The sequence below is a fragment of the Carettochelys insculpta genome, chromosome 22 (genome assembly GCF_033958435.1).
Source record: "Carettochelys insculpta isolate YL-2023 chromosome 22, ASM3395843v1, whole genome shotgun sequence".
Lineage (NCBI taxonomy): Eukaryota > Metazoa > Chordata > Testudines > Carettochelyidae > Carettochelys > Carettochelys insculpta.
In genome coordinates this window covers 22,530,028-22,600,363 of record NC_134158.1, presented here as the reverse complement: position 1 = coordinate 22,600,363, position 70,336 = coordinate 22,530,028, and the positions used below count along the sequence as shown (strand labels likewise).

At 53.4% G+C, this 70,336-nt stretch overlaps 1 protein-coding gene and 1 pseudogene across 1 annotated transcript; both read left to right on the top strand.

Moving 5' to 3' along the window:
• The first annotated feature begins 17,622 nt into the window (after positions 1-17,622).
• LOC142025299 (cytochrome P450 2G1-like) lies at positions 17,623-34,050 on the top strand (annotated as a pseudogene).
• Positions 34,051-39,744: 5,694 nt separating this feature from the next.
• LOC142025186 (cytochrome P450 2A13-like) lies at positions 39,745-60,683 on the top strand. Its single transcript, XM_075017747.1, has 9 exons — positions 39,745-39,924; positions 40,400-40,562; positions 44,250-44,399; positions 45,507-45,667; positions 55,230-55,406; positions 55,559-55,700; positions 55,911-56,098; positions 57,012-57,153; positions 59,575-60,683. Exons 1-9 carry the CDS (start codon positions 39,745-39,747, stop codon positions 59,754-59,756), a joined length of 1,485 nt encoding a protein of 494 aa, XP_074873848.1. The 3' UTR covers positions 59,757-60,683.
• Positions 60,684-70,336: the final 9,653 nt, after the last annotated feature.

The window sequence follows — 70,336 nt, the reverse complement described above, 5'->3', positions numbered from 1 at the left end:
TTTCGCTTCTGGCAGGGCCTGCGTGCCAAAACCCTTCTTTTAAAGGGTTTCGGGGGCCCTGTGCGTCGTGGGTGTGACACTTTTCCCTTTCTTTTCCTCCTTTGAATATACACTAGCCCTGACCCCTCCTGTGCAGGTGGAATCCCCACCTTCTCTAGAACTGCACAGGAAACGTGGCCTACTACATCCCTAGCTACGTTTTGAGCAGCTGTTTTTACGTGCAGTTTAATAATCTCTAGCCCCTTCCCCAAAAGCGGTAGAGCCTTTTGTAAGAGGGTGTGGAATATTCTGCCCGCGCCAGCCCCGTACATCACTGGGGCCCCATGATATCCGGGAAGGGCATAGTCAGCCCGGGCTTTGTAATAATTGCGGTAGATGTTGGGATCACTGTAATTTTTAGACTCGCCATAACAGTGGGTTTGTTTTGTCTTTTTTAAGAAACTTCGCTCTCTCCGGGGACGCAGGTGCAACTTCACAATCACCTTGCCAAAGCGAAATGAGACGTGTCTGTTCTGGTCTGTCTTTATTTCAGTGGTGATGGTGTTGATGTGATGTTTACTGATGGGGACGTAATGAGGTTTATCATAGGTGATGGTAACAAACTCATTGCTACTTCCTCTGACGGGGATGCATCATCACAGGGGAACAGAAAAGTCCCCCACAAACTGGTGTTCTACAATATCCGTAGATATTTTTGGACCCTTCGGCAGGGGGTCAAACCCAGAATCGTAGCTAGCTCCCCGCTTGTGGAAAACATGTAAGTAACATTGGTGGATTTAAGTCTAACTTTTCTACTCACAGGCTCGTACATCATGACAACTTCAGGCGGTCCAGGTTGGCGAGCCACAGTACTTTTCATTTGATCCACTAATTCGGGTATGGATGAGTAATAACCTCGTCGTAGCATATAATTCCGTGTTTTATCTCCAAGGATGATTTGGTAAGAAGTGTCCTCGGTAATGTTGTTCCAGCTGTGCAGGTATTGTATTTTCACTAACCCCACCTCCCAGGCACCTGGAAGATCCAAGGGCTTTATTACCTGTATCGTAAAGTTGGAGCTGGTGTTTTGGGGAAAAACCCCAGCGCTGGCATTGCTGGGCAAAATGATGTAAAAGCCACCATCGCTCATTTCTCCTCCCTCCCCCCGTTTTCATTCATGCCTAAATTTTACGGAGTTGGGAAGCTTCTACCCAGCTGTTAAACTTCTCAGGCCACCCCAACCACTTCACCAGTACTTGCTTTTTTTCCCCTTTCCCTTTCTCTGCCAGAACTTTTTAAATCTTGTAAATCCTGTCTTGTTTGGGGTTCACCTTTTGCAACTCTTCAGGGTAAAAAGATCCCGTCACCTTCTCACCTTCGTAATCTTTTAACCGGTATACAGGTCTCTGTCCCCTGGTTAAGGCTTCATCTACTATGAATATCTCATCAGTAAATGTTTGCTCATAAGCTTTTTTAAAAGCACCTTTGGTTTTAGAGAATCTCACATGGTCGCCTTTTCTAAAAGGGGTATCAACCAGATTTATTTTAAAACTGTCTCCATAAACTGTTTTCCACACCTTCAGAGAGTTTGAGGGTTTTACACGAGCGGGTCTGGTAGTATAGTTATGTGAAAGCTCCGGCTGTAACTCTTTATAAACCTAACCCATCAATGTAGCGAAAGGTATTACGGGCTGTAAAATATCTCCACATCCTAGATTTTAAAGTTCTGTTAAAGCGCTCCACAACTCCTGCTTTGTCTTCGTTATTAGTAAGAAAAGGGCGGACGCCTTGCCACTTTAACAATCCACTTGAAGGTTTGTTTCCAAATACGTTTCCACGGTCAGTTTGTAATTTCTCAGGCACTCACCCTTCATTGAAAATAGCTTTAAAGGCCTTGGCCACTTCCCCGCCGGTCTTGTCCTTCAGGCCTAAAGCCCAGGCATGTTTGGAGAGAATGTCTATCACTGTTAAAATGTCCTTAAAACCACTGTTGTGTCTGGAGAATCGCTGCATAGCCTCCAAATCGGCCTGCCATTATGCATGCACATCTGAGACATTGGTCTTGTTTCTTTTAAAACGTATTCGAGGGGATTTGTGTAAAGTGTAAGCATCCTGGTCTGAAAGCCAAGATGTTACCTGTTTTCTACTCAAAGTTTTACTATGCTCTTTGGCTGCTTGAAACAGGGGGTTCACTCTGCCAAACCTCCCAACTTCCCCAGGAGTGTAATATATTTTCTTTAACAGCCGTGGGCGAAGACATGACTGTTACATGCGTTAGCAAAAGATGTTGCAAGTATAAAGTGACACGTACACAGTAACATATTTCATCAAATTTTATTAATGACCTGGTTTAACACGGCCTTTTTACAGCAAAATGGGCACCATGACACCACCCTGCAGTAATGAGTCCGAGCTGATTCAGTCTTCCATTTTATCCTTTTGTTCACAAGGTCTGTGTTTCAGGCATGAGCAAAAACAGCTGACACAAGATAGATTTACTCCCACAGGACTACTGATGTGCAGTCTCTGAAAGACCTCTAGGAAGGCCTCGCCGAGCTGTGGAGAGAATGCCAGAAAGGAAATAATGTAAGATCCTGTGGTCTTTTTAGGTTTTACAAAATCCCATTACACCACCCCCCAACCTCGCTCATTCGTTTTACCTCTTTGGCTTCTTTTCCGTTCTCCTTGTCTGACTCCTGCAAGCTGCGGCCATCTTCCTCCATAGGGGTGGGCAAAGAGGGGCCGTCTACCTTGTCGGGCTGCCTCGAGAGTGGCTGGGTTTGGGGGTCGGGTTCTGGTGTATCCGTCAGCAACAGTTGGGCCAAAGGGCTCCCCTCGGCTACTGCCTCCCCCCCGGAGCTGTCGCTGATGCAGCGCTTTCTGCACATGCGGTGGAGACCCGTTGGCACATAAACAAAGTCCGAACTTCTGGCGGGGTGCTGAAGGAGCCCATCTTCCGGATCAGCGTTTGCAGGATTTCTGAAACACGTACTCTTGGAAAAGATGGCCTCTTTCTGGGGTAGCGCTGTGCTCTGATTGGTAGAGGGTGGCGGGGCGAGTCCTTCGAGGGGTCACATGACACCCTTTACTTCCAGTCACGTGTCCCACTTGACCCGGATGTACTACTACCCCGAAGGGCATGTCTTCCGGTGACAGGGGGGCAGGCCTAAAGGGGTTGGGGCGGAACTTCTGGTGACAGGAGGGAGGGGCGAAAGGGTTAAGGGGGCAGGACTTCCAGTGACGGGGTGGGTGGAGCTAAAATGGCTGGGGCGGGACTTCTGGTGAAAGGGATGGGGCTAAAGGGGGAAAGGGGCATGGCTAAAGTTTGAGGGCTGGCAGGCCACACCCCCGGAAGTGACGCACAAGGACTGGACTTCTGATGACAGGTGGGCAGAGCTAAAATGGCTGGGGGCAGGACTTCTGGTGAAAGGGGCGTGGCTAAAGGGAAAGGGGACGTGGCTAAATTTTGATTGATGGTAGACCCCTTATACTACTACAGCTAATGGTGTATTGGGGTACGCTAGGAGAAACATTTCCAGCAGAACTAGAGAAGTTATTATTCCCCATTATTTGGCTCTGCCGAGGCCTCATCTGGAGTATTGCGTCCAGTTCTAGGCACCCCCAGGATCGAAAGGATGTGGATGCATTGAAGCAGGTTCAGCGGCGAGCAACCAAAATGATGAGGGGCAATGAAAATTAAACACATGACCCATGAGGAGAGGCTGAGGGATTTGGGCTTGTTTAGTTTGCAGAAGACAAGACTGAGGGACGATTTAATAGCATCATTCAACTTCCTGAAGGGGGCTCTACAGGGGCCGGAGAGAGGCTGTTCTCAGTGACAGGCGGCAGAACAAGGAGCAATGGTCTGAAGTTACAGAGGGGGAGGTGTAGGCTGGATATTAGGAAAAGGTATTTCCCCAGGCAGGTGGTGAAGCACTGGGATGTGTTACTGACAGAGGTGATGGAATCTCCATCCCTGGAGGTTTTTAAGTCCCGGCTTGAGAAGTCCTGGCTGGGATGACTTAGTTGGGTTTTATCCTGCTTTGGGCGGGTGACTGGATTCAGTGACCTCCTGAGGTCCCTTCCAGCCCCAGGATTCTGTGATTCTATCCCTGGGCAGCCAAGGGCTGAACAGTCAGACCAGGAGCATATTCCCGCCTTTTCTCCATTTCCTGCGGGCCACAATTCAGGACAGCTGTGATTGCAATGCCTGCTCTCCTCATAGCTGTTGGAGGGGCATGTGGTGTGATGGGTGAGGCTGACTGGCATCCAGACAAGCGTGTGTTGCGGGGGCAGGTTCTGATCACCATAGCAGTGGGAATACCTAACCCCCCCCCACCTGCAGGTGATACAACATGGTTCAGGCAATCCTGCTTCTCTATCCAGGTCTGATGCCCCAGGGCTGCGGGCAAAGCCAGGTGGAAGAGGCAGCCAGAGATGCAACGCGAGAAGACTAGGGATATGAAGGTTGTTCCGGACCTGTGGGCAGAGTAATTACTCCTCATCAACCACTTATGATAATTTCTTCTCTATTTAATCTCAGAGACAAAACTGAGGTTGAAAATTAATGTGCCATATTCTTTGCCCCTATTTGTTAGCGACGTTCATTTGTTTTGTTCTTGCTCCAGGTTGCATCCCTTGAATCTGGAACCCCCTCATCTGGCGACATATGCAATCTGGCCTGGTTTTGGTTCGTTGTGAGAGGGGACCACCAGCGTGTCCCCAAGGAGTGGAAGGCCCCCCATGGCCTGCAGGCTGTCTGGGGATGGCCAGGTTCCATGGGCTGACCCCCCTCCAGCTGTTCCCTTCCCCAGCAAGCCCCCCTAGCCTGCTGGCTATCTGGGTGGGGCGAGGTTCTGAGGGCTGCCCCTGGTTTCTAGCACCCCCTCCTGCGGCTGCAAGCTGTCAGGGGGCTGTACCCCCACAGCCCCCTCTGCAGCCTGCAGGCTCTTCACGGGGTGGGGCAGCTCCAGGTTTCGGGCAGGGGAGGTATTTACCCAGTCTTTGTGGCAGGCAAGATAGTGGAGCCCCGGCCTTGCTGGTCATTCTCTTGGTACTGCAGCTGCCCCTGCAGTGGCTGCTCTCAGTATCAAGTCCCTCCTGTCTGTGCCCCTCCCTTTCACCTCCCTCCTCCTTCTGCCCCCTCCCTCTCCATCTTCTGGGAAACCCTGGGATTTCAGGCACTTCCCACTTCCCAGGCACAACCAAACCCTGACCTTGGTTTACGCTGGGGTGAGAGGAAGCTGCACTCCACATTTTGTGGTCAAAGCTCTTATGGTTTAAGAGGAGTTCTTAAACAAATGTAGCTCCAACAGACAGACAGACCGACTCTAAGATAGATAGAAAGATCGATAGTTCAATAGAGAGATAGATAGAGGGGATGGGGATAGATAGATAGATACATAGAGGGGGTGGGTAGGAATAGATAGAGTGGGTGGGTAGGGATAGATAGATAAATAGGGGGGCAGGTAGGGATAGATAGATAGATAGATAGATTGAGGGGATGGGTGGGGATAGATAGATAGATGGATAGATAGAGGGGTGGGTAGGGATAGATAGATAGATAGAGGGGGCGAGTAGGGATAGATAGATAGAGGGGGCGAGTAGGGATAGATGGATAGATAGAGGGGTGGGTAGGGATAGATAGATAGATAGAGGGGGCGAGTAGGGATAGATAGATAGAGGGGGCGAGTAGGGATAGATGGATAGATAGAGGGGTGGGTAGGGATAGATAGATAGATAGAGGGGGCGAGTAGGGATAGATAGATAGAGGGGGCGAGTAGGGATAGATGGATAGATAGAGGGGTGGGTAGGGATAGATAGATAAATGGATAGATAGAGGGGTGGGTAGGGATAGATAGATAGATAGAGGGGTGGGTAGGGATAGATAGATAGATAGAGGGGGCGAGTAGGGATAGATAGATAGAGGGGGCGGGTAGGGATAGATAGATAGATAGAGGGGTGGGTAGGGATAGATAGATAGATAGAGGGGGCGAGTAGGGATAGATAGATAGAGGGGGCGGGTAGGGATAGATAGATAGATAGAGGGGTGGGTATGGATAGATAGATAAATGGATAGATAGAGGGGTGGGTAGGGATAGATGGATAGATAGAGGGGTGGGTAGGAATAGATAGAGAGATAGATAGATGAGCTTTCATGAGTTGCAACTCCCTTCAGCAGTTGCATGACGTGACTGAAGAAGAAGCAGGTCCCCGATGGGAGTGTTACACCAGAGCTAATTCAGACCTGGTGGAAATGGATAAGAGGGTGAGAACAGCTAAAGTGGAAAATTGCTTATTGTATGAGAGAACCACGCCCAGACCCATTCTGGTTGTGTCAGATTTGCACAGAAATCCCAGCGCAGAAGTCTCACGTTGCAGCCTGGGTTAGAAATGTTTCACTCGAGGATGGCAGCTTTCAAGTGGGCAGCTCTGTGCCCAGGGAGGTCAAAATGTTCTTTCACTTTTTTTTATGTTACCATTCTTCATGTCTGATTTGTGGCTCTTCATTCTGCTGCACAGAGACAGTCTGGTCTGGCCAATGTACCTGGCAGAGGGGCATTGAGGGCACATAGGGACGTATACCATGTTAGTACATGTGCAGGCGCATGAACCCCTGACAGTGTGGCTGATGAATCATAGAATCCCAGGGTGGAAAGAGACCTCGGGAGGTACTAAATCCAACCCCCTGCTCAGAGCAGGACCAACCCCATCTAAACCATCCCAGCCAGGGCTTTGTCAGGTTAGGTCCTATGATGGGGTCACTAGGGTAGATGCGTGGACAGAGCTGGCAGCGGGGTTTGTTGCAGCGATAGGTCCCTGGGTTGGTGTTTCAGCTGTGGGGTGTGTGGCTGGAGGTGTGGGGGCTGCCTGTGAGGAGTGACCTCTCCCCAAGGCCTGAGAGAGTTAGGGATCACCATCAAGCATAGGCTGTACATCCCTGATGTCTTGGAGAGGTTTCACCCGGGGGCTGTAGGTAATGACCAGTGGCGCTATGTTGCTTTCTTTGCTAGGTTTGTCCTGTGGCAGGTGATTTCTGGCCAAGATCCTGATACTGTATTATGCTGGATTCTAGCCACAGTCTTTGTGTGAAAATCTGTAACATCAAGTTACACAAACCTTTTGTTCTTCGTGAACAAGGTGCAGCAGATTCACAGCCAAAGGCTGGTTGTAGCCACTCCGTATTAACCAAACGCTGAGTCAGTGCAAACCCTGGGTGTGAAAGCAGTAACTGGGGCTGATCTTGAATCGTAGCACTGTAATTCTGCGAGCCTGGGCCCGGGTGGAAGAACAAAAGATAACGATTCTTCTTCAACCCCATTCAAGGAAAGGTCTAACATGTCAGCAAGAGTAGGGTGTAGACCCTTCACAGGTGCCAGTTGGAGCCCAAAAAGGGGGGTACTATTTATAATCGTACCTGGGGCTTTCTTGCCAGCGAATCGCTATGGAAAGGTATTCCGCCACCTTCTTTACCCGCCGCCACCATTTTTATAATGCAGCTCCCAGCTGGGGGGCAGGAAAGTGGGGGATGGGCTGGGCACAGAGCTGGCGGGGCGGCTGGGGCCATCGCAGCGCAGAGCTGGGGCTGGATCAGGGCTGGGGCACAGCTGGGGTCGGAGCCTGGATTGGAGTCTGGGTGGGAGGGTGCAGGAATGGGTGGGGGTGGGAGGTAAAGTGCATCTGTGGGTGGGGAATTCAGGAGCAGGCTGGGGGTGAGAGGGCGGGGTGGGAGGGAGCATGCAGATCTGGGCAGGAGGAGGGTAGGGGAGGGAGATTCTGGCAGGAGGGGGGTAGGAACAGGGTGGGATGCTCTGGGCAGGAGCAGGCTGGGGGAAGGGGGGACACTTATCTACCTACAACACTGTCCTCACCCCACGGGGGAACATCAGCTGGGAAAAGTGCCCTGGGGAGACTTTTTGGAGACCTGGTCCCAGACACTGCCCACCCCTGCTGCTCTGATTGACAGGAGCTCCAGACAATCAGAGCAGCCAGTGAAGCCTCTCTCCAGGCAACCACTGTGGCTGAGGCTCCCTAGTTCAGAGACATTCTGCTGGACTATGGATGTTGCTGGACCAGAGGGTCTGGAATAAGAGAGGTTCGACCTGTATTCAAATCCCAGACTTTTTTAGATATTTAAAAACCCGGGCAGCCAGAGATTTAAAGCCTGAAACGGTAAAGTGCTGCAGCTTTATTTATTTATTAATGAAGCTGTTGTAAGTGGGACTATTAGTGACTTTTAAAAGTATCACCGGCACTCGGACTGCACATAGACATCAAAGGGTCACATTTTGGCACTCCGCCTTGGAAAGGTTGCTGACCACTGGTCGAGACCATCCCTGACAGGGGTCTGTGCAACCTGCTCTTAAATATCTCCAGTGATGGAGATTCCACAACCTCCCTAGTGATTCATTTCTGAGTTTAACCACCCGGACAGTTAGGAAGTTTTTCCTAATGTCCAACCTAACCCTCCCTTGCTGCAGTTTAGGTCTATTGCTCCTTGTCCTAACCTCAGAGGCCAAGGACACCAATTTTTCTCCCTCCTCCTTGTAACTCTCTTTGAGGTACTTGAAAACTGCTGTCATGTCTCCTGTAAGTCTTCTCTTTTCTAAACTAAACAAGCCCGGTTCTTTCAGTCTTCCCTCCTCGCTCGTGTTCTCTTGACCAGCAGTTCCCAAACTTTTCGGTGTGACACCCCCCCTTGATTTTTGAGAAACCCTCATGCCCCCCACCTCTTCTTTACCATCATCCAACCCCGCTTTCAACAAAAAATGCAATTCATAATTTAAAATAAACACAAAAACTTGATATAAATGTTATTTAAAATGAAAAATAAACATAAATAGTTTTTCTTGGCCCAAAAATTTAATGCCAATGTTATTTAACATCACAAACAGCAAAAACAAAATGAATTTAATGTAAAGGATGACGCTGCATCTCTGCCCTAAGCCTAGCACTTTATCTGTGCCTAGGAATGAAATCAGTCAAATCATTGTGGTTTACGATTGAAAAACAGCAAAGCTCTTCAGCTGACTGATTCCTGGCACACTGTGAAGTAAAAAATGTCCCTTCCAAAGCCAACGCAGTGATGGGGCTCTGCACCGCCGTGCTGCAGCAGTGGGTGCACTGGAAAGATCTAGACTGGACTGGTCAGGGGTTCCCCAGAGGAGCTGCTGTTGAACTGGAATCACTTTTGTCGGAGAGAAATGACTGCTTCGTTTGGAAAAATGACTGTGCTCGCAGATGCCTAGGCCAGTGACTGGTGGGGAAGGGGCTGGCTGGGGGTGCCTGGCTCTGGGGGGAGGGAAAGGGGGTTGAGTTAGAGCAGGGGGCTAGGGGTGCCTGGCTGTGGGGGAGGGGAAGGGGGTTGGGTTAGAGCTGGGGGCTGGGGGTGCCTGGCTCTGGGGGAGGGAAAGGGGGTTGGGTGAGAGCGGGGGCCTGGTGGTGCCTGGCTCTGGGAAGGGGAAGGGGGTTGGGTTAGAGTGGGGGGCTGGGGGTGCCTGGCTGTGGAGGAGGGGAAGGAGGTTGGGTTAGAGCTGGGTTCTGGGGGTGCCTGGCTCTGGGGAGGGGAAGGGGGTTGGGTTAGATTCGGGGGCTGGGGGTGCCTGGCTGTGGAGGAGGGGAAGGAGGTTGGGTTAGAGCTGGGTTCTGGGGGTGCCTGGCTCTGCGGGAGGGGAAGGAGGTTGGGTTAGAGCAGGGGGCTGGGGGTGCCTGGCTCTGGGGAGGGGAAGGGGGTTGGGTTAGAGCTGGGTTCTGGGGGTGCCTGGCTCTGGGGGAGGGGAAGGAGGTTGGGTTAGAGCTGGGGTCTGTGGGTGCCTGGCTCTGGGGGAGGGGAAGGGCATTGTCCCTCATAAGCACGCTGAAAATCTGGCAACCCTATGTCAGTCCCTGAGCGGGGCAGTTAAGCCATCGGGCAGTGGCTCGGTCCTGCTGGGGGCCGGCTTGGGCCCCACATGGGGCGTTTCTGCTGCCCAGGGCGGTTAGGGCCCCCGCTTGTGGGGGCGGATCGGGGCTTGCATTGTGCCGTCTTTTTTCCTAGGAGAAAAGCACTGCTTGTACCACGACGTGTGTTGCTTATTTGCTCCTTTCTGTCTCAAGACCGGCTAGGAACGTGCCTACGGAAACACCTCCCGAAGGTGCCACCTGGCATTCCTGAAGACCAGGGGCTGGAATTTAACCTGTCTCCCACAAGACAGCACTTAGGGTAGTCACTTGTGGACCTGAGCCCTGGGTGGAGCACTTATGGCCTGTTAGCTGATTGGCTTATTTGCACTCTTTACGTCTTGCTACTAGCACCTGTCTGGGGACCGGGGGGGCAGGGGCCTTGAGGAACGCCCAGCCCCGTTGCTTCCCTCAGCCCGTTGGCACCCTATAGAATTCATTGTCGGCTGTTTGTCATCTCACTGAGCCTACCCCCCGCAAAGTGATGCTCTGCCAGGTGTGCGTAATAAAGGCCTTGAGCTTGAATCTACACCCTGTCAAACTTCCATTCCTTCACTGGCTACCTGCCTGGCTCTGTTAGTCTGTTTCTTCACATCCCCAGGTGGTTACTGTGGTTTTAAGGATGCTTGATAGTGTTATCTGCCAGCTCCATTTTTTTGGGGAACCTGAGCATGACATTGGGGAACCAGGGAGTGACGCTCATGGAGAACAAATCCCCTTCCCCCAGGCCTCCGCTTGAATCAAAGGCAAACCACTGAAACCAGCAGGGGTGGACACACCAAAATCCCACCAGAGAGGGTGATTGGACTGAGGAAACATCCCCAGCCTTATTTACACTGAAGATAGGACAGAAAGACCTCTCCATTAGCAGACTGAATGGAGAACAGCTCTTCCAAAGCAGAACCGCACCGAGCGATGGGATACCAACAGCAGGGAAGCGCTGCCTGATGGGAAACCTCTGCTAACAAACCCAGGCCAGCTCACCCCCAAATTAGTCATTATCAGACCAGTTCTAGTCATGGATCCTATCAATACCCAAAATACTGAAACTGTCTGGTTGCCCTGTGAGCTCGTTCAAGGAACATCACCCAGAGCCAGGCACAATCTGTATCCATCGTCTGACCTCTGTTTACCCATAATCAAACCCAGTGTTCTCCTGAACCATTGTCCTGTCTCTACGAAATACCCCGACTTTTGCTCAAGAAACTCCTCTGATGCCCGGATGTAAACTCTACATCAGTTCCATTGAGACCTCACCAGCTCCTGCCTGATCGTGCTGGGGACTCTGTTTGTCTCCTGCCCTCTGGATCCCCAGCTACCATCACCATCTGGGACCCCCGATCAATGCAAGCTCCACGGAATGGTGAGATATCCCTCTCTCTCTCTGGGCATAGCCTCCTGACCTTGCTTTATGTAATTAGTTCTACAGTTTGCTAGCCCCATCATTTGCAATCAGTTTATTTACTATTGTAACTGTTAAATACACATTCACTACCCAGAAATAAATAACTTTCATGGTTACACTGGTTGCTTCCCTCTGTCTTTTTCTTCCTCTCTGGCTCACTCTTCCTCATGGGTGCTGTTTCAGCTTCCCCTCTCACTCTGCAACAAGGCTTCTTGTACCTAAGCTACAAGCTCCCTGTGGGGCGCAGAACGCCTGTGGGGTTTGCCCATCGAGTGGGTGCCCAGTAGAAGGGTTGTGCTGTGAAAGTGGGGATTGGGGAGGGGGTGCTGGACGGGGGTGGCAGATGAAGGTGGCCACTGAAGGTGCTGTTTAGCCCAGCCCCTGAGTCCAAGGGCATGGGCGGGCTACAGCTTGGCACGGCTGTGCAACCAGCCTGCTGAATCCAGGGAAATATAAGGCATCAGCCTGTAAGTGCTGGTTAACCAGTCCTCCCAGGTGAGCTCTGGCTGAGTGTGTGTGTGTGTGTGTGTGTGTGTGTGCACGCACGTGCATGCCCCTGGGTCGGTCACAATAGCTCCATTGGGAGGGAATCGGCAAAAGGGAGAAGTCCAGCCCCTTAGAAACACTAGTAACACGAGTAGCTCACGGACAGAATTATTCGCCTCCCCCTGTAATCCCGACTAAATGAGCACAGCCCAGAGTAACGGGCAAATCTGGTAACAAGAGACCCTGTAGGTGTTTGTCTCTCTGTGGGATTGGAGCAAATGCAGTTGTATTTTAGGGTTTGGCTGTAGACGGTGGATCATGTGATGTGTGCTGGATGGGAGCTGGAGGCGTGTAGGTAAGTAGAGTGGTCAGTATGTCACCATATGGGGAAGTGTTTATGTGAACATCCCTTATTTGCCCTGTAGTGTCCAGGAAGTGGATCTCTTGTGCAGACTGGTCCAGGCTGAGATTGATGGTAAGGTGGAACTTGTTGAAATCAGGGTGGAATTCTTCATGAACCTCCTTCCCGTGGGTCCCGATAATGAGGAGGTCATCAGTGGAGCGCACATAGAGGTGGAGCACCTGGAGACGACCGCTGAGGAAGCATTGTTCTCAGCCAGCCAGCATTGTTCTAAAAATGTTGGTATACTGTGGGTACCCAAACGGCACCACTGGCCCGAAAGTATAAATCACCCTGACATTTGAAATGGTTGCAGGTGAGGACAGAGTCCGGTAGTGACAATAGGCTGCAGAGAGCATCAAGCTGTCACGTAGAACCTGGAAGGAAAATGCAAAAGAGGAAGGAAGTCCTCGGGCAACGTGGAGAAGGTCAACTGAGACTGAAGGGCAACAGCTGGGGTACTCCTGGAGCCAGCCAGAAGTTGTGTCCCAAGACAGAGCGAAGTGGATGAGACTTGTAGATGACCTGTGCCCCACACGGCGTGCAAGAGTTAAGCAGTAGTAGAGGACAGAGTTACAAAGCTCAGTGACCAGCTGTGCCACGACATCTTTGGAGATTTAGTTCCTGGTGGCTTGTAGTCCCTCCGTGTGTGGAACATTGGTGTAGAGAGCTTCTACATCCACCATGCCCAGGATGGGTGTTTTTGGGAAGGTCACCAACAGCATGTAGCTTCCTCAGGAAGTCAGTGCCGCAAAGGTAACTGGGAGTGCTGGTAGCATAGCGCCTGAGGAGAGTCTACAGAGCCAGACAGTCCTGCTGTAAGAGCACCAGTGCCTGAGATAACTGGCCAGCCAGCATTTCCAGGCTAATGGCTCTTGGGTAGCAGGTAGTACACCCCGGTCAGGACTCTGGAGGCATGTCCACAGGGAGTTTCTTGAGCAGGTGGGCAGGTTTTTTTGGTACTGCTCAGAGGGACCAGAGGACAGGGCCCTGTATAATGAGGCATGGGAGAGTTCCCAGTTCATAATCTGACCTCTTTGTGATGACTACCGCCCCTCCTTTGTCAGCCTCCTTGATTATCATGTTCACTGGAAGGGAGCCAGGATCCCCTGCGATTGTGTCTTTTCTGGCATGCAGCTTTCTTCAGGACCACCCGAGCGGCTACAAGGTGAAGATCCTGCCCAAAAAGTTATACTGGTGCAGCAGCCTCCCAGCCTGGGAGAGCACAATAGATTTTTGACATAACCATCTGCCCCTCAAACATCATACCAATTAGCACCAGACAATTCATTCATCCATTGCACAGCTTACCTATAGTTGATTGCAACTGTCCCAGAGACATATAATAATGGTGCTCAGCCAAGGTTCACCCTAAATGTTCCCTCCTGATCTTGACTCAAAACTATAACAACAGACAGGCACAGAGCCTTGAGCAAACACAGACCACTCCAGCACTCTAGTGATGCGTGTTTGCATTTCTGCTCTAACTCTGGAGGGTAATGGCCCAATGAACATTTGCAACTCTTCCAAACAAGTCTCCAAAGCTTCACCGCCAGTCAGTCAGGCTGGGAGTTGGGTAACCCTTTTTGGCCACAAACCCCCTTGGAACCAGCTATCTAATATTTCTCTTAGATAAAGTCATGCACGGCCATTCTGCAAACGACTGGCTCTCTACGAGTTCAGCCATAGGTCAACCCCCCTCCCCCCACCAGCCTATTTGTGAAAACCTTCCCAGTCCTCATGATGCACTCTGCCGACAGTGCGTTTTCATGCCTCGCTAGCCTCCCCTTAGCAAGACCCCTTTGTCACAGCACAAAGCTGATCCCCCGCCAGGAGAAGGAGCAGCTGGCTGCAGCGGGCAAAACAGCAGGAACAAAATCCAAAAGAGGAGAGTTATGAAGATGTAGAGGCTGCACATCATTCATCCCAACCAGACACCCACAAGCTACACACAGCTTGGCTGCAAACCTGTGTTGGTGCCCATGTTCCTGCTAGGTTTTTCAGCCCATGCATGTGTAACGCCCGTGCACCCAGGACCAGCGATTGAACCTGCAATTGTAGGTGATGAAGCCCTGGGCTCCACCACATGAGTTAAAGGCCAGCTGGCTCTCAGCCAAGGCTGTAGAGCAGAGACTTCACTCACCCTAGCATGAGGGCTCAGCGCCTCTGGGTATTCCATGTGGAATAAACTTTAATCTGTGTACGTGCCGACATGCACCACCAGTAGAAACGCAGGCTGCCGGTGCTTTGCTAACCAGCTGCGCAGCATTTGAGTCGCTCCTGAGTGGCACCCAAGCACTCAGCTTACAGGGAACCCTGGTTAGCTAGCGGGTGATTTAATTCCAGAAGTGAATTGATAAGGGATGGTGGGGCCTGATTCCCCGCTGCTGTGTCTGCTCAGTGGAGCCTCCCATGCTGCCCAGTGGCAGACCAGAGCCCTGCACTGTGACCCAGTGGCCAGTGTCGTGTTGACAGAGAATGAAGTGCATTGACGAGCCAAGTGAGGGAAACGCTCCTTAGGTGTCAGCCCTGTTCAGAACCTGCTGGAGCTGAATGGAGGTCCTGGGTCATTTATTAACCCACAGAATTAACGAGCAATCAGCTCACAGATACGAGCTAGAGGAAAGCAGGGAAAACAAACCAGGTTGGCCTGGACCTGTGATTACAGGGCTACAAAAACAGACTGTAGGGGTCAGCGCTCCACTGGGTGAATGGGCCATAGCTTCACTGGGGTCAATATCTGGACCCACTGTGGCCCCCCACCCCTTGCCACTGCGGCCCCTGGGGCTTGGAGACCAAGCTGTATGTGAAGCAGGGCCGGCCCCTGAGGCAGAACCGAAATGTGACCACTGGGCAAGCTGGCTGCTCATGTTCCTTAATTGTTCCCCTTCTCCATTTATTAACAGCCTTACAGCTACAGGCTTGGCCAGTTAAGGCCCTTTCCCTTACCAGGGTGGTGTGAGGGTGGTGTGAAGGAGCCTCATTGTACACAACCTTACCTGAATCCCCAGCTTCCGGTTTGGTTTGGTTTGGTTTCCCGTGGGAGCTGAGAATACAGCGATGGCTCCTTTCCTTTCCCCGTTTGAAACACGCAGGAGAGCGATGAGCAAACAAACCCGTCTGACCTTCTGGGGTGAGGGTCAGAGCCATTTAAAGCCACATCTCCAGAGCACCCGGCTCCAGAACAAAAGCTATGCCATTTACACCCAAATCTGAGGTTGTAACTGCACTGAAGGGTTGGAGTTACCCAGTCCTTGTGGCTGACCATTCCTGGGTTTAGGGAATGCAGAAAGTTTGTGTTGGTTTTCACCAGTACGGCAGCTTACAGGAATAACCGGAATAAGTGAAGTGGGCAGGATTGTATTGCATTATTCTCACAAATGAAATAAGCAGAATTTTGCCTGATTTGGCTCCGAATTCCCCGGGAGTAACATGGGGATGGATGGGCAGACATAGGAGTGTTGATGGGGTGATGGCTGGGGAGATAAAAGGTGTAAATGGGAAAGCAGAATGTATGGGGAGAGAAAGGGGGTATATGTAGGTGGACGGGAGGAAGGAGAGGTAGAGAGAAAGAGCAGTGTACATGGCGATGGATGGATGGATGGGGGTGGGGTAGATGCGTGGATGGATGGAGGGATGAATAAATGGGTGGGTGTGTGGGGATGGATGGATGGAAGGAGGGGTAGATGTGGGTGGGTGGATGGAGATGGATAGATGCAGGGGTGTGTGGGGATGGATGCATGGGTAGATGGGACCTACTATTGATGACTTAATGGTCTGTGTGTTACAACAAAGAGATTTTAACACCAGATTACACAGGGAGACATCTAAATTGGAATTCATTGTAAGTTAGATGCCTATCACCATAGACTCAACAAAGATCTCAATTACCTGACTCGTTACAGGACCAATTTCCCCACATTTGATATTTGCAGGGATGGCTCACAACCCACTTCCCTTAATAGACACTTGCCATTTTTTTTTCTCCTCCCATGTCCTTTCCCCTATCTAGTTGATTCATCAGGTTTTTTCCTATCATTCTTTTTTCCTCTCTCAGTTCTTTTTCCCTCAGTTATCAGCTATTCTTCTCCAGATTGGAAGCAGTGGGGCTGTCCCATGAAAGCTCATCACCTAATAAATCATATTGTTCGTCCTTGAGGTGTTACAGGACTGCTGGTTTGTTTTGGGATGATACAGACTAACAGAGACGGAGGGATGGAGGGGTGAATGAATGGAGCTGGTGGCTGGCAAAGTGAGAAAGGCGACAGGGGTTTGGATAGAGAACGACAGCCGGTGGCTCTCTCTAGAAGGACTACAGTATTGCAGACAGAGAAGGCAGGCGCGGTGGTCTCTGCTATTGGAGCCATTTCTGCTGGTGGGAGGGATGAACCTGGAGCCTCATGGCGCCTGCCCTGGTACCCGAGCTGGTTGTCCGAATGGGCGAGCTCCATCCAAGGCAGGATGTGAGTTATGCTCCTGTGCCAGGGCAGAGCTGCGAGGGGCAGAGAGGCTGGTCGCGGCCCCCAGCAATGTAGGCCTTTCCTTCCCCCAGTGCCAGGTGGTGGAGGGACAGTGACGCTGCCTGGCTGACTGGAACCGGAGCTCAGTGTGGCCTGTCTTGCTTCCTTACGCACTCTCCCTGCTGCGGGCGTTTACCACCGGGCAGGAGGGTTTGTCCAGGCGCTTGGCCTGACACCCACCAAGTGGAGCTGTCCAGCGACCAGCCCCAAGCTGTGGGTAATGCTGTGTGGTGACTGAACACCCTAGTCGGCCCTGGTGAGTGACCACCACCAGTCCGGGAAGGGGTGGCAGCTTCACACCGTTTTTGCAAACCCACCCGCTGCATTGCAGCTGCTCCAGCTGTGCATTCCTCACCCCAGTGCCGCAGCCCGACTTCCCTGGAGCCCTTCTGGCCATGCTCTCCCCTCAGCATCCCGCTTGGGGCCCGCCTCAGCTTCCACCCACAGGTCTGCATGGCTGTGACTTTGCAGTGCCCGGAGGACGTGGCACAGCACGTCCTGCTCCCAGGCCTGAATATCTTCAGCCCTTCCCAGCTGTATGTGCTGGCCCCTCATGGGGCAGAACACGCCGTGCCAAGGGCGAGGCCAAGGCTGAATTCCCACTGCCCCGAAGCAGTGGCTGGCACATCAGCTGTCTTGGTGTGGCACTGCCGATGATGGGGCCTGCCTCGGGCTGGAGGCATGGCCACCACACCCCCGTGCAGCACCAGAGGCCTTGCCTGTGGTGACAAACAAGGAGTTAACCAGTGGGCAGCGACTGGAGCATTACAGAAGTGTTTGCCCCGGGGCTATCACGTAAGGCAGAAGGTGGGGCCAAACCTGTCTTGGAGCAAGTCTATAGCAGAGCCATCCCGGCTGCCTATGACCAGGGACATGGCAGAGGACCACGCACCATGGAGCTGGCGGGAGCTATCACCATCTTCCTGAGCATTTTTGTGTGTTGCCTCCTGGCCATCTCTGCCTCGAGAAAGCAGGCACCCTACAAGAACCTGCTCCCAGGCCCACGCCCCTCCCGCTGATTGGGAACATCCTGCAGATGAATTTGGGATATACCATAAAGTCCCTGGAGAAGGCTGGACTGATGGTGACCAGGGTTTTCCGCAGGGACTGAAATCAGCGGGGTGTCCAATGGATGGTGCCTGCAGTCAGGGCCAATGAGTGGGGGGGGTGCTGTCAGTGGGACAGGGGGCTGCGTGTTTTCCAATGGGCTCTGCTTTGCATTTATCAACCTCAGCCACACAGGCAAAAGGACGGGATCCCAAGTACCTGTTACCAGGCAAGAGAGGGAATCTTGGAGTCAGTCTATGACAACGTGCACTCAACATGCAGCTGCGTCAAAAAAGCTAGTGGGATCTTAGGGAAATAAATAAGAGAAAATACCATAAAATCTTTGTCTACATCCCTGTGTGTCAGGTTTCTAAAGGTGTTCAACATCTAAGCCCTGGAGAGCCCTTCCAAGGGGGATCCTTTGGGGATGCACGAACCCCCACCTGGCTTTAAATACCTGGCCCTGTGGCTGTGAAATGCATCCCTTTGCCTGGGGTCATCACCCACCACTGAACCAGCTGCAGTTCCATAACACAGAGTTTTTCTGCCTTGATCTTTGCTTGGGTGTCTCACTTTTTCCAGGGGCTCTGCTGCCCCCCACCCCCAGGTTTGGCACTTTTGCAGGGTCAACAGCAGCATTTGGAGACTGGCTAGGCAGCAGCCCCCACCACAGCATGGAGATGCCAGGCTGGAGCAATTTTCTAGCCTCTCAGGAGGGCTGGCTGGCAAACATATCTAACACCAAGAGACCCAGGTTGCCAACCCCAGGGACTGAACCTGTGATTATAGGGGCCAGAGCCCTGGGCTGTACCACACCAGCTGGCTCTCAGCCCCAGCTGTAAAGCAGACACTTCACTCACCCTCGCATGTGGTCTCAGCACCTCTGGGTACTACACATAGTTCAAGGGTGGTGCCCATCCCAACAGGGCCCTGATCAAAGCTGGGGTCTGTGCAGTGCCCAGCCTGGCGGGGCCCTGATCTTGGGTGGGGTCTGGGCAGCACTCGGCCTGATGGGGCCCTGATCTCAGTGGCTACGTCTACACGTGCACCCAACTTCGAAATAGCTTATTTCGATGTTGCGACATCGAAATAGTCTATTTCGATGAATAACGTCTACACGTCCTCCAGGGCTGGCAACGTCGATGTTCAACTTCGACGTTGCTCAGCCCAACATCGAAATAGGCACAGCGAGGGAACGTCTACACGCCAAAGTAGCACACATCGAAATAAGGGAGCCAGGCACAGCTGCAGACAGGGTCACAGGGCGGACTCAACAGCAAGTCGCTCCCTTAAAGGGCCCCTCCCAGACACACTTTCATTAAACAGTGCAAGATACACAGAGCCAACAACTAGTTGCAGACCTGGTATATGCAGCACGGACCCCCAGCTGCAGCAGCAGCAGCCAGAAGCCCTGGGCTAAGGGCTGCTGCCCACGGTGACCACAGAGCCCCGCAAGGGCTGGAGAGAGAGTATCTCTCAACCCCCCAGCTGATGGCCGCCATGGAGGACCCCGCTATTTCGATGTTGCGGGACGCGGATCGTCTACACGTCCCTACTTCGATGTTGAACGTCGAAGTAGGGCGCTATTCCCATCCGCTCATGGGGTTAGCGACTTCGACGTCTCGCCGCCTAACGTCGATTTCAACTTCGAAATAGCGCCCAACACATGTAGACGTGACGGGCGCTATTTCGAAGTTACTGCCGCTACTTCGAAGTAGCGTGCACGTGTAGACGCAGCCAGTGGGGGTCTGGGCGGCACCCGGCCCTAGTCTCGGTTGCTGTTAAGCTTATAGGAAGCACATGGGCTCTTTTTAGAGGGACAAGGCAGAACGCCGCTTTTACTGAGAATATGGCACCACTATTATTATAGACATCTAATATATATAGTTTACTCAGAGGCCCACACACATCCACACACCCACACACACACCCCCCTTGTGGTTGTGTATAGTTACCCAAGGTTGCTCACTCTAATCCATTGGCCAGATGGCTTAGAGGTGAGTGGGGAGCCAGGTTCTGCTGATCCGGATCGATGCTGCGATGTTGACAAGCCGAGAAGAGGAGCCCAGCTCCACAGTGGGGCCCACGTCTTTTATAGCTCTTAGTCCACAGGCCTGGCTCTGTCCCACTGCCCCGGCACCATGAGCCACCAGTCAGTGGCAGATGGGTTTGAGCCTTTCCCACTGCCCAGGCTTCTGTGCGACTCATCACCTACAGATGGGACTTAATCCCCCTCCCCGGGTGGGTCAGTGCTGGAGAGTCCAGTTCTCCTTGTTCTTCAGCCTCCGAGTCTTTGTTGCCCAGACAGGCGGCTCCAGAGAGTAACTCTCTAAGCAGCCACAGCCACACTTCCAGGTGGGTCTCACCCACCCTCCCATTCTCACACATGGCACGAATGTTACAGGCTCACACAAGAGGAAAACGGAGTTTCAGATACAATATGGAATCCGGTACAGAGTGTATAAAGTAACCGATATAAAGCACAAGACGAAGGCAGAAAGTAGTGTATAAAATAACACATCTAAAGAGTAATACAAAAGTCTGTGGCCTGTGAGAAAGACACAGGGTGCTACCGAGGTGCACAGGAATACGACGTTCCATTACACCACACCTAGCTATTTAGGGTGCTACGCTGTGGGTGGGCAGTGTTGGTGGGAGGCATGTACATAAGAACATAAGAACATAAGAATGGCCATACTGGGTCAGACCAAAGGTCCATCAAGCCCAGCATCCCATCTGCCGACGGTGGCCAATGCCAGGTGCCCCAGAGAAGGAGAACAGAAGACAAGTGATTTATCTCCTGCCATCCATCTCCTGCCCTTGTTATGAAGGCTAGGGCACCATACTTTATCCCTGGCTAATAGCCATTTATGGACCTGACCTGCAAAAATTTATCAAGCTCTTTTTTAAACCCTAATAGAGTCCTGGCCTTCACAGCCTCCTCGGGCAAGGAGTTCCACAGGTTGACTGTGCGCTGTGTGAAGAAAAATTTCCTTTTATTAGTTTTGAACCTACTACCCATCAATTTCATTTGGTGTCCCCTAGTTCTTGTATTATGGGAAAAGGTAAATAATTTTTCTATATTCACTTTCTCCACACCATTCATGATTTTATATACCTCTATCATATCGCCCCTCAATCGCCTCTTTTCCAAACTGAAAAGTCCCAGTCTCTCTAGCCTCTCCCCATATGGGACCCTTTCCAAGCCCCTAATCATCTTAGTCGCCCTTTTCTGAACCTTTTCTAATGCCAATATATCTTTTTTGAGGTGAGGAGACCACATCTGCACGCAGTACTCGAGATGTGGGCGTACCATAGTTTTATATAGGGGAAGTATGATATCTTTTGTCTTATTATCGATCCCTTTTTTAATAATTCCTAACATCCTATTTGCCTTACTAACTGCTGCTGCACACTGCGTGGATGTCTTCAGAGAACTATCCACTATAACTCCAAGATCCCTTTCCTGATCTGTCGTAGCTAAATTTGACCCCATCATGTAGTACGTGTAATTTGGGTTATTTTTTCCAACATGCATTACCTTACACTTACCCACATTAAATTTCATTTGCCATTTTGTTAAATTTCATTTGCCATTTTGTTAAATTTCATTTGCCATTTTGATTAAATTTCATTTGCCATTTTGTGAGGGGGAAGGTAGCCCGGGTAACATAGGGTTAATAACAGCTTAAAGTTTTGTTTGTTAGCAAAGCCTCCCAGATGCACGGAAATAGCTCTGGTTGGTAAGGGCTTTCAGAGACTGTTTGTGAGAGAAATGAGGATGTCAAGGAGACTGTTTGGGAGGGGGGGAGACTAAGGGAAGTGGAAAAGGGTACAAATATGCTTGCCTTGTCTGCTGTTAGGTGTGCAGGCTTTGTGGAATATATCCCCCTGCACCCTATTTTGGTGCACCAAATAAAGCACTTAGGTTAATCTCTTCCACTCTCGGGCTACGTCTACACGTGCACCCAACTTCGAAATAGCTTATTTCGACATCGAAATAGGCTATTTCGATGAATAACGTCTACACGTCCTCCAGGGCTGGCAACGTCGATGTTCAACTTCGACGTTGCTCAGCCCAACATCGAAATAGGCACAGCGAGGGAACGTCTACACGCCAAAGTAGCACACATCGAAATAAGGGAGCCAGGCACAGCTGCAGACAGGGTCACGGGGCGGACTCAACAGCAAGTCGCTCCCTTAAAGGGCCCCTCCCAGACACACTTTCATTAAACAGTGCAAGATACACAGAGCCAACAACTAGTTGCAGACCCTGTATATGCAGCACGGACCCCCAGCTGCAGCAGCAGCAGCCAGAAGCCTTGGGCTAAGGGCTGCTGCCCACGGTGACCACAGAGCCCGGCAAGGGCTGGAGAGAGAGTATCTCTCAACCCCCCAGCTGATGGCCGCCATGGAGGACCCCACTATTTCGATGTTGCGGGACGCGGATCGTCTACACGTCCCTACTTCGATGTTGAACGTCGAAGTAGGGCGCTATTCCCATCCCCTCATGGGGTTAGCGACTTCGACGTCTCGCCGCCTAACGTCGATTTCAACTTCGAAATAGCGCCCAACACGTGTAGACGTGACAGGCGCTATTTCGAAGTTACTGCCGCTACTTCGAAGTAGCGTGCACGTGTAGACGCAGCTTCGGTGTGTTATTGGGCCAGCGTTGCACACCGGGCACGAACTGCCACTGTGCCACCTCGGGAGGAGGCAACAGCAGGATAATGTTTGTGAGACACTCACACTCTTCTCAAGGGCTCCTAGCAGTGCCGGGGCCTCTCACTGGCTTCCTGTAGGTCTCTGCTAAATATCAATGAACCTGGCGAGGGGGCCTGGAGCAGCTCGGCCAGGAACATGGGCGTTCCTGATGAATATGTTTACGAGCGCTGGCCAAAGGCCAAGATCCAGCTGGTCCCGCTTGGCGAGGAATGCAAACGCTCCAGGGCTGTGGCCCGGCCCAGCCCAGCCAGCTGTGGGCTGCGGCCCGGCCCAGCCCAGCCAGCTGTGGGCTGCACATGGCATCCCAGGCACGTCCAGCCAGGCTCTGGGCACCAGGGCCTGGTTCTGGTTCCTGGAAAACCGGCTGCAGTGCATGTTGCATGCCAGCCCCGCGGGATTTGGATGGGAACTGACCGCTGGAGCAAAGACTGGGCCAGGCTATGCAACCCCCAGGCTTTGCAGAACGCGCCAGGGCGACAGGCATACCTGGGCAGAGGCCTCGCTCCTGGGAAGTCCAGCTTCTCAGTGGGTGTCGTTAGGCGAAATGCCACTGGCCTTGGGGCTAAGTGGGGTCATTCTCAGCTGGGAAAAAGCCGGGTTACCATAGCTGCAAATACCAGGTGTGTCACGGAGCCCAGAAATGGACCCAGTGCAGGCTGGGGGCTGACCACTAGGCCCTGCTGCCCCACTGCCCAGGCCGGGGGCAGTACAAACACAGCTTCAAACACTCTGCCCAGAGCATGCCAGCTCAGCATGTGAAAAGCGCAAGGGAGAGACTCCCACTAGTGAGCTCAGCCCCCAGACCCAACACCGGCCAGCCTGGATGCTCCCAAGCTGATTAGCATGCTGGCCCTGAAGCCAAACCCTCTTTCCCTGGCAGCGTTTCAGGTTGCCAAGACTGGCCTGGTCTCCTCTTACCGAGCAGCCTGTATGTAACCGCGGAGCCTGCACTGGGGGTGGGCCATTCCCAGCTGTGGGCCCTGGAGCTTGTGGGGCAGGGGCAGGCCCATACTCCTGGCTATCTGCCTCTCGTGCCTGGCTCTGCTTTCGGCATGGCAGCAAATGCACCAGGGGCGAAGCTGCCTCCGGGGGCCGACCCCTCTGCCCTTCACTGGCAACCTGCTGCAGGTAAAGACAGACCAAACCTTCAAGTCATTCATGGCGGTAAGGGGCACCCCAGGAAGCCTTGCTGAAAGGAGCTGGCCGGCCAGGGCATGTAGCTGAGCTGCCTCCTTGCCCCATGGCATAGGCAAAGGAACAGCCCTGCACCGCCCCCACCTGGTTCTCCTGCGGCTCTGGGTCCGTGCAAGATGCCTGTCACTACCAGCGTGCCCTGTCAGCTGGGCACTGGTGCAGCCACTCAGGAGTGATGCCAGTGGTACCCAGCGGATCACCAGAGCACCCACAGCTAGGTTTGCATTCCCCTGGGTGGTGCACTTCTGCACATGCCTCAGCACATATAAAATTTATTCTGCACAAATGTAAATCCACACCGGGATGGAAAAGATTTGAGGGAACTCTGCCCATTCCCACTGCACAGTGCATGGGTGTGGGGGGGCTCCCATGGCCGGGCTTGTGCTGGTGCAACTAACTGGAGCACCTCCCAGCTGGTGTAAGCCAGCATTGGTCTCATGATTTCAGTGGGGCATGTTGGTTATGCCAGCTCAGGATCTGTCCCCTCGCCAGCCCCGCCCTGAGACTGCACCAGGCCAGTAGCATGCGCCCAGCAACGTGCCCTGCTGCCATGGCCTCTTGGCTGTGCTCTGGGTGGCAGCTGAGGGATAAGTACGGCCCGGTGTTCATGGGGCACCTGGGCCCCCGGCGGGCACGAGGCGGTGACGGAGGCCCTGGGGGAGCACGCCGAGGAGTTCGGTGGCGGAGGGGAGGTGGTGTCCGTGGAACAGAACTTCAGCAGCTTTGGTGAGTGGCAGAGTGGGGCTCAGCAGGGGGTGCTCTCCCCTGGCAGGAAGGGCTGGCCCCAGCAGGCGCTATGGGGTGCTGGGGAGTGGGGTTCAGCAGGCATCTTTCCCAGCGCTCGCAGCAGGCGTCCCAGGGCTGACTCCGGTGGCTCTATTCTGCCCTGCCCAGGGTGGTTTTCACCAATGGCGAGCGGTGGTGGCGGCTGCGTCTCTTCGCCCTCGGCACCCTGCAGGACTTTGGCCGGGGGAAGTGGAGCGTCGAGCAGCGGATCCAGGAGGAGGCCCAGTACCTGCTGGAGGAGCTCAGGAAAACCAAAGGTCTGCGCCTTAGTCCCTCCACGTAGCACCAGAGATCAGGGCCGGGGAGCAGCTTTATAGCTTCTTTACCAGGCACTTGTTCGCCTGGCCTACATACTGATAGGGCTAGTGTTGCCATGGTAACCATGTACTTCCCAGGTACTTACTCTCCCATTGGCAGATGAGTGTCCCCATTTTACAGAAGGGGAAACTGAGACACAGACTGGCAGAAATGACTCACCGGCTCACAGGAGTGAGGCCTAATGGGGAAGGTAGGAATCGGAGTCATGAGCAGCCCAGGTGCAGTTCCTGGCTCTGCCCAGGTGATCTTGGCCCAGGTGCCGTGTCTCAGTTTCCCTACCTGTAAAATGGGCTCACTAGGAATGCCTCATTGTAGAAGGTACTGGCTGGGGAGACAAGGTGGGCGTGCTACCTCCTTTTATTACCCCAGCTTCTGCTGGTGACAGCCACAAGCCTTCCAGCTCCTCTGTGCAGGGCAGGGTTGTGCCGGGTGCAGCTCGAAGCAGGCAGGGTGCTCAGTTACTAGGGTAAGACAGGGGTCATATGCGTTCCTTTGGATTATGAAAGACATGGGACTAGATCCCAGCCTGCCTGGTTCTCCCAGCCTGCCCGTCTGCGAACACCTCCCCCTTAGCTGGGCCCCACATTCAACAGGCACACTAGCTCTCCCAGCGTCTCAGGAGATCATTCAAGCTCCTGGTTGGGCAGGGGGCCTGTAGCACAAATTACCTGCAGGCAGCTGGGGGGCTGTGCTGCCTAGCGGTCTGACCATACGTCCTGGAACCTGGAATAAATGACTTCTACTCTGCCCTGTTTTTTGGGTCTCCCTGCTGCCCTGCAGCCCCGTTGCAGGGAGGCTATCACAGTGGTTAGAGCAGGCAGAGTTCAGCAACCAAGAGAGCAAGAAGGGCCTTTTTTTTTTAATTCGGTAAAAACCTCAATAATTCAACAGCTGGGATGCATGTGAATAACACCACCAAAAGACTGATACGGTATCGCATCCCCAATGCACTGCACAGGTTAAAGGGGGAGTCAGCCAACCTTTCGAGATCATGTCATTTGCTATTTAGATCTGAGTTGTTTGTCGTTGGGCTTTCAGACGTTCTGGGGCCTTTCAAGTGTCTCATCGCCATCAGCATTGATAACCGGGGGCTCAGCGCCCGTTGGTGTCTGATGCCTCCCTCACTATTTCCTTCCGCCTTTCCCTATCCAGTGCGGAGCAGCTTAGCTTCCGTAGTCTAGCTCCGCACCAACCTACCATATCATCTACCCATTCTCTGCGGGGTCGGCCTCTCCTGTGCAAACTGTCCATTGTGCCAAACACCAGGGTCTTGATTTTGTGTTCATTGTTCATTCTGCAACTACGCCCAAATAGCTGTAGCTTCCGTTTTATAACCTTCTGCAGCAGGTTCTCTTTCGGCTGCATCTTTCTACATAATTCCTCACTGGTGACCTTCTGCATCCATCCTATGCTCAGGATCTTTCTCTAACAACTCCTCTCGAATGCCAATATTCTTCTTTTCGAATCTGCCATTATCGCCCATGTCTCACATCCCTACACATGCTGCTGAATGCACAGGGCTTCAAGGTGCTCAGCTTTGCTCCTAAGCTAATCGCTTTGCTTTTCCAGATCTTAGCCATCGCCTTCAAACTTACTCTTACTTTCGCTATTCTAGTTGCTATTTCCTTCTTACAGTCTGGATCACATGTTACGTTGCTCCCTAGATATATGTGAACTTCTCTACATTTTCTAGTTCAATACCATTGACACTAATCTGCCTTCCTATTTCTTTATCTCCAAATACCGTTGTTTTACCTATATTTGTAATCAGTCTGTACTGCTGACCTTCTTCCTTTAGCACTTGCACCATTTTCACTAGCTTCTCCTCGTCAGTGAGAACTATATCATCCGCAAACCTCAAGTTATTAATTCTTTCCCTGTGTGTAACACCGACAGACCTGGGTTGCCGGTGCCAGGGATGCAGCTTGCACGTATAGGATCTAAAGCCCTGCACTCTACCACATGAGATAAAGGCCGGCTGGTTCTCAGCTGAGGCTGTAGAGCAGAGACTTCACTCACCCAGATGAGGTCTCAGTGCCTCTGGGTATGACATGTGCACAGATACCCCTTCTACCTCTTCCTTATCTTGTCCATCGCTCTCTCCAGATGGGCGATAAAGATACTCGGTGATATTGGATCTCCTTGTCTCGTACCGCTACTTGTTTTAAACCAACTTCCCAACTCCCCACATGTTCTCACCGCTGCCTCTGCATTATCACTGACACCCTTCGACAGCCGTATCAGTCTGCGATCGGCTATGTACGACTCCAGCACCGCCCACGTCACTTTCTGCTCTGTGCTGTCAAATGCCTTTCGAAAATCAATGAAGCAACTGTAGATGTTCTTGTTCCTTCGTTGAGCTTTCTCTGCGATCAGTTTTAGTGCCAATATCTGCTGTGTGGTACTTCTATCTTTTCTGAACCCCACTTGCTTGTCTGCTCTATGTTCCTCTATCTGCGATCTTAGTCTCTCCGTCAGTAGCATCATCAGCACGAATCAGCCTAGATGATTCGTTAGGTTAGAGCGAAAGTTCTGTAGTTCTTGCACTCCGGTGTGCTTCCTTTCTTGTATATTGTCGCTAGCACGGATCTTGTCCATTCCTCAGGGGCCTTCCCTTCTTCCCATGCTACGTTACAGAGTCGATGTATTTCCTGCATCGTGCTTTCTCCACCGTATTTGATTATCTCTCCCGTTCTCTTATCATTTCCAGGGCTTTTGTTGTTCTTCAGTCATTTCCCTGCTTTTTCTAGTTCCTCCTTCAAAATAACGGTCTCACTCTCGATGCTTGGTGGAAATATCTTGTTCAGTTCTCCAATCAGTCTCTCTGAGACACTTGGATCCAACTGTGCTTTGCATAGATCAGTGCAATATCTCGTCCATCACATCATAATCTTCTCCTTGTTCATGAGCACCTCTTCGTTCTCATCTTTCGTCATCTGCTTTGGTTGCCATTTCCTATTAGGAAATATTAGAAATATTAATATATATTAATATTAGAAATATTTATTCCTAATCATCTTATACACCTCCCTGGTGTTACATTCACCATAATACCTCTCTACATCCTCACATTGCTCCTCTAACCATTTCGTCTTATCCTTTCTGGCTGCTTTCCTTACCTCACTGCATTTCATCCTATATTTCTGTTCCACCATCTCAGAGACATCTTTTCTGATTTTCAGCGCTCATCTGACCAACCCTCCTCCTTCAACCAGTCTTGGGATGCAAGGGTCTGGCGCAGACTAAATTTAAAAAAAAAAATCTCAGGGATGGTGATGGGCCCTGTGAGAGCAAGGGACTGGACTTGAAGGCTGGAGTGGATGAGGGGATGGATTGCACCCTCAGCAAATTTGCAGATGACTCTAAGCTAGGGGTCATGTAGATACACTGGAGGGTAGGGACAGGGTCCAGAGGGACCTAGACAAATTGGAGGATTGGACCAAAAGAAATGTGATGAGGTTCAACAAGGAGAAGTGCAGAGTCCTGCACTTGGGACAGAAGAATCCCAAGCACTGTTACAGGCTGGGGACCGACTGGCTGAGTAGCTGTGCAGCAGAAAAGAACCCAGGGATCACAGTGGATGAGAGCCTGGATATGAGTCAACAGTGTGCCCTGGTAACCAAGAAGGCTAACGGTGTATTGGGGGGCATTAGGAGAAGCATTTCCAGCAGATCTAAAGAAGTTATAACTCCCCTCTATTCAGCACTGGTGAGGCCCCATCTGGAGTACTGCATTTAGTTCTGGGCTCCCCAGCATAGAAAGGGTGTGGACATATTGGAGGAGGTCCAGCAGAGGGCAACAAAAATGATTGTGGGGCTGGAGCACATCATATATGAGGAGGGGCTGAGGGATTTGGGCTTATTTAGTTTATGGAAGAGACGACTGAGGGGCGATTTGATAGCAGCCTTCAACTTCCTGACGGGGGCTCTAAAGAGGCTGGAGAGAGGCTGTTCTCAGTGGTGACAGGCGGCAGAACAAGGAGCAATGGGCTGAAGTTACAGAGGGGGAGGTGTAGGTTGGATATTAGGAAAATCTATTTCCCCAGATGGGTAGTGAAGCACTGGGATGTGTTACTGAGAGAGGTGGTGGAATCTCCATCCCTGGAGGTTTTTAAATCCTGGCTTGAGAAAGCCCTGCCTGGGATGACGTAGTTGGGGTTGACCCTGCTTTAGGCAGGCGACTGGACTCAATGACTTCCGAAGGTCCCTCCCAGCCCTGGGAGTCTACGATTCTACGTCGTGAGGTCCCTTCCAGCTCTATGACACAGGCTAGTGCTGGCTAAACAGCCGGTGTGATGCTGTTGTGTGATAAAGCGCCTCAGCACGGTGCCGTGATTTCTGCCCGAGGCTACGTCTACACCAGACGGCGTTTCTGTCAGAAACCTCACAGAACGTCGACACGCAAAATGAGCTCTGTCGCCAACACCCTGCACCTCTGCTGGCCGCCTGGTGCCTCTCCGCCTTCTGCTCTAGCGCCTTCCTTGACGCTTTTCTGTCAACAAAAGAGCCGTGTGGACTCTCTGGGCCCTTTTGTCAACAGACAGGACTCCTGGCTCCCTGGGCTGCCCTCTTTGCTGAGCGTCCTGTTGGCCGCTCCGTCGAGAGAGGGCCAGGCAGTCTGGCTGCTCTCTGTCGACAGAGCGGAGTGCTCTTCCGATCAGCTTTTGTGTGTGGGCATGACCCCGTCGACAGCAGTTTTGCTGGAAGGTCTCTTCTGACAGTAACTTCTGTTGACAGCTATCAGAGGGGAGCCGAGTCCGTCTGTGTCTGCAAAACCAACCAGAAGTCCTGGGGCACCTTCTAGACGAACAGATTATTTTGGAGCATCAGCTTAGGTGGGCACAGACCCACTTCGTCAGATGCAGCTAATGAAGCTGGGCTTTGCCCACGAAAGCTGCTGCTGTGATGGGGTTCAGGGGTCCCCATGCACTGCACCCCGGCCGCAGGCAGGAGTGATTCTCACTCAGCAGGTAGAACAGGAGGTTTATTAGGCAACAGAGGCCCAGTTTCTCACAGAAGAGTCAGTGCAGCCATCAGAGACAGTCATTCCAACCTGTCCTGGGGAGAGGAGCCCGAGGGGTGCCCCTTTGGGGTGTAGCTTCCCCCCTCACCAGGCTGGCTGCCTTCCAGCTCCCTCTCCCCTCCAGCTTCTAACTGCTGCCTCCGATTCAACCCAGCTCGGCTCCTCCCTCCTCTTTGTTCAGGGCAGAGGTGTTACCTGCCAGCCCAGGTTATAGCCCCAGGGTCATTCTTAGCCGCTGGGAGCTGCTCTGCTCATCTCACACACATCCAGCCTGAGTCTCACACATGCACTCCCCCAACTCCATCACAGCTGCTCCAAAATATCTGTCAGTCTATAAGGTGCCCTGGGACTTCTTGTTGTTTCTGGTGTAGCGTAGATGTAGCCTGAGTCTGTAGAGATCCTGAAGCAATTGCTCCGAGGGCTGCCCCACTAAACCACGCTGCTCTCACCTTGAGAAGGGACAGGGGCACACCACGGGGGCAGGGAACTGGGCAGGAACTTCCTAGCCAGAGGAACATCTATGGCAGCTTCTTCTGCCCATTGATCCCACCTACTGCCTGAGCCGCGCCGTGTCCAACGTCATCAGCTCCGTCGTCTTGGGGCAGCGCTTTGACTATGAGGATGAGACGTTTCCGGCCCTGCTGCGCTCGATGAACGACAGCTTCCTGGAGATGAGCCCTGCCCGGGCTCTGGTACCGCTGGCCTCGGCCCCGGCGATGACGGCTTTGGGCAGGAAATTCCCACCTGAGGTCTAGGTGGGCTCCAGCTTCCGGCACCCCAACCTGAGAGGTTAGTGGGGCTTTTCAGAGCAGCTGCTTCAAGCAACATTGAGCCACTGTCTCTCAGACCCTTCTCCTTCCGCGCCCAAAGTTGGGCTCTTTCCCATGCACTGAGGCTCACACGCCCCCCCCAGCGCCCAGCTGCCCCACCACACTCACCATCAGTGGAAGAGGCAGGTGGGGGCGGAGCTTGGTGGGGAGGGAGCAGAAAGGGGTGGAGCTTGGCAGGGAGGGAGTGGAAAGGGGTGGAGCTTGGTGGGGAGGGAGCGCAAAGGGTGGAGCTTGGTGGGGAGGGAGCAGAAAGGGCGGAGCTTGGCGGGGAGGGAAGGGGCTTGGGGTGGCGCGGGGTGCATGGGAGGATGTGGCAGGTGTTCTCCATGGGGTTCTCCCACCTGTCGCCTCTGCCTAGGGGTGGCGCATGAGGTTATCGCAATGAGCGGAGGTGACCGGGGGAGCCCGTGTCTGTGTGCGTGTGGGGGTGATTCTCCATCCTCTGAGGTCATTAAAGCCAACCTGGTAGACTCCCTAAAACAGGAGTCCCGGGCCAGGTGCCAGGCTCCCCACGGCAGGTGGGGAGGGCCTGTGTTAACCTGGCAGTGGCCAGGAGCTCTGCGGACACAGTCGGGCACTTGAGGCAAGAGCAGGAGGTGGTCTGGGCAGGGCTGGTTACGCTCCCCCTGCCTCACCAGTTCTGCAGAGACCCCAGTGGGTGACCCCGTGCAGCTCTATGATAGGTTCTCCTGTGTCATGTGGTACCTGCCCGGGCCCCACAGCTGCATCTACCGCCTCTTCGAGGAGCTTGAGGCCTTGATGGCCCAGAGGGTGAGGCTCAACCAGGAGTCGCTCGACCCCAGTGCTCCGCGAGATTTCACCGACTGCTTCCTCGTCTGGATGGGGAAGGTACCAGCCTGGAGCCATGCTGGGGAGTCAGGACTGTCAACCTTTTGGCCTGAGCACTCTTGGAGCATGGGCTGTTTTTGGGCTGTGTTTGTACCGCACCTGACACCTGGCGTCCTGGTCCAGGACTGGGGAGGTGCTACCATAAGCTACCTAATAGCAATAAAATGTGCAGTACCTGGTGCCTGGCATCCTGATCGGGGACTGGTGTGGTGCTACTGTCATCCACTTAGAGCAATAAAATGTGCAACCCCCTGGCACTTGGCACGCTGGTCCAGGCCTGAAGAGGTGCTACCGTAATCCACCTAACAGCAGTAAGAATGTTCAGAGGCTGACCCAAGGGGGCCCAGCTCTGGGACTGGGTTTCCTTGGTGCTGTAGTAAAGCAGACAACAATAACTACCGCTAAGGGCAGCCTGAGCTTGTGGTTAAAGCCTGGGGGGGGCAGGACTCAGGGGGCAGGGTTCAAATCCCAGCTCAGCCATCTGCTCCCTGTGTCTCTCGGGGCTCCTGCCTATGGTTCTGCCCCCAGCACCACTTTCTGGTAGCTGATAGGCCCCAGCAGGGAGCTGACCCACTGCCCCAGCCTGTGTCCATCACCCCCAGGAAGGGGAAAAACCCCATCAGTGAATTCAGCATTGAGAACTTGGTCCTCATCACACTTGACTTGTTCTTCACCAAGACCACCAGCTCCACCCTGAGATACAGGTTCCTCTGTCCCATTAGGCACCTGCATGCCCAAGGGGAGGCAAGTTTCCATGGTAACCACCAGAGGGGGTTACCCACCCTAGAGGTCCTGCTAATTTTTCCCATCTATTGGTGGAATAAATTTTGTGATGTGCACCGAGGTGTGTGGCTGTGGACCACCCATAGAACACACACTACAGGCTGTGGGCACTCTGCTAACCAGCTGGGCAGCCCCTAAATCTCTCCTGGGCGGCTGCCCAACTGCTCAGCTTACAAGGAGCGCTGGTCTCCGCAGAAAAAGTGCACCAGGAAATCAACCACGTCACTGGCTGCAACCGCATCCCCGCCCACGAGGACAGGAGGCAGATGCCCTACACGGACATGGTGATCCAAGAGATCCAGAGGAGGATAGACATCATGCCCCTGGGGCTGCAGCACACCGAGACCCAGGGCACCCAATTCCCGGGGTACACGGTCCCCAAGGTACATAGCAGGGTCAACAGGCAGAAGATAGGAGAGGTATTTTGGGGCTCAGTCCCATGTGCCTGAATGGCCCCAGATGTTTGGAGGGAACAGACACCCACCTCTCCCTTTCTGGCAAGACAAACTTCACCCCAGCTTTCAATAAGGAGCAGCAGGAAGAACACAGCAGCCCAGGCTGAGACTAAAGAGCCCTATGGAGCAAGAGCAGACTGCCACAGCCATCAATCATGGGTCGAGACGTGCTGAAACCCTCCTGTCTCAGCAAAGGATGGATCCCACCGCACACACCAATGCAGCACTTAAAGAATCAGGACACTGCGGGTGGAGCATGGGAGAGAGATCCCAGACTGTCTCTATTTCCTGTTTACACTAATGAAGTGACATGCCCCGTCACGGCTCTGTGGAATAGCAGCTCTAATGGGCACCCCACGGGTCTCTTCTAAGCGGGAGGGCAGTTGAGGTGTGAAGAGCTACAGATGTGTTTAGTTCTTGCCTCTCTGGTCTCCATCTCACTCAAGGCACCATGTGTTCCCAATACTGGGCTCTGTCCTACGGGACTGAAAGTACTTAAGCAACTTCGAAGCCTTCAACCTGGGGGATTTCCTGGACGAGAACGGCCATTTTAAGAAGAACGACACCTTTGTGCCGTTCTCCTTGGGCACACAACCCGCCTCCTGTCCCTGCACTCTCCCCTCCTGGTCTCTGGAGGTTGGAATCCAGGAGCTGAGCTGTGGAGCATCCCAGGAGCTTCCTTACCAGATGGGACCCAAAGGCTCTCTCCCTTTGGCCAGCCCTAGCGAACCAACCATTCCACCATAAACGCTGGCCTATAAGCACTGGTCTCCCATGCAGGCACAGCTGTGTGGGGCAGTCAGTAAGGGCTGGCATGGCAATCAAGAAACCTAGGTATTTCTGTTTCTTCAAGGTGGGAGCTCTAAGGGTTAGCCTGGGAGCCAGGACTCCTGGGTTCCCTCCCTGAGCCTGGGAGGGAAGTGATGTCTAGTGGTTGGGTTGGGGGAGCTTGGCACCAGCACTCCTAGGTTCTCTCCGTGGCTCTGGGAGGGGAGTGGCATCTAGTGGTCAGAGCAGGGTGCGGGACGCCAGGACTCCTGGGTTGGAGCGGTGTGGGATGTCGTGGTTAGAGCAGGGTGCAGGCAGCCAGGACTCCTGGGAAGGCAAAAATAACAACGGAATAAGAAAGAAAGAATTTTTAAGAAAATATTTACACCCAAACTTCCAATGCTGACCCCTCCCCGTGTAGAAACGAGTCCGATTGCCTCTTTGTTTCTCTGTCGATCCTTTCTGACTTCCGCTACAGCCACCTGGCCACCGCCAGCTGGAGCTTAGTTTTGCAGTTCATTTCAACAAAGGCGAGCCCGCGTGATTAAACAGGAGACGTGCTTGTTTCCGGCACTGCCGCGGATGCCCACAGTCAGTTACTTCGCTTTCATGTTTGGCAGGCTCACGGTGCTGTTGTGGGCAGGACTTCGGTGACCATCGGTCCCATTTTTGCCAGGACGGTCCTGTATTTGGGCCGTCAGAAAGGCCTCCCGACTTACTTTAGAAAAGGGACCGATTGTCCCTTGTTTTCCTGGCAAGCAGGGAGCGAGCAGGTTAGTCTACTTCCCCCTTGCCCGGGGCCTGGGGAAGCAGGAAGAACATGGGCAGCTGCCCCATCCCTATCACTTCCCTGGAGCTTGGGGAAGTCTGGCTGGGGGGAACACCTCGGCTACCCTGTCCCTGCTGCTTCCTCCGGGCTCCCTGGAGCACTGGGGGCTGCTGCAGCCTGGGGGTCTGGGCAGGTGGGCGGCTGCCGCCTCCTTCCGGGATCCCTGGAGCTTGGAGGAGCCGCCCCTCTCCCCATAGCTCCCTGTCCTGTATTTGAGTATCAGAGGGGTAGCCGTGTTAGTCTGGATCTGTAGCAGCAACGAAGGGTCCTGTGGCACCTTATAGACTAACAGAAAAGTTTTGAGCATGAGCTTTCATGAGTTAACTCACTTCATCAGATGCCGACGCGCACAGACAGAAATTGTGGAGAAACAACATCGTTTGCCTCACAACCTCAGTCATGCGGAGCGCAATGCCATCCACCGCCTCAGAAGCAACCCTGACATTATAATCAAACAGGCAGATAAAGGAGGAGCTACTGTCATCATGGACAGGTCTGACTACCAGAAGGAGGCTTCCAGACAACTCTGCAATACCAGATTTTACAGGCTACTTTCCTCAGACCCCACCGAGGAATACACTAAAAAACTACACCGTCTGCTCAGGACACTCCCTACACAAGCACAAGAACAGATCTACACCAACACACCTCTAGAACCCCGTACAGGGTTATTCTACTTACTACCCAAGATCCACAAGCCTGGAAATCCTGGATGCCCCATCATCTCCGGTATTGGCACTCTCACTGAAGGACTGTCTGGTTATGTGGACTCTCTCCTCAGACCCTATGTCACCAACACCCCCAGCTACCTCCGCGACACCACTGACTTCCTGAGAAGACTGCAATACGTTGGTGACCTACCAGAAAACACTATCCTAGCAACCATGGATGTAGAGGCTCTGTATACCAACATCCCACACAAAGATGGAATAAATGCTGTCCGGAACAGTATCCCTGATGATGCTACAGCACATCTGGCGGCTGAGCTCTGCAACTTTATACTCACACACAACTATTTCAGATTTGGTGACAATATATACCTTCAAATCAGCGGCACAGCTATGGGTACCCGCATGGCCCCTCAATATGCCAATATTTTCATGGTTGGCCTAGAGCAACGCTTCCTCAACTCTCGTCCACTAACACCCCGGCTCTATTTATGCTACATTGACGACATCTTCATCATCTGGACCCATGGGAAGGAGACTCTGGAGGAATTCCACCGGGACTTCAACAACTTCCACCCCAACATCAAGCTCAGCCTGGACCAATCTACACAGGAGATCCACTTCCTTGACTCTACCAGCATCTGATGAAGTGAGTTAACTCATGAAAGCTCATGCTCTAAACTTTTCTGTTAGTCTATAAGGTGCCACAGGACCCTTCGTTGCTGTCCTGTATTTGGTCGCCCTAGCCAGGAGGGATGCAACCCACTCGGAAAGTGACCCAGGGCTCGGTTGTCATGTGCTTGGCAGTAGCTCTTTGCAAAGCAGAGCAGAGCAGGGCAGCGAACTTTAGCCTTGCTTCAGTAACAAAACAAAAAGCAGTCAAGTAGCACTTTAAAGACTAGCAAAATAGTTTATTAGGTGAGCTTTTGTGGGACAGACCCACTTCTTCAGACCAGAGCCAAACCAGAACCAGGCTATGGTCTGAAGAAGTGGGTCTGTCCCATGAAAGCTCACCTAATAAACTATTTTGCTAGTTGTTAAAGTGCTACTTGATGGGTTTTTGTTTTGATAGCATATAGACTAGCACGGCTTCCTCTCTGTTACTACTCAACTTGCTTCAGTAAGAACTTCTGCTATCTCAGAACCCCCTGCAGCTTCTTGGAACCATGGGACGTGGTGATAAGGCCGAGCTGGATTTCTGCTTGTGATTTATCCCAGAGTCACTCCTGATCTTGATCTGGTTGACGCCAGGTTTATGGTGTGTGTGTGTTTCAGAGGCTTTCACATCTACAGTGGTTGCAACACCATGTTCCTTTGCCACACCTTGGAACAAAGCCAGTTGCATTGCCCTGAGTTTTTCTTTTTGCCTAAGATATGAACTCACCACACCCGTTAGTTCCTACATTTATGACTTTGATAACCAGCGGAGCCAAGAAGCTGCCGGCTATCAGGGAGGTGCCCAGCAGCCTCCCTATCCTGCGCCCCAGAGCAACTCCAGGCTATTTATCGTTGTGGGAGTCCCTAATCGTGATGGAGGTGGGATGCAGAAGGGAGCTTGGGGTCAGAGATTGGGGTTCAGGAGGGACTGTGGAAGTGGGAGTGGCTTTGAGTGAAGGGTTCTGACCTGGAGCAGGAGACTGGGGGGGCAGGAGGGAGTATGGGTACTGTGGCAGACTGCTGCCTGGGGGCTACAGAATCCCGCAAGAAGGCAGATATGCTGGCTGGTCCCACGACTAAAAGGCCCGGCTCGAGAAGAGGGGGGACCCACTAAAAAGACATGGCCCCAAATGAATTCGGGGGACAACTAAAAAGAGAAACAGGGACGGGAATTTCCCGAGACCATAATGCTTTGTCGCCTGTCGTGTAGGAAGCCGGGGGTGTAGCAGAGAGACAGATTCCCCTCTGTGCAGGAGCCCTGAGCAACCCACCCATTGGAGACGCTCTCAGAAACAAGTTCTGAATAGCCAGGCTCCCAGCTCGGCACTCAGTCCCTTCCGCCGCTGCGCCATAGGTGGGCCTCAGCTGGAGTGTTGTGTCCAGTTCTGGGCCCCACATTCCAGGAAAGATGTGGAGCAACCGGAGAAGGTCCAGGGAAGAGCAGCGGGAACGATGAAAGGTCGAGGGGACTCGAGCTGTGACTGAAAGAACTGGGCTTGTTTGGGCATACGTTTATCTCACAGAGCAGGTAGGGAGCTCGAGAGCGAGGGACTCCAGTCCCCTGCCCTCTCAGCGGGACCAAGCAGCCCTCCAGTCTCCAAACTCCCTTTCAGAGCCTGCACCTCTCACCCGCCTCCTGCACCACGTCACCCCTGCCCCAGCCCAGGGCTTGCACCCAACTCCCTCCCAGGCAGGCGCGTGTGGGGATTAGGGGTGAGGGCCAGACGGCAGGTGCTGGTTCTTCTGGGCACCACCAACATTTCTGCCAACCAGCTGCCCCTGCTCCAGAGTTTCGGATGCTCGTGGGTTGGACGGGGTTGAACTGATCCGCAGCGAGGACCGGTTCAGTCGGGGTGGAGGCTGGTGGTGGGGCCAATAGAAGTGGGGCCAAAGCTGCTCTCACTCCTTGCCCGAGGGAGGCCCCGACCGCTGTGCTCCCAGAATGCCAGTCACCCCCTTTTATTAAAGTGCCGGGCGGCGGCATTCCCCAGCAAACCAGCCTAGTACGGAGCTGCTCCCATCTGCGGGCAGCAGCAGTAAGCTGCTGTCTGTGCCATGGAGCTGCCACTCAACGGAGACTTGACTTGCAACTTACACCTCCACGAAGCCACATTAGATCCTGGAGCCCAGGGGCGAGATTCCCTCCCGGGGGGCTGGATTTGCAGCAAAGGCTTCGAAGGAGACACATTTCCAGGCAGTGAGTTTTGTGAATGACCCCAAAAGCCCCGGGGGCGTGAGGCCAGCCTGCCTCACGCTGTTGATATCCCTGGCACAAGATTCCCCCTATTTTCTTTTCCAGCCATGTGCACTGAGATTTGTGCAGACGTACGCCATTCATAGAACACAGGCTGCTTGGACGGCATGTACCTCTCTCCTGGGCAGCTGCCCACACGCTCAGCTTACAGGGAGCCCTGCTGTGTGGTCCATCCTGCTTGCAAAACAGCACTACAGCAGCAGCAACCGCTCTTAACAAGCCCTTGCACTTTTTATTAGCGCTGCAGGAAGGGAAGAGAACTAGCAAACCCCTCTGACGTGTCAAGGGCCAACCGAGGCTTTTTCAAACCTTGCCGTTTGGTCTTTGCTTGCTTGGGGGCAGGGCAGAGGCAGGAAGCTTTTCGGAGGCACCCCCTTGCCCGTCTGACTGTCCTTTGGGTGGTGACTCTTTGGGCGAGCAGGGAGTGGATTGAGCTGAGCTGGACTGGGCATTGCTGCTGTTACACTTGGAGCTTGTTTTCTAGAAAGCAAAAACCCGTGAATGCATTGAAAAGGGGCCAGGAAATCGCAGCCCTGTGGCTGGAAAAATCCTGGCTTGGCACGCTGCCTGGTCAGCTGCTTCGGGACCCCACAAACTCCTGCCAGCCTTGGGGAGCGCGGGGAGCTGCAGCCTTCTGGACACAGGCTCTCAGCCGTGTTGTGCAATAGGCAGCCTCGGCCAGCGATGCCAGAGTCCTATCAAATAAGAGGCAAAGGAGAGCGATGGAGAGCAGATTTCTGCTAATTTCTTCCGTCTGTATGAAGAATAAATTTTGTGCTGTGCACTGAGGCATGGCCAGCGTGCACCACCTATAGAAACACATGCTGCCAGCTGGGACGTTCTGCTAACCAGCTGAGCTGCAGCTGAATCTCTCCTGGTTGGCCACCCACATGCTCAGCTTACAGGGAAGGCCGGTGGCCGGTGGAGAGTGAAAAGGCAGGGGCGGAAAAGAACGCGGGGGAAAGCAGAGGGACGCCTCGGCCCTCGTCCACACTTGAAAGACGACAGCCGCCCGAGGACTGTCAGCGCGCTGGGAATTAAAGGCTAATTAAAAATCACGGCCTGGGATGGAACCTCCAGCAATATGGCCAGCCAGCCACGTCTGGCCACCCCGAGCAACCCAGAGGCAGGGCTCTGGGGCAGATACTGCTGCACCATCAGGAGGGTTTCTCCCATGGGCATGGTTAATCCACTGCCCCACGAGGTGGTCACTAGGAGGACAGAGGACTCCTTCCAGCGGTCCAGTGCTGTCTACACTAGGGTCTGGGTCAGCTTAACTGAACCCTGCGGGTGTTGCAGGGGGGAGGTTGATTTTCACATCCCTGAGCAATGCCACTGGGTTGACCTCAGGTTTCTGTAATAGAGCAGCCTGTAGTCTCCCCTACCAGGTGGACCCTTGGTGCACATAATAAAATTTATTCCACCCATGGATGGAAAGTGTTCGTGGGCGCCTGGTGGAGGGGAGGAGTCCCCCCAGGTCCCTCGCTCTGTGCACCAGATGGGGAGGTTCTGGAGCAGGGAGCCAGGAGCTTCCATCCGTTCCTACATTCCGGCCCCAAACTTTCTCCAGTTCTGCTTCCCCCGTCAGCTGCCCCCTTCCTCCCCCATCCCCATCCCTGCCGAAGCCCCTCCTGGAAGTGCAGCTCCCACGTCAGCAAGCCCTAGCTGCACATAGTGGAGACACCGCCGCAGCGTTGGAATTCGGACTTCCGGGCTTTCTCTGGAAGGGGCCCAGTGTGGATTGCATAAGAGCTGTGCGAGTGAGCTGCCGTGGGCAGAGCTGCATCCATCCCGGACGGACTCGGGAGAGGTGGAAAGTCCCAGCCAGCCATGGACCTGCTGGCAGCTGTCACCCTGTTCCTGGTCATCTGCCTCTCCTGCCTCCTGCTCCTCTCCACCTGGCGGCAAAGGCAGGGCCGGGGGAAGATGCCCCCGGGGCCCACCCCATTGCCCCTCCTGGGGAACCTGCTGCAGGTCAACCTCAGCGACATGCTCAAGTCACTGATGAAGGTAGGAGGCCTTTCCTGGTCTCCCGGCAGCCCTGCATGGGGACCCTGCCCAGGAGCTCCAGGAATGCCTTGGGGCCACCCCGACTGGGATGCCTGGCGTGGGGCGGCTGTGTCAGGAGAGGGGCCCAGGGTGTGTGTGGGGACAGGCAGGGCCACGGTGTTTGGGGAGGAGAGACCCTGTGTGGTGGGGAGGCGGGACGGTGGCTGGACGTCTGAGGTGGGGACCGGAGTGCTGCTATGGGGGGGGCTTGGGGAGGGGCAGGCACGTGGGTCCTGTGAGGGGAGGGAGGGGGCACCGGGCTGCCGTTGGGGGGAGAGAGGTGCTCTGGGGGGTGCAAAGAGGATGCTGAAGTGGGGGAAGGGCAGTGGCCTGGTGGTGGGGTGAGGCGGGAGGGACCACACTGCCTCACGTGGGGGGGCCGGGGTGGGAAAGGGCCCGTCCATGGGCATCTCATGGGGTCTCCCTCCCGCGGCAGATCAGCGAGCGCTATGGCCCCATCTTCACGCTGCACCTGGGCCCCCGGCGGGTGGTGGTGCTGTGCGGCCACCGGGTGGTGAAGGAGGCTCTTCTGGACCAGGCCGATGACTTCGGGGGGCGCGGGGAGCAAGCCACCTTCAGCTGGCTCTTCCAGGGCTACGGTCAGTAGCTGTCAGGGACGCGGAGGGGGCAGAGTCTGCCTGGGGCTGCATCCACTCAGTCCTGGTCTGCTCCACCCCAGGGCTGCCGGGTTGTCCTGCGACGGCCCCGAGCCTGGGTGCCCGACACAGCCCACGGCAATCAGGCCCACCCCCAAACTGGCCACGAACTCTGCTCTTAGCCTTCACCCTGGCCCCATAACAGCCTCCACGTGGAGTCACGCGGGGTCCGTGGGGGGGGCTCTCCACTCTAGGGCTGTCCTGGGATCTCCGGGAATTACAGGTGCCCTTTGCATGAAAGAGCCATGTGCCAAAACTTCCAGGAACAGGTCCAACCAGAACGGGCCACCTGAGCCTGCCTTGCCAGCCTCTACGCCAAGAATCACAGCTCCCATCGAGCATTCCCAATGCAAGGGGCACTCCCCACGTCAAGTGCACCTTGGAGCCAGCCCCGTCATAAACTGCCGGGAGAGCTCCAACCCGAGGTGAAAGTCAGCAGGCGTGTCCTTGTGCACAGCTCCCATGAGAGCTGGCTGAGCTACGGCACAAGCCAGCAGGGAGCCGCCAGGGCCCCAGCATGCAAACGGACAGCATCTGGAAGAAATTTTAAGTTACTTTCACCCCGGTGATCTAGGTTCTCGCTAATGGTTTCCATCCATGTGTGGAATAAATTTTGTTACATGCACCAGCAATAGAAACCTGCTGTCCACTGTGGGATCTCTGCCAATCAGCTGGACAGCACAGGTTTCTCTCCTGGGTTTCTAGGGGAGTGCCCCGAAGAGCGTTTCTTGGCCCAGTACTGTTCAACATCTTTATTAATGACCTAGAGGAGGGAATGGGTTGCACCCTCAGCACATTCGCAGATGACAGTAAGCTAGGGGGCCAGGTAGATATATTGGTGGGTAGTGATAGGGGCCAGAGTGACCTAGACAAACTGGAGGGTTGGCCCAAAAGAAATCTGATGAGGTGCCACAAGGAGAAGTGCAGAGTCCTGTATTTGGGACGGAAGATCCCAAGCACTGTTACAGGCTGAGGACCGACTGGCTAAGCAGCCATGCAGCAGAAAAGGACGCGGGGATTACGGGATTACAGTGGATGAGAGGCTGGATAAGAGTCAGCAGTGTGCCCTTGTAGCCAAAAAGGCTAACGGTGTATTGGGGGGCATTAGGAGGAGCATTTCCAGCAGATCTAGAGCAGTTGTTATTCCCCCTATTTGGCACTGGTGGGGTCACATCTGGAGTGTTGCGTCCATTTCTGCTGCCCCCCACCCCACCCCACCCCCCATATAGAAAGGATGTGGACACTTTGGAGCAGGTTCAGTGGAGGGCAAAAAAAATTGTTAGGGGGCTGGAGCACATGTCATATGAGGAGGGGCTGAGGGATTTGGGTTATTTAGTTTATAGAAGAGAAGACTAAGGGGTGATTTAATAGCAGCCTTCAACTTCCTGATGGGGGCTCAAAAGAGGCTGGAGAGAGGCTGTTCTCAGTGGTGACAGGCGGCAGAACAAGGAGCGATGGTCTGAAGTTACAGAGGGGGAGGTGTAGGTTGGATATGAGGAAAAACTATTTCCCCAGGCGGGTGGTGAAGCACTGGGATGTGTTACCGAGACAGGTGGTGGAATCTCCATCCCTGGAGGTTTGTATGTCCTGGCTTGACATGGTCCTGGCTGGGATGCTTTAGTTGGAGTTGATCCTGCTTTAGGCAGGGGGCTGGACTCAGTTATCTCCTGAGGTCCCTTCCAGCCCTGGGATTCTACGATTCTATGATTTTATGATTGTGAGATGAAGCAGCTAAACACAGATACACCCAAGTGCATTTCAATCACAAACAGCAAAAAGTAATAGCAGCATCTAGCAGTTCCCAGCCAGGAGTACATGTACTCCGGGCGTCTGCTGAGCTATTCCTGGGGTCCATCAATTCAGTGAAGCATTTGCCTTGTTTTGCAGCAGCTTACCTAAGAAGCCCTAGCAATGTCAGTCCAGCCTAAGGCACCAGATAGGCAGTGGCTTGTCTGTCTTGCTCTGTTGAGAGTGAAGTGAAATGTCGCTGCTCTGTTGATACGCCAGCTGATGGATTTGGGATTGGCCAGTCACACAAAGCAGCAAGCCCTTTCTCAGTACCAGGGGCTGTGACACTTATCGGGTCTATGGTCGAGTTTGTGAGCAAGTCCTTCTGCTACGAGGCAAAGCCTGGGGAGCAGGGACTCCAGACAAGGCAGACTCCTGAAAGGGGGACAGCAGCCTGGGAAGGTCGAGCACTCCCTGTCAGCTGACTGCTTGGGCGGCTGTCCAGGAGAGATTCTGATTCTGCCCAGCGGATTAGCAGTGCATCCACAGTTGTACACAGCCAGCAGCGGGTGGTGCACCCCTGCGCATGCCTTAAGGAGCACAAGAAAATTTATTCCGCACATGGGTGTGAGAAATGCGGGTGAACACCAGCCGAGAGCCACCAGAAGCAGAGCTGTGGGTCCGTTAGAACTAACCCACTGAGTTTACACTGAGTAATCCCAATCCTCCGAGGCCAACCAGCAAAAACACCCAGTGCAAGCCAGCGCTGCTGCTCCAGCCAGGGCGGGGGGATCCTGAGCCTCATGGGCCTGATCAAAGCAAGATTGCACTGCAGCCTGTCTGGCTCAGGGCAGGGAGTATCTGTGCACGCTGTAGGGAATCACTGCCTGCAGGCGCCGCCTCCGTTGCTCCCTTTGGCCAGGAACCGCTGGGAGGGGGGGCCTGCAGAGAGCACCCCCTACAGCATGCAGAGCTGTGCGGAGGCCCCTGCGGCCCCGGGCAGCTGCAACAGGTAGGAGTCCAGATCCCCTGCCACCTTCTGCCCAGACCCTGAAGCTCACGCCTGGGCAGCTGCACACTGAACACCTCACTTTTACCTCCCCGGCGCCCAGCCCTGGGACCCTAGCAATGTTAATCCAGCTCTGGTAAGCCCTGGTAAACCTCTGCCCTGCTGTCGCTCCCCACCCAACACACCACGTGTGGCTGGAGCTTGAGGTCAGTCTGGGGGAGTGCCAGGTTAGTGAGGATTGTGGGGTTGTCTCTCCTCTTGTGTGGCCCCCGACTGGCTTTTCTGTGGGTCAGTGGCCCCCAGCCCAACAAAGGTTCCCAGCCCCGTGTTAGCTGCAGCAGCTCATGCTGCCCGCAGCCCCTCTGGGGAACTTCTCGGCTCTGGCACTGATCAACGGACGAGGTCCAAACTCAGGCTTGGGAGGGGTCGGGGCACCGGGAGCGTGAGGTGGCATTTGGCGAAAAACATTCAGTAAGAAGTTGGAAGTGGAGCTTTTCACACTGACTTTGTTACAGTTCAGAGCTGGGCAGAATTCTAGGATTCGGTGCCAGTTGAAAGGTGGGGACCGCGGGGAAAGCTGGGGGGGGCACTTATTGCACATGAGCATTCCCAGGCATGTGCACCCCCCTGCCCCGCCCAGCCCTGTCTGCATTTTGTGGGTGGGGTAGGTACTGTCTCTCTGTGTTACATTCGCACACAGCACCGAGCACGGTGGCCTAGTTTAGAGCTGCTCTCACGAGACAAGTCATAACTCCATTTCCAGCCTGGCTCTGGGCAGAGGCTGCCTGGGGGGAAGGTTTTCATTAGGGGCCCCTTGTTTCTGCTTCCCCACCCCCCTGCCCGAGTCCTGTTCTGCTTAGGAAATGCGCCTTGTTCTCCGCCCCACACCCCAGGGGTGATCTTCAGCAACGGGGAGCGAGCCAAGCAGCTGCGCCGCTTCTCCATCACCACGCTGAGGAACTTCGGGGTGGGGAAGAGAAGCATCGAGGAGCGGATCCTGGAGGAGGCTCACTTCCTGCTGGAAGCCTTGCGGGAAACCAAAGGTTTGTCGGCATCTTTTTGCGCCGGGGCTGTGAGTCTGGGCCAGCCCCCCAGCTGGGGTGAGCCAGCCCTTGGGTCCACAGGACAGCCTCGTGAATCGAGCGTGGGATTCCTGGAGTCATGGGGGCAGACTGCAGCTGGGGTGAAACAGTCGCAGAGTCGGGGGGCCTACTGCTCCACAGCCCCGTTGCCGTCTGTGGGGCCACCACTCACTTGACATCATTTCCCCCTTTACACCAGCCGAGGTTCTTACCTGTAGCTCGCAAAGCCCTTTGCAAAGATGTCAGAGTCATAACGCCCATTGCACAGACGGGGAAACTGAGTCGTGGAGTGGGGGAAGGGCCCTACCCTAGGCCAGCAAGAGTCGGGGATCTAGCCTAGGACTCCAGGTATGAGCTGAGTTCCCTGCTCTGCCAGTGATTGCTTGTGTGACTGCAGTGTAGTGGGAGATATGTGTGTACTGGGTGTGGGGCTCCTGCTGAGGGTAACTGAGGCGACCGGGTGACACCTCTGGGCTGCAGACAAAGGAGGAGGTGGATTTGAATTGGCACTGGGAGTTGGGCAGCAGTGAGTCTGGGCTGGGAGAAAGAGAGACAAAGGAGGGGGCAAGGCCCTGGCTCCCAGGGGGGCCCTCTGGGGCCTCCTCTCCCCAATATGGATGGGACTGGCTGTCTCTGCCGGCTGCACTGACTCCTCTGTACGACACTGTGCCCTGTTGGCTAATAAACCCGCCGTTCTCCTGCTGAGTGAGAGTCGCTCCTGCCTGCGGACGGGGTGCAGAGCCTGGGGACCCCTGAACCCCATCACAGTGACTGTGCCCTAGTTCCTTAGTTTCACCAGATAGCCCTGTTCTGCCTCTTGGCGGGTGCGGAGGAAATATGGCAGAGATGGGGGCAGGCAGCGGTAGACCCCGAAGCGGACCAGGTGGCTCACGGGGGGGTCTGGGCTTTCTCTCCTCACCCCGGCTCCGTCGCTGCCTGGGTGGTGCTGCAGGGCTGGGCTTTCAAGATCAACACAGGCGCTGCCTTGACAACTGCAGGTTGCAGGGAGGGGAGAGGTGAAGCCCCTGCTAGAACCTGCCCCCCTCAGCACCGGTTGCCTCCCGCTAGGTTTGCCCTTTGACCCCACCTACTTCCTGAGCCGCACTGTGTCCAACGTCATCAGCTCGGTGGTCTTTGGGGACCGGTTCGACTACAAGGACAAAGAGTTCCACTCCCTGCTCTACATGATGACTGAGAGCTTCCGCTTCACCTGCACGGCCTGGGGGCAGGTACGAGGGGTCTCTGTCGGGGGGTGGGTCCCAGAATAAGCAGCCCCCTGGAGGCTAAGCGGGGCTGTGAGGAGTGGGAGAAATAAGGTGTGGTCCTGTGAGACCCCATTGTGAGAGGCGAAGGCCTCAGCCGCCATGGACACAAACGGGATTTGAAATGCGACGACTGAGTTTCCTGACTCCCCACGTCGTGCAGGAGCACCGGGAAATTCACAGAATCCCAGGGCTGGAAGGGACCACAGGAGGTCACCGAGTCCAGCCCCCTGTCTAAGGCAGGATCAACCCCAAATACATCGTCCCAGCCAGGACTTTGTCAAGCCAGGACTTTAAAACCTCTAGGGATGGAGATTGCACCACCTTTCCAGGCAACACATTCCAGCGCTTCAGCACCCGCCTGGGGAAATAGCTTTTCCCAATATCCAACCTACTGCTCCCCCTCTGTAACTTCAGACCATTGCTCCGTGTTCTGCCGTCCGTCACCACTGAGAACAGCCTCTCTCCAGCCTCTTTAGAGCTCCCCATCAGGAAGTTGTCAGCTGCTGTCAAATTGCCCCTCAGTCTTCTCTTCTGAAAATTAAATAAGCCCAAATCCCTCAGCCTCTCCTCATAAGTCAGTGCTCCAGCCCCTGAATCATTTTTGTCACCCCCTTCTGGACTCTCTCCAGTGTGTCCACATCCTTTCTATGCTGGGGTGGGGGTCCCAGAGTGGGATGCAATATTCCAGATGGGTATAAGGTGGGCGGATAACTGGCTGGATAACCATTCTCAGAGGGTAATTATTAATCATTCCCAGCCATGATGGAAGGGCATAACAAGTGGGGCTCCACAGGGGTCTGTTTTGGGACCGGTTCTGTTCAATATCCTCATCAGTGATTTAGATATTGGCATAGAGAGAGCGCTTAGTAAATTTGCAGGTGATCTCAAGCTGGGAGGGGTGGCGAGTGCATTGGAGGCCAGGGTCAGAATTCAGACCGATCGGGATAAGCTGGAGAAATGGTCTGAGGCAAATAGGATGAAGCTGAATAAGGACAGATGCAAAGTGCTCCAGCAAGAAGGAACAATCCATGTCTCCCACACAGATTGGGAAGCGACTGTCTAGGAGGTTCCTGCAGAGAGGAATCTTGGGGTCCGAGTGGAGCACAAGCTAAATGTGAGTCAACGGCGTGATGCTGTTGCACAAAAAGCAATCGTGGTTCTGGGATGCATGAACAGCAGCGTTGTGAGAAAGACACAAGACGTCGTTCTTCCGCTGTGCTCTGCGCTGATCAGCCTCGGTTACAGAGCCGTGTCCAGTTCTGGGCAGCACATTGCAAGAGGGATGTGGAGAAATTGGAGAAGGTCCAGAGAAGAGCAACGAGAAGGATGAAAGGCCGAGAGAACACGAGCGAGGGGGGACGACTGAAAGAACTGGGCTTGTTTAGTTTAGAAAAGAGAAGACTCAGAGGGAACATGACAGCGGTTTTCAAGTACCTCAAAGAGGGTCACAAGGAGGAGGGAGAAAACTTGTTCTCCTGGGCCTCTGAGGGTAGGACAAGGAGCAAGGGGCTTAAACTGCAGCAAGGGAGGTTTAAGTTGGACATTAGGAAAAAATTCCTAACTGTCAGGGTGGTTAAACACTGAAATAAATTACTAGGGCGTTTGTGGAATCTCCATCGCTGGAGATACTTAAGAGCAGGTTAGACAGACACCTGTCAGGGATGGTCTAGATGGTACTTGGTTCTACTGTGCGGGCAGGGACTGGACTTGATGACCACCCGAGGTCCCTTCCAGTCCTAGTGTTTTACAGTTCCATGTGGCCTCACCAGTGCTGAATAGAGGGGGAATAATCACTTCTCTAGATCTGCTGACAACGCTCTTACTAATGAACCTTGATACGCCGATAGCCGCCTTGGCTACAAGGGCACTCGGTTGGCTCATACCCGGCCTCTCATCCACTGTAATCCCCAGGGCCTTTCCTGCAGAACTGCTACTCAGCCAGTCAGTCCCCAGCCTGTAACAGTGCTTGGGATTCTTCCGTCCCAAGGGCAGGACTCTGCATTTCCCCTTGTTGATATGTCAGTAGCGAGGAAAATAATTCAGCCTGCTGTGCCAGGGGGCGTTGTTAAGCTGTCTCTACAGCTTTGCTGCGTGCTCACGAACGCTGGGCTCACCAGTGTGAGGCATTTCTCTCTCTGGTGAACATTTCTGCTCCCCTCCCTGTCCCGCAGTGTAAGCACTCACGGATCAAACCGCTTGCAAAGACAGCGGCCGGTGGCTCCCCTCCACCCAGGTGCCCATGGGGGCAGGTGAGCGGGAGACAGAGGAGGCAAGCGAAGTTTGTGCAATAGGTCAGAGCAAGGGCGCAAGTGATCCCTGCTATCCCCCAGGGTGGCAAAAAGCTCATGTCGGGGATTGTTGTCTGCAGGCTGCCCTGGCAAACACACTGAGAATCCAGCACCGGCGTTCTCTCTCCAAAGGCTGGAAGCGGCTGTTGGAGGGAGGCAGCTTGCAGGGGGCTTGCCTTGGTGGGCAGAGGTTGGAAGCTGGAGCCCCCTCCAGATCCTGGCCTGACCACCCAGCTGCAGAGCACACAGGGCTTGCAAAGAGGAAGCAAACCGTGGTGGGCACGAGGACCAAGGTCTGGAGAGAGGCACCCCAGGAGGACTGGTCGCCTATGTTGAAATCTGGGATGCAAGTGGTCTCACAGAGTCACGGAATCCCGGGGCTGGAAGGGACCTCAGGAGGTCATCGGGTCCAGCCCCCTGCCCAAAGCAGGATCAACCCCAACTAAGTCATCCCAGCTGGGACCTTGTCAAGCCGGCACTTAAAAACCTCTAGGGATGGAGAATCCACCACCTCTCTAGGCAACACATCCCAGTGCTTCACCACCCGCCTGGAGAAATAGTTTTTCCTAATATCCAACCTACACCTCCCCCTCTTCAACTTCAGACCATTGCTCCTTGTTCTGCCGTCTGTCACCACTGAGAACAGTTTCTCTCCCTCCTCTTTAGAGCTCCCCTTCAGGAAGTTGAAGGCTGCTATTAAATCACCCCTCAGTCTTCTCGTCTGCAAACTAAACAAGCCCAAATCCCTCAGCCTGAATAGTGTCCACCTGAATGCAGAAAAGGCTATTAAATAAGGGATGCCCCTTGTAACACAGAACAGCTGGGAACCCCAGGCAGTCGACGAAGCTCTGATAGTACAGCCAGCTCTTATTGGTAGTCCTCACCCCTGAGTCGGACGCTGGACCATGGCCTGGTTATTGGGCACGCTCATCCAAGCAGAGAAATGGAACTGGTGGAAATTAACAGGGGCAGGTGGGAAAAATGGTCTCATTAAACTAACTGGGCATCTTTCCAGCCAGCTGCCTAGGCCAGGAATGAGGAAACTTTTACATCAGACTCCTCTTTTCACCCCTGAAATTAGCCCGGTCCCCACAACCTGTCTAACGTCATCCGAACCCACAGAGGGTTACATTCATATAAACCCACGGAAATTTCAGTTACGTTCGTAGAGAAAAACCCTTGGCGCAGGCGTCAGCAAGTAAGCCTATAGACTATAAAACCGTTGTTAATTGGTCTATACATGTGGAAACACAGGCGTTAACACAGGAACATATTTCAACATTTTTAATGCGATGGAGGATCCCAAGACCCAGCAGCCAATTATGAAATGTCACGCCCCCCCCGAGGGGGCTCGCCCCCCCCCACTTTATGCACCCTGTAAGGTGCTCGACTTGGCACTGCGTGACATTTTGCGAGAAAGCTGCAGAATGAGCACAGCCAATCTGAAATGGATTAAAAACTGGCGACCTGTGGGCCTGGAGGTGGGAGTGAACTGGGCCCCAGCCTCACATGGGTCTGGTCCTGCGATCCCGGCTTGACCCTGTGCTTGTAGCACTTTTAACAATGACCCAGAAGAAAACCTAAAATTGTCACCCATGGAGTTGGCAGGCGACACAGAGATTGGGTGGGTGGGTCAGGGATACAGAGCAGCAGCGATCGCTTGGTGAGCTGGGCACGGGCTAACAACATGCACGAAAGCGCAGCTTGGTGTAAATGCAGCCGTCCAGAGACAAAGCAAGCTGGCTGAGCCTCAGCCGCAGGACGTGATGCCTTGGGAAGCAGCGACTCTGGAAAGGCGGAGGGGCCATGGCAGGGAATTGATCAGGGAGCTCTCAGCGAGAAGTTGGGGCCAAAAGGGGCCCTCGATCCAGGGGTGTACGGCCCAGGGGATCCGGGTTCCATCAGCAGCAGAGAGGTGATTTTGCCTGTGTGACTCAGGGCAGGCTCCTGAGTCCAGTTCTGGGGTGGGCTGTTCAGGAAGGAGGTGGATAAATTGGAGAGGGCTCAGTGACAAGCCATGAGAGTGGCTAAGGGGCTTGAAAACCTGCCGGAGAGTGGGAGAGTTCCAGATCTCGCCTGCTTCACCCAACAGGGAGAAGGGTTAGGGGTGAGCTTGGCATGGTCCCTAAGTTGCTGCATGGGGAGCACGTATTTAGCAGCGCAGCGCAGCGCAGCAGAGAGATCTCTGGCAACGCCAGATGGGGAAGCTAGAGGCATTCGCTGGAAATAAGGGGCACGTTTCTAGCAGGGGGAGTAACGAAGCAGAGGGGCAGTTCTCCAGGCGGGGTCTCCCACACTGGCCATGTTTAGAGCAAGGGTGGATGCGTGTTGAAGAGATCGTCTCTAGGGGTTACGTGCAGGAAGCTCTCTGTCTGAGCCATGCAGGAGCCAACAAAACGAGGCCCCAGGCAACGAGTTGGACCCTGCCAAATTTGTGACCACAAAAATGTGTCACAGGCCGTGAAATTGGGCCTTTTGCATGCTTTACCCAGCGCACTCCAGCTTCCTTGGCAGTGGGTGTCTGTGAGCGCTCTGCTAATCAGCTGGGCAGTGCCTGAATCTCTCCTGGGCGGCCGCCCGAGTGCTCAGCTTACAGGGAACATTGCTGGAGAGTGGTGGTGGTGGGCCCAGCTCAGAAGGCAGCACCCTGCCAGCAGCCAGGCAGTAGTAAGGGTGACAAAACCGCAACGTTGCACTCTTAGTTCTGTGAGGCTGCTCTCAAAGCTGGGCGGCCAGAGAATGGCTGCTGCTGACTGAGGGCCCAGCTCTGCCGGCAGCTGCGCAGAAGTGAAGGTGGCAATACCATCTCTTGTCAGCCTTACTTCTGCTCTGCTGCTGCTGGTGGCTCTGCCTTCAGAGCTGGGCTTCCAGCCAGCAGCCAGGGCTCTCCATCCTTCAGCCCCAGCAGCAGTGACAAAGTAAAGGTAGCAGTACTGCAGCACTTCCCCTACAATAACCCCTTGCAACCCCCCGCCACCACTTTTTGGGCCAGGACCCCAACAAGCAAACACTGCAAAATTGCAGATGAAAATGGCTGAAAAAATGACATTTAAGCCGTGTCTACACTAGCCAAAAACTTCGAAATGGCCATGCAAATGGCCATTTCGAAGTTTACTAATGAAGTGCTGAAATACATATTCAGCGCCTTATTAGCATGCGGGCAGCCACAGCACTTTGAAATTGACGCGGCTCATCGCTGCGCGGCTCGTCCAGACAGGTCTCCTTTTCGAAAGGACCCCGCCTACTTTGAAGTCCCAGTATTCCTATGAGCAGATGGGAATAAGGGGACTTCGAAGTAGCTGGGGTCCTTTTGAAAAGGAGCCCCGTCTGGACGAGCCGCGCAGCGACGAGCCGCATCAATTTCGAAGTGCCGCAGCAGCCCGCATGCTAATGAGGCGCTGAATATGTATTTCAGCACTTCATTCGGAAACTTCGAAATGGCCATTTGCATGGCCATTTCGAAGTTTTTGGCTAGTGTAGACACGGCCTTAAAGTTTAAAACATCCTACGGTAGGGAAATTGGCCAGAATGGAGCATGAATTTGGAAGGGCTTAGCTCTGAGACCTGCTGCCGACATGGGGCTGGCAGAGCTGATTCACTAAGGTCCCTTCAGAGAGCCCCGGGGTGCGTGATGAAGAGATTACCTGGAGATCTGTACCAATTGACATGAGAGTGCAGGGATGGACAGATGGATGGACGGACAGATGGATGTTATGCTTAAACGAAGCACACGAGATCTTTTATAGGGGAAAAGGCAGTACCCCACGTTTGTTGAGAATACAACAGTAGCTTATAAGAAGGCTGCAACAGCGAACACTGTGAGCAGCGAATGGCAGCAGCCAACAGGGAGTTTGCCTGGGAAAGCATCCCAGAGGAGCTCAGGTGAGTGTGGTTTTGGGCGGGGGCTGCATTGTGAGCTGGTGGGTTTTGCGTGTCTGAGCTTTTGTTTTCCAAAGAGGGGCAGTTTGAAAGCTTGTTTGGCAGTTTGATAAGTTCTTCCTTTCCTGTTTCGGGAAGAGCATTTGATAAGATTATGAGGTGTGACTTGGGAGTGCTTCATTCCAGGTGGGCTTTCAGGGGCTGATTAGATTGGAGGCCAGGCTCTGAGTTCACCCCCTACCAGTTGTCCCTGTCTTATTGGTTTGTTTCTCATGTGCCCACCAAGGCGGCACCAGAAACACGTAGGGGAACTCTCTGAAGAAGGGGGAATAATGGACGGTGACATGGCTACTGAGAAGTCCACCGTTGTGACCTGCGTGGCATCTGCCATGTTTGTCTTTCTCCTGGACGAAAGGAAGAATTTGGTATGTCCCAAGTGCAAGCTGTTTGCCATTTTGGAAGAGAAGGTTAGAGGACTTGAGGCACAAATATCAACCCTCAGGTCCATCAGAGAAGGTGAAGACTTTCTGGATAGAAGTCACCATTTGGTACTGCAGGAACAGCAGGGTGTTCAAAATAAGGAAGAGACCTGCAAACATGCTATCTCCAGGAGAAGAAAACCAATTCAGGTCTCCAACTCCAGTGGAGATAAGCAACTGCTTTTGTTGTAGTGAAAAGTCCTGCACGGGATTTTTTCAGGGGAAAAGGCAAAACACCACATTTATTGGTAATACACATATAGCAATCAACACCTATCATAGGAACATGACCTATTACATTCACGCAGGTGAGGGGAATGATGGGGGGGCTGGATTACTTTGCGCCCCCCCGACCCCTGAATTTCTTTACGCCCTTCTCAGGAGGGCACGCTCCCCAGTTTCGGAAACCATGATCTAGAGTGACCTGGATAAATTGGAGGATAGGGCCAAAAGAAATCTCATGCGGTTCACTAAGGAGATGGGTAGAGTCCTGCACTTGGGACAGGAGAAACCCAAGCATTGTTACAGGCTGGGGACCGACTGGCTAAGCAGCAGTAAGGCAGAAAGTGACCTAGGGATTATGGTGAATGAAAGACTGGATATGAGTCAACAGTGTGCCCTTGTAACCAAGAAGGCTAATGTCATCTTGGGCTGCATTAGGAGGAGCATTGCAAGCAGATCCGGAGAAGTTGCTGTTCCCCTCTATTCAGCACCGGTGAGGCCACATCTGGAGTATTATGTCCAGTTTTGGGCCCCCAGGATACAAAAGATGTGGATGTGCTGGAGCAGGTTCAGCAGAGGGCAATAAAACTGATTCAGGGGCTGGAGCACATGACCTATGAGGAGAGGCTGAGGGATTTGGGCTCATTTAATTTACAGAAGAGAAGACTGAGGGGCAATTTGACAGCAGCCTTCAACTTCCTGAAGGGAGGCTCTAAAGAGGCTGGAGAGAGGCTGCTCTCAGTGGTGTCAGATGGCAGAACAAGGCGCAATGGTCTGAAGTTACAGAGGGGGAGGTGTAGGTTGGATATGAGGAAAAACTATTTCCCCAGGCAGGTGGTGAAGCACTGGAATGTGTTACCGACAGAGGTGGTGGAATCTCCACCTCTAGAGGTTTTTAAGTCTCAGCCTGACAAGGCCCTGGACTCGATGACCTCCTGAGGTCTGTTCCATACCTGGGATTTTGTGATTCTGCGATTCTATATGCTCTTCAGTCACACACACCCCGCCCGACACCGCGCACACGCAGTCCCACCAGATGACGTTATAGTTTCCAGCCCAGAGTCTGGATCAATCTAGTGGCCAGCTAGATTGATCACAGTGGGGGAGCAGGGCCTTGTCCGCTGAGAGCCGATGCTCTCCTGGAGTTGGTGGCAGGACGAACCCAAAGTTCCATAGCAAAGCACCCTGCTTTTAGAATCATTTTCTCTGTTGAAGTCTGGGGATTCTGCTATGTCAGTCTGGCTACGTCTACACGTGCACCCAACTTCGAAATAGCTTATTTCGATGTTGCGACATCGAAATAGACTATTTCGATGAATAACGTCTACACGTCCTCCAGGGCTGGCAACGTCGATGTTCAACTTCGACGTTGCTCAGCCCAACATCGAAATAGGCGCAGCGAGGGAACGTCTACACGGCAAAGTAGCACACATCGAAATAAGGGAGCCAGGCACAGCTGCAGACAGGGTCACGGGGCGGACTCAACAGCAAGCCGCTCCCTTAAAGGGCCCCTCCCAGACACACTTTCATTAAACAGTGCAAGATACACAGAGCCAACAACTAGTTGCAGACCCTGTATATGCAGCACGGACCCCCAGCTGCAGCAGCAGCAGCCAGAAGCCCTGGGCTAAGGGCTGCTGCCCACGGTGACCACAGAGCCCCGCAAGGGCTGGAGAGAGAGTATCTCTCAACCCCCCAGCTGATGGCCGCCATGGAGGACCCCGCTATTTCGATGTTGCGGGACGCGGATCGTCTACACGTCCCTACTTCGATGTTGAACGTCGAAGTAGGGCGCTATTCCCATCCGCTCATGGGGTTAGCGACTTCGACGTCTCGCCGCCTAACGTCGATTTCAACTTCGAAATAGCGCCCAACACGTGTAGACGTGACGGGCGCTATTTCGAAGTTACTGCCGCTACTTCGAAGTAGCGTGCACGTGTAGACGCAGCCTCTGTGACCAGTGTTATGTTTCTGATGTCAGTCCTTCCCAAAACCTCTGTAAGGCCCATCCTGTCATCAATCGTCTTTTAGGGGCACTTGCTCCGTGCTTTAGAGTGGTCAGTCTGCCAATCTGATCGCTCCTTGACCATGGGTACACGCTGATGGTTTTTTCTGACGTGGATAAGTCTGTCTTCACCCACACTTTGCCCCTCCTTTACTGGCCACCTGGCTCTGAGGATAACCTTTGCTCCTTTAACTCAACACAGACGTACCGCTTTCATACATGAACAATTCTTGCAAAGACTTTCAAAGAAAAGGATAATACCCCAGTATCTCATACTGGGCAAAGCAAAAGGCAATGTAAATCAAACAGCCCAGACTTCAACATTCCTCTGATCTCATTAACGTCAATACAGTAGCAAAACTCTGCCTCTTTACTCACTAAACTCACTAAACTTTGAAAGAAGGAAACATATATTCAACTAAAGAACTTAATTAATAAAATGTTAAATGTGTTAACAACTTACCTTACACTGCTACACTATTAAACCTAAAATACAAATGTAAAAAGAATAGAACGTGCAGCTCCAACAGGAGGATGTGAAGAGGGCTGGTTGGATAGGTCAAGGGACGGGAAAGGGGATGGATGCGGACAGACCGATTGGCTCTCCCCGCCATCCTGTGTTCAGGGGTCTCTTGAATCTCCCTCCAACCCAGCTCTACGAGATGTTCTCGGACACCATGCGCTACCTGCCCGGCCCCCAGCGTGATGCCTTCAAGCAGCTGGTGGGGCTGGAAAAGTTCATTGAGAAGAAGGTGAAGGCGAACCTGGAAACCCTGGACCCCAACTCCCCTCGGGATTTCATCGACTGCTTCCTGGTCAAAATGCAGCAGGTACGGGCTGGGGGGGCAGCCGCACAGCAGAGGGGAAAGGTGAGGCTGTTAGAGAGCAGGACATAGTATAGTCCTGACTGGAGGCTGAACTCAGATGCAGCCCTGGAGTTCTCACCAGAGTCTCTGCAGAGCTTTTTCTTGTTCTTATAAAGGAGAAGCAAAATCCTTGTTCTGAGTTTTCCCTGAAGAACATCGTTCTGACCGCGCTGAACGTCTTCTTCGCGGGGACGGAGACGGTCAGCACCACACTGCGCTACGGCTTCCTCATCCTGCTGAAGTACCCCGAGATCGAAGGTAGCTGGGAAGGGGCAAAGGAAGCCGCAGGGGGAGGGGCACAGGGCAGGTCAGACGGTCCAGTTCTGGGGGCCACATTCAGCCCCCACCTCCCTTGGGCCAAGTCAGAGCCAGCCCTGACCGCAGTGGGGCAGGGCCAGCTCTCAGCACCAGCCCAGGCCCCATGCGGATCCCCACCAGCCCCGCTGAGCTGTGCTGCCGTCCCTGCAGAAAAGATCCACCAGGAGATCGACCGGGTGATCGGGCGGAACCGCACCCCCAGCATGGAGGACCGGAGCCGCATGCCCTACACCGACGCCGTCATCCACGAGTTCCAGCGGTTCTGTGACGTCATCCCCATGGGGCTGGCGCGGCGCGTAACCCGGGACACCCAGTTCCGGGGCTACACCATTCCCAAGGTAGCTCCCAGGCGCCCGCCCCCGGTGCCGTCCCCATGGCTGCATAGGGCTGGCCGCTGTCCTGGTCTCCTTGCAGAGCAGCTGACAGGGCGGTGGAGTGGGCTGGGTGGTGTCTGGGCAGTCGTGGGCTCTAGCAGGCAGGGCACGGCCCTGGGAGAACAGCCCTGGGCTTTGCTTCCAGCTCTGAGTCATGACCTAGTACCTTGCCGCGTGTCTCAATTTCCCCTGCTTTATACTAACCCCTTTTTCTATTCATGTGGGCAACTCCTCGGGACAGGAATTCGCTCACTCTGGTAGCTCTGTCAGGGTCCGTGCAGCACCAGGCGTGATGGGCCCCAATCTCAGCTCAGGGGACTCCCGTCACACCCCTAAAAATAGCATTCACAGATGGGGATAAATACCCATAACCTGACGTCTCATGCCTTGGGCCAATACACACTGTAGGCACAGAAAGCCAGGAGGCTATTGCAGTCCACGATGTATGGCCCAGCACTGCATCCGGTGCATACCAGCAGGGCATAGCTACTGAGGGCTTGGCCTGGCATTAGCTAGCCCCAGTTACAGGCCAGCCTCCACCGCGCTCGGAGCTGTACAAAGAACAGACACCACCCCAGCGCTTCAATTCTGAGCATTAGACCACAGGGTCAGCAGGGTTGTCGAGGTTAGAGAGCAGACGCAGGATTCCCAGGTGCTGTTCCCAGCTCCAGGCAGAGCAGACTGCAGTCTCTAGGGCAGTGGGGCGTAGAGGTGAGAGCACAGAGTCAGGACTCCTGGGTTCTGCTCCAGGCTCCAAGCAGAGCAGACTGCAGTCTCTAGGGCAGAGGGACGTAGTGGTTAGGGCACCTGGGCTGTGCCTGGCCGGGCTGTGACCTGTCGCTGTGCAATCACTGCCCTCCCTCCCTGTCTCCGGCAGGGCACTGAGGTGTACCCCGTGCTGGGCTCTGTGCTCTTCGACCCCTCGCAGTTCAGCAACCCCGACACCTTCGACCCCGGCCACTTCTTGGACGGGAACGGCCAGTTTAAGAAGAGCGACGCCTTTGTGCCCTTCTCAATAGGTACGACCCCCTCCCCGGAGCTCGGTCCTGCGCCCCGACAGCGAGAGCCAGGCCTGGCCCGGCCACCTGCGGAGACCCCTGCTGAGCTGAGTGGTGGGGCCAGATCCTCACCTGGTGTAAATCAGTGTCCTTGCACTGCGATCAGATCCTTACATGGTGTAAACCAGTGTCCCTGCCCTGGGGCCAGATCCTCAGCTGGTGTAAATCGGTGTCCCTGAAGTGGGGCCAGATCCTCACCTCGTGTAAATCAGTGTCCCTGCCCTGGGGCCAGATCCTTAGCTGGTGTAAAGCAGTGTCCCTGACCGGGTGCGGAGGGCCTGGTCAGACACATTGAGGGCTGAGCGTGTGCTGAAGCCTCGTGGGCGATGTGAGGCCCACACAGTGTCTACCCGCGGGGTCTGCCAAGTGCCAGCGCAATGGGCCGGCCTACAGGGGACGCACCTTGGGGACCAGCGTTGTCACCCCAGCTGCACCCAGGTTACTAGCTTCATGGCTGCAGCAGGATTCATTCCCTGCCCCTCCAGGGCCAGGCTCCCCACAGGGTTAACCCCGTATGTGCCGGGGTAGGTCACTCTGGGTCAGCAGCTCCCAGCGCCTTCCCGACGGCGACCCATGCTGAGAACTCACGACGACTTTGTGACCTGGGCGATTCCAAACCAGGGGAGGCGCGGTTCAGCCCCAGGAAAAAACTATAAAGCTCGATTCACCCCACCCGTCCAGCTTAAACCCCCGACAGCCCCAAACTGCCCCCTCACCTGCTGTCTTAAAGCCCTCGCAGCCCCGAAACTTTCCCATCCTCCAGCTTAAACCCCCGACAGCCCCAAACTGCCCCCTCACCCGCTGTCTTAAAGCCCTCGCAGCCCTGAAACATTCCCATCCCCCAGCTTAAACCCTTTGCAGGTCCAAACTTTCCCTCCCAGCCCCAGGCTTAAACCTCTCGCAGCCCCCACGCCTACCTCCCACAAGCAGCGCGGCTGACCTCAGCTGCTCCTTCACCAGGCCGCTGGCGCCTCCCCTGCGCAGCTCCCCCAGCCTTCCTATTCCCTTCCCCCATCTGCAGCGCTGGCAGTTCTCTGCCCTGTCATGCTCAAATGGGACTCAGTTTAATAGGTTCAATGGCCAGATCCCTCCTGTCATCCATGAAGCCAATTAAACTGAGTTCTATTTCAGCACAGCAGGGCAGGGAGTGGGAGCTGGAGGAGTGAGCAGCGGCGGGAGCTGCAAATGGCTCCTTAAAGAGCCACATGCGGCTCAGAGCTACCCAGCCGGTGACACTGAGAAAGTTTAATGGCAACCCACGTTTGGGTCCCAACCCATAGGTTGGAATCCCTGCACTAGATGGTCCCAGGGGCCCTTCTAGCCAGAGAATCTGTATCCTGAGCATGTTTTCTGTCCCCTCTGGGCCCCACAGCCCTGGCCAGCTCAGTGTCATTAACAGGACAGAGGGTCTCCTTCCTCATTCGCACCTCTTTTCAGTGCAGGGAGACCCCCGCACAAATTCCCATCGCTTCCACCAGATTGTTTGAGTTGCGGGAAAAAAGAAGCCAAAATCCTGATAACGTCAACACGTTTAAACAAATGTCTCCTTTTGCCAGTCGGAGATCGCACTCCGAGTTCTCCTTCCTTTTCTTTTGGGGAAAAGATCCAAGAGAAATCACAGGTTCCCAGTCTGGCATTTCACCCAAGGCGTCATTTGCTCTCAGCTATTGCATTCGACCAAACCCCAGAGCAATTTCATTTCCCATTCCCTCAGAAACCAGTTTTATTTTATTTTTTCCTGAAAAATCCATTTTATTCCCAGCTGCAGCGCAGAGGGCCCTGGGTATCAAGCTCTGGGCTGTGGACCTCCGAGGTCTGAACCGTGGGTCTGAGGTTTCCAAAAGGGTCTGTGCCTCGGTTTGAAAATGTTTAGGGAGCCACAAATGGAAGAGGGTTGCAAGCCGCTGGCTGCGAGCACCCATCAGGTCAGCAAGGGCTGCATTTCACAGGGGCAGTAGCCACGCGTACCAGTCCCCTGGTCCCCTGATTGTCAGGAAGCGAGGGAAAGTACACGAGTTGGGTGAATGAGTCTTCTCTGACCTTCACCAGCCGGGAGTGGGGAGCATGCACGCAAGCCGTGTACTTTCCCCTTACTCCCTGATGGTCAGGGCAAGGGGCATCCAGGTATGCTTGGCTGCTGCCCCATGCCCTCCTGAAATGGTACATCAAAGATCTGCCTGAGGGAAGCCATTAACCCCTCCCAGCACAGCCGTGTCACACAGCCAACCCGTTCAGGTCTTCAAACAAACCGCACCCCGTTTCCCCATCAGTCACCAGAGCCGGAGCTCCAGACAGGGATAAGAACTGAGATTCCTCCCTGATTCCTGCCCCCAGAGCCCTGCCCCAGCCGTGCCCTGAGGCTCTGTTTGCCGTCTCTCCTAGGGAAAAGGTATTGCTTCGGGGAGATGCTGGCGCGCATGGAGCTCTTCCTCTTCCTCACCAGCATCCTGCAGAACTTCCGCTTCCGCTCCCCCGTGGCGCCCGAGGACATCGACATCTCCCCCAAGCTGGTCGGCTTCGCCACCCTCCCCCGCAGCTACAAGATCTGCCTGATCCCACGCTAGCCGCCCACGCAGCCCTGGGGAGGGAGGGTGATCTGGGGTGTCAGAGGCTGGAGCATTCTCCCCACGAGAGAGGGATTTTTCTAATATCCAACTGAGACCTTCCCTGAGACCTTCCTGAGACTGTTGCTCCTTGTTCTGTCCACTGTCACCTGCCACCCTCTCTCCATCCTCCTGGGAACCCCCCTTCAGGAAGCTGAAGGCTGCTGTCAACTCCCGCCTCACTCTTCTCTTCTGCAGAGAACAGGAACACAAATCCCTCAGCCGCTCCTCATAGGTCATATGCTCCAGGCCCCTCCTCATTTTTGTCACCCTCTGCCGGACTCTGTCCAATGCATCCACCTCCTTTCTATAAAGGGAGGCCCTGAACTGGACACAGTACAGCTTCAGCCACTCTAGCCCAGCACCCGCAGGACCTGACTGGTGCTGAATGAGAAAAGGTCATGAGAAAAGTTCATCATGGGAGGTCAGGATTGTCTAGCACCGTTACCTACTTTCCCAGTGATTCCTGGGTTCTTAGAAGTCATTTAGGGGTAAATTGCAGCTAAAAAAGAGGGCAGAAGTCTTAGGCTGGAAACAAACTTTATGGGGCTGCAGGAAACCTGGCCACACTCATGACAAGTGGTCATCTGGCTCACTGAAATCATACCGGATTATGGATGCTGCCAAAGCAGAGAGTGCTGGACTAGAGAGGTTTAATTTGTACTCCAGCTGTGGCCTCACCAGTGCCGATTCGAGGGGAATAATAACTTCTCTAGATCTGCTGGAAATGCTCCTCCTAATGCACCCCACTATGCCTTTACCCTTTTTAGCTACAAGGGCCTGCTGTTGACTCATATCCAGGCTCTCCTCCACTGGAATCCCCAGGTCCTTTCCTGCTGCACTGCACTGCTACTCCGCCAGTCGATCCCCAGCCAGTAACAGCGCTTGGGATTCTTCCATCCCAAGCTCAGGACTCTGCACTTCTCCTTGTGGAACCTCATCAGATTTTTTGGGCCCAGTCGTTCAATTACTTTAGATCACTCAGGACCCTATTCCTACCTTCCAGCACATCTACCTCTCCCCCAGCTTAGTCACAGAAGTCGCCCTGTTCGTCTATATCTTCACAAACAAACGAGCAGTCCTGTAGCAATCTGAAGACTATCAAAATGATTTACGAAGCGTCGCAAGCTTCCTGAGGGTGCAGACCAGCCCATCAGCCAAGTCATTATGCAGATGTTGAACAAAACCAGCCCCAGACCCAACCTGTGGGGCACACCGCTTCAAGCCATCCGCCAACCAGACATTGAGCCATTGACCGCTGCCCACTGAGCCCGACGACCCAGCCGGCTTTCTCTCCATCCATCCAGGCTATACTTAACACACTGAAGCTGCGTCTACACGTGCACGCTACTTCGAAGTAGCGGCACCAACTTCGACGTTAGGCGGCGAGACGTCGAAGTCGCTAACCTCATGAGGAGATAGGAATAGCGCCCTACTTCGACGTTGAACGTCGAAGTAGGGACTGTGTAGACGATCCGCGTCCCGCAACGTCGAAATTGCTGGGTCCTCCATGGCGGCCATCAGCTGGGGGGTTGAGAGATGCTCTCTCTCCAGCCCCTGCGGGGCTCTATGGTCACCGTGGGCAGCAGCCCTTAGCCCAGGGCTTCTGGCTGCTTCTGCGGCAGCTGGGGATCTATGCTGCAGGCACAGGGTCTGCAACCAGTTGTCAGCTCTGTGTATCTTGTGTTGTTTAGTGCAACTGTGTCTGGGAGGGGCCCTTTAAGGGAGCGGCTTGCTGTTGAGTCCGCCCTGTGACCCTGTCTGCAGCTGTGCCTGGCATCCCTATTTCGATGTGTGCTACTTTGACGTGTAGACGTTTCCTCGCTGCGCCTATGTCGATGTTGGGCTGAGCAACGTCAAAGTTGAACATCGACGTTGCTGGCCCTGGAGGACGTGTAGACATTATTCATCGAAATAGAGTATTTCGATGTTGGCTGCACGTGTAGACGTAGCCTGAGAGTGGGACCCATTGGAAGAGGAAACCAACAGCGTCCCTCTGGCTGGGCGAAATGGCCACCGGGACAAGGTGGGGATTTAGGCTTCCCAACTGTGCCAGGTGGCGAGTGGTCCCTTTTAAATAGAAACCTTTTCACACAGGCCATCCTGGAGCAGACCAGGTGTTGCTATGGGGTGGAGCTACTTCATGGGGAGAGCCACAGATGCACCTGTATCTGAGCCCTATTGCTCAGAGCCCCAGTGTGCTGGGTCTCAACTATCCTTTGCCTGCCTCTCCAGAGCGTCGTCCTCCCATCCCCAGCTTCTGCCCCTGCAGCATAAACAGCCCAGATCCCAAACCCTCCAGTTACAAGGTGGAACCCTCTGTTAACTCTCTGTGCGTGTCACCCAGGGCCGTCCCCACCTTTCTGTGCCGCTGCTTTGATGGCAGAGGAGGGCTGGGGTGCACCTTCCTTTGAGCCTCTTCTGTACACTCTAAAAGCTGAAAGCTTTAGTGAAGACACCAGTATAGTGACAGGAGAATTTCCTGCACTAGCTTAGTTACCGCTTCTCCTGGAGTCAGAGCAGCTACGTCGATAGGAGGAGCTGACCCACGGCTAGGTCAGGAAAGCTATGTTGCTCAGGGCTAGGTGGTATTTCACTCCCACTGAGCAATGTAGTTATACCAGCAACTGGTAACCAGTATATCCAGAGCTGGGCACATTGTTGGAGTGAAACTTCAGGTTTTTTCCCCCCGTGAAAATGAAGCTTTGGCGAGGCTGGAATGGTGCACGAATCTGTTTTGTGAAAATCTTCATAGCAGGGCAAAGAATCCAAACCAGCTGGGTCGGTGAACTTTGGCATTTTCTTGAAATGAAACATTTTGACTCTTTGATTTGAAGCAACTGTTAAGATTTCTTTCCTGTTTCGTTATGCTTGATTTACAACGGTAAAGAACTGCTCAGATTTGGCACAGAACCCTGAGTTTGGGGTGGACATGAGCGGGGGCAGCTGGACTTTTAGGTCTGCCAAAATTTGCAAGCGCCTTCATTTTTGGTGTGACCCACAGAGAAGATTATTTGAACTTCCTAGCAATCCGGAAACCCTTGGTCTCCAGGGCACCAGCTTTCAGCAGGCTAGGTTTGTCTCAACGACCTGCTACTCAGGCTGCCAGCATAACTGCCTAGAGACAGGCTTGAACCCGGGACCTCTGATACATCGTGCAGGAGCTTCTAAAGGGTTGACTAAAAGCACTCAGTTAAGGCTGTAGAGGAGACTCACTCTAGTCTTTTTGTAGGTGGTCCAAGTGCCGCTACCTAGGACAGTGAACCACCCCCTGGTGTGCGGGTTGCCCTCATAGCACCACTCAGAGCAACATGCAGTGGTGCATGGAACCCATGTGCCCCCCTGCAGCTGGATGAAGCTGACCCCTCTCTGTCTGCCACTGGACAGGGTATCCCCTGCTGAACGCATCAGGACAGCTGCCCTGGGCGTCCTTTTAAATAGACCTCACAGTCGGGATTCCCTCCAATTTTTTCTATCCGTGGGTGGATTCAATTTTATTATGTGCACCCAGGTGTATTCAGCTGTGCACCACCATAGAAACACAGGTGCTGGCTGGGGGGTGTTCTGCTAATCAGCTGGGTGGCAGCAGAATCTCTCCTGGGCGGTTGACCCAGTGCTCAGCTCCCTGCGAGCATTGCTTGCAATGCAGCGCTGGCTTCGGTTACGGGTTATTTACATGGCCTGGCACGCTGAGCTCTCCTCACTTCCTTGCCCCTTTCTGGCTCTCACTGGCCGTTCTCCCACGCTTCGTATTGGGATTGTAAGACAGGGGCAGGCACTGGCCTTCTGCTCTGTGTTTGCCTAGCACTGCCACGACACAAGCAATAAATGCATGGCTACCAGATGACTGTCTAGGCGTCTGTTCTTCTCTCGCACCCGCCAGACCGGGATACAACACCACTGAGTTGGGTGGAGTTTTTCGTGATTTAACAATGGAATCACGCTGACTTAGCACAGTGGAGGGTCTGGGGCATTTTGGGCGAGACAGAGTCAGGTGGGCTGGAAGATTCTCGCGAGGACTAAGAGCAGAGTGGCCCTGGGAGGAGCTGGTAGCAGGGGAAGTCATAGTTTGGGATGCAGCCGGGGGTGGGTGGGGATGTCTCAGGGCAGCATCAGGAAATGTAATGCACGAAGTTGGGTCAAGCAGGAGAAATGGAGGGCTAGATGTGAATGAGGAAGTCGAGCTACTTTTCCCCCTGGGTTGAACCAGGCAGGTTCTGTACTGACCAGGCTCTTGAGCAGTGAGTTGTAATGCAGGAGGCTTCCCCAGGCACAGCTGAGAGCCAAACCTGGGCAAAATGCTTAAAACAGGGCTCCTTACAGCCCAAGATTGATTGTCCTCCCTCTAAAGCACCAAACCCGTCACACAGAGTAGCTCTGCCGCCCTTCTGGCCAGCAAGAAGTCACACCAGCAAATCCCGCAGACACTCCAGCTTCCCTTGTGTCACAACCAGTTCCCCTCCTCAAACAGGTGAGAGGTTACGAAAACCAATCTCACCAGCTCCACCCAGGTTCTCCCAGCCCCTAAGGGCCAGCCCCATCCCCCGGTCAATGTACACTGAGATCTTACCCAAAAGAGCACGCTGGGCCCAGCCTTTAGAACCTAAAATCTAAAGGTTTATTGATAAAAAGAAAGAACAGGGTGAGAGAAAAATCATTAAAGCAGTCATACTCCACACAGCAATCACAAACTGCTTAATGCAGGCCGCAGCAGATGGACTAGGCTGCTATCCCAAAAGTCTCTGGACTATGTCCTTTGTTAGGATGGGCCAGTGATCCTTCCAGGCTCAGCTCATAGCAGAGATACTCCAGAGTTGAAGTCTGAAGATTGAAAAGAAAATGGAAAAGCCTCCGAGGCCCCTTTATACGCCTGCCCACGTAGAGGGAAGCCATCGTTCCTTGGTGTGTAGGAGCACATTGGAAATGGAGAATCACACGAGCAGGTCACCTCCCCATGTCCTGTTTTTGGGCATTCTGCCACTGGCTGCCTCCTTGGCTACATGTCCACAGCCACATTCCTCAGACGTGGATTCATCGTCATCATCAACCGTGGGCTCAGCGCCCATTGGTGTCTGACGCCTCTCTCACTATTTCCTTCCATCTTTCCCTGTCCTTTGCAGAATGGCTTAGTTTCTGTAGACTAGCTCTGCACCAATCTACTATATCGCCTATCTATTCTCTGTGGGGTCTGCCTCTCCTATTCCAACCGTCCATTACGCCGAATGCCAGGGTCTTGATTGTTCGCTCGTTGTTCATTCTGCCGAGATGCTCAAAAAGATGTAGCTTCCAGAGGTGGATTGGAGCCTGTTAAATACAGAAATTCCTCTCTCTGTTAAATACAGCATCACCTGGCTGGGAGGTTGCCCTGCCCCCTGTTGTGATCACCCAGAAACTAACATCTCTAATGGAAGCACAAGGCCAATCTTATAGCTCTCTATATAAAAATGGTACAAACATATAAGCAGCATAAACAGATTCAGCGAATCACCAGCGTTCATCAGACACCTCACAGGCCCACTTGGCACAAGATTAGGTGCAAATTTAGGACAGTGGTTGCAATAATTGGCACCGTGTTCATTTGAAAATCCAATAACGTCATACCAGCGCAAAGGGGATGGAAAGGAAGCTCAGAAAGGCATATTTCTCTAGCTCTGGAGGACAGAGAGAACTTGAGCTGAGCGAAAGAAAAGGGCAGTCCTGTAGAGCTGCAGAGCTTTCATGGGACAGAGCGAGTTACTGATTTCGCAGGTCAGTGGCCAAACCAGAAAATCCTGGGACAAAACCCACAATTTGTTTGAAACTGATTTTTTTTTCCAGTTTCTCACCAGAACAAAATACGAACAAATTGTCTTGGCTTGAAAACCAGCTGAAGCAGAAAAACCAACATGAAATTTGGGCAGTTTTGTATTTATTTCTGAAGGACGACTTCGGTCTGCAATGAATGTTGTCCTGTTTTGCATTTTGTTTCGTTTCGGGGAACATTTTTAAGCTCCTTCCCCACTTTTTTTTTGTTTGTTTGAACAAATATAGCTGGGTTCCGAAACACGCTCCTTTAGAAAGGCACAGTCAGGATATTTTGTTTCAAAATTATCAAAACAAACTGTATTGACATTAAAGAAAAACGTTCGGGGCTAAAATTATTTGCTGAATTTGATCCAAATTTCCGAATAGTTCTGGTGCCCTGAAAAATGTCCTTTTTGGCAAATGGTGGCTGAAAAAAAGTCACCTAAATCTAGAGATTTCACAAACCAAGGAGAGATCGACAACCGATGTTCTCACCCGAGGCAGGCTGCTTTGGCGAGTGGGGTGGGTGTTGGCTTTTTTTTAATCCAGCTGTGAGATCATCTTCCTGAGCTCCACCGCAACCTTGTGTGTTAGCAGGATGAGAGACAGGTGCTGCTAGAGGTCGAATCCAAGGTCTGTGCCACCTTCTGCCCATGTGCTGTCAGCAGATGACCTCAGCCCTCTGCCGGCACAGAGTGGGCTTTGATCAGAACAAACAGCAGAGGCTCTGAAAGGGTGGTGGTTTATGGCACAGAAATCATGCCCTTTGCACAGGACACTCACAAAGCAAACGTCAGCAGTTGCTGTTGTATTGCAACCCCCTCCCCCCCGAAATGCATGGCTCAGATCTGCAGTTGTCCCACGCCTGGGACTGGGCCAGGAGCAGGTTAGTAAAAGGGTTTTATTTAGAGCCACCCCAGGGCCGCTCTAACTCACATTCTGCTCCCATGGGCCTGGCCGGCAGGGAGACAGGTCCTACCGAGCCCCACTCAGGTTGAAAGTCTCTACCTTTGCTGTTTATTGCTGCACACTACTGCTTTCTGTGCCAGGGGCCCCGCAGCTGCGCCCCTTTTCGACAGCTGTGAGCTAGGCGCCTTTCCAAGTCCTCGCTGCCTCCCTCTTTCAGCCCATGTTATCCCCTCTCAGTCACCTCCCCGCAGACAGTGGTGAGATCCCCACCACGACCTTTTCCATGAGCAGCTTCTCCGGTTGGGGAGAACACATCCTCCTGGTCTCCAGGATCCAAAGCCGATGTTAGACAGCACGCTTGGCCTGGGCTCAAATACAGCCACCAACTGCAAAGCCCTTGGCGCAGTCTTCTTGCAGAATGGAATAAACTGCTGGGTTAAAGCAAGTCTCTGGAGTACGTCTGCCATTAGGATGGGCCAGCAGCTGTGTCAGGCCTCTGTTCATAGCAGAGATCCCCCAGAGACGGCGAGAGGGGCTGATGACTAAGTGGAGGAACCTCTAAGGGCCCTTTTAATATTCTGGCCCACCTGTGTGGAGGGAATCCCATTGTTCTCCCTCTGTGGAAGCACATCCCAAGATGGAGTTTGGTCCCATGAGCACGTGGCCGGTCCAGGCCTGAGTCAGGCCTTTTAAAGCAGCAGCCCTGGCTCCCCTGCCTGTCTGAATGTTCACAGAAAAGTCCCTCAGATGTGGACTGGCCCCCCCTAAAGAGCTTTGTCAGTTAAGTACAGCTACTCCCTAGACTAATAGTCTTCTCACAATGGCCTGGCCTAGCCTTTTGCTGACGTCTGCCAGTGGCAAGCCTGCAAAATCCAAGTACAGAGCCAATACTCCTAACTTCAAATACAGCCCTGACACACGCCTATGACTGGCGTAGAGCGAATCATCAGCTTTTCACAGGCATCTTGCTTGGTGCGTTTCACGCAAGATTTGGTGTCAACACACGACAGTGGCTGCGACAATGTTCAGCTCACAATCCAATATCACCCCAGCCCTCCTGCCAAACTGATGCAGTAACATTGCTGAGTACATCACAGGGCTTGCCCATACCTGGCTGTGTGTTACCGTAGTATCACAGTCTATTTTAGTTTATATCTAATTTCAGAGAATGGTGCCAATTAGGACAATGTTGCAATAGTTGACCTGTATCAGATGTTGAATTCAGACTTAAGATAAATATGGTAAAAGAGCAAAATGAGTAACTAACTGGACGTTCTGTCCGATGCTAATATTATCTCAAGGAGGCTAATGAAAGCCCCTGTTGTGTGGGTGAGGAATGTGTGTGGTAAGTACGAGACCATCACCAGATGTTCTAGGAAGGGACCAGGACCAACCAGATGCCTGCGTGTCCTCATTAAACACGTGGGACGAGGGCGTAGGGATGAACTCTCATGGGTTCCCAAACTTTTCAAGACACGGACCCATTTTGACAATTCAGGAAGACTTTGTGACCCAAGGCAATTCAAAACTCGGGGGGGGGAGGAGGTTCTCCCCTGGGAAAAAAGCCCTCCCGACCCCCAGCTTAAACCCCTTTCAGCCCCAAAACACCCCCCACCTACCTCACATGAGTTCCCTGCCCTGCCGCGCTGACATGGGACTCAATTTCATCAGTTTAATGGCAGGATCCCTCCTGCTGGCAGTTAAACCAATTAAAGTGAGTTTCATTTCAGAGCTGCAGGGCAAAGGCTGGGAGCCAGAGGAGTGAGCGATGGCAGAGCTGCAGGAGACTCCTTTGGTTGGGAATCCCTGCTGTAGGAGGAAGCAGGCAATCGGCACTGAGAACCAGCAACAGAGCGGTGGCTGTGTGAGTCTGCATTCTAACAAAGCAAACCGGCAGTCCAGTAGCACTTTAAAGACTAACAAAATAATGTATTAGGTGATGAGCTTTCATGGGGCACACCCACTTCTGATCTGAAGACCCACTATAGATCTGAAGCAGTGGGGCTGTCCCATGAAAGCTCATCACCTAATAAATTGTTTTCTCCATGAGAAGCAGCGTGATGGGATGGTAGATAAGAGATAGCCAGGACAATGTAATGAAACACTCAGAAACTTGAACGAATAAGCATCCTCAAGCGATGCAAAACCCACTGATCCTGACGCGAGAAAACTGCTCTAACAAGGAGGCTGTCCTGACACAGACTTTGGGTTTGTCTGCCAATTCCACTGGGATCCCAGCCCACGCGGAAAGGAACCTGGTCCCAATCCAGCCTCGTATTTCATTAGCTTGGCCAACTAATTGAAAGTGAGCAACAGACTGGGAAGCGTAACGTGAACTGGGAAAACTCTTGTGCGTGCGTGTGTGTGAGCAGCTGCTAACTGCTTTTCTACTGTATGCTCCATAAACGTGGCATATTATCTTTTCCCTTGAGAAAGATCCCCTGAGCTTCTTATGAGCGTAACACTAGTACAAATTCGAACACAATATTAGAAATAAAAGTGTAAAACTGGAACGGTTTCTGAAAACCAGGTTTGTCTGAAACAGACTTCACAGAATCCTAGAATCCCAAGGCAGGAAGGGACCTCAGGAGGTCAGCTAGTCCAGCCCCCTGCCTAAAGCAGGATCAGCCCCAACTAAGTCATCCCAGCCAGAACCTTGTCCAGCTAGGACTTAAAAACCTCAAGGGATGGAGAATCCACCACCTCTCTAGGCAACACATTCCAGTGCTTCACCACCCACCTGGGGAAATAGTTGTTCCTAATATCTAACCTACACCTCCCCCTCTTCAACTTAAGAACATAAGAACATAAGAACGGCCCTACTGGGTCAGACCAAAGGTCCACCCAGCCCAGTATCCTGTCTGCCGACAGAGGCCAGTGCCAGGTGCCCCAGAGGAGGTGAACTGAAGACAATGATCAAGCGATTTGTCTCCTGCCATCTGTCTCCAGCCTTTGACTAAAGGCTAGGGGCACCGTACTTTACCCTTGGCTAATAGCCATTTATGGATCCTCCAAAAATTTATCAAGCTCTATTTTAAACTCTGTTAGAGTGCTGGCCTTCACAGCCTCCTCTGGCGAGGAGTTCCACAGGTTGACTGTGTGCTGTGTGAAGAAAAATTTTCTTTTATTAGTTCTGAACCTACTACCCATTAATTTCATTTGGTGTCCTCTAGTTCTTATGTTATGGGAATAAGTAAATAACTTTTCAATTTTCACTTTCTCTACACCATTCATGATTTTATATACCTCTGTCATATCACCCCTCAATCTCCTCTTTTCTAGACTGAAAAGTCCCAGTCTCTCTAGCCTCTCCTCATACCGGACCCTTTCCACACCCTTGATCATTTTAGTTGCCCTTTTCTGAACTTTTTCTAATGTCAGTATATCTTTTTTGAGGCGAGGAGACCACATCTGCACGCAGTACTCAAGATGCGGGTGTACCATAGTTTTATATAGGGGAAGTAAGATATTCTTCGTCTTATTCTCTATCCCTTTTTTAATAATTCCTAACATCCTATTTGCTTTACTGACTGCCGCTGCACACCGCGTGGATGTTTTCAGAGAACTATCCACTATAATTCCAAGATCCCTTTCCTGATCTGTTGTATCTAAATTTGCCCCCATCACATTGTGTGTATAATTGGGGTTATTTTTCCCAATGTGCATTACCTTACACTTACCCACATTAAATTTCATTTGCCATTTTGCTGCCCAATTACTCAGTTTGCTGAGATCTTTTTGAAGTTCTTCACAATCTACTTTGGTTTTGACTATCCTGTACAGCTTGGTATCATCTGCAAACTTTGCCACCTCACTGCTTACCCCTTTCTCTAGATCATTGATGAACA

Coding starts and splice junctions, on each gene's coding strand:
- LOC142025186 (XM_075017747.1), top strand. CDS start 39,745: ATGGACCTGCTGGCAGCTGTCACCCTGTTCCTGGTCATCTGCCTCTCC. Junction 44,400..45,506: donor AGCCTTGCGGGAAACCAAAG/GTTTGTCGGCAT, acceptor GCCTCCCGCTAG/GTTTGCCCTTTGACCCCACC. Junction 45,668..55,229: donor CCTGCACGGCCTGGGGGCAG/GTACGAGGGGTC, acceptor CCTCCAACCCAG/CTCTACGAGATGTTCTCGGA.